This window comes from Cryptomeria japonica, chromosome 1 (genome assembly GCF_030272615.1).
Source record: "Cryptomeria japonica chromosome 1, Sugi_1.0, whole genome shotgun sequence".
NCBI lineage: Eukaryota > Viridiplantae > Streptophyta > Pinopsida > Cupressales > Cupressaceae > Cryptomeria > Cryptomeria japonica.
Genome location: NC_081405.1, coordinates 201,424,069 through 201,496,157, shown reverse-complemented (window position 1 = coordinate 201,496,157; position 72,089 = coordinate 201,424,069).

Genomic DNA, 72,089 nt, shown 5'->3' with positions numbered 1-72,089 from the left:
TGTGCAGGAGATATACGTAAGAGCTCAAGAATGGAGATGAGCGCGGGTGTCTTCCCTAGTTGTTCTACAAGATCGTACTCAGGCTTGGTAGATAAAGGATTGGTATTCTTAGTGGAGGCACCTGACAATGTAATCTTACCTCGACGGGTTGTAACATGACATTCGGAGGTAGCTTCGGATGAAGATCCCACACCCTTTAGGACAATTTTAGGTCGCTGAGGAGGATTCTCAGGATTTTTATTTTTGATAGTAATGGTAGAGATATGATTGTCCATTGAGATGTGATTGATGGTAGAATCATAATTGTAAGGTGCTCTGGTGTAATTGGCTTGATCATCTGTGACTTTGCCTTTTCCTTTGTCATGTTTTGGGAATGATTCCTTAAACACCTCATGCTCTTGGTTATATGAATGTCCCTCAATCTCAATATCTCCTCTGTCAATGAGATCTTGTACAATGTTTTTCAATCGATGGCAATTACCTGTCTTGTGACCCTTGCTCTTATGAAACTCACAAAACTCATCATCATTCCACCAATTCGGTTTTACCTTTGGTTCATATGGAGGAAAATCTGGGACTATGATCACTTTGTTTGCTACAAGCCTTTTGAATATTGATTCAAGTGGTTCTCCCAATGGAGTGTACTTCCTTCATGGTTTTGAAGTTGTTTGATTGTTCACTTGATTGTTGGTAGAATTTGATCCAGAAAAGACGAACTTTGGTCTCACTGTGTTGGCATCAACCACACCATCATTAACTGTGTTCTTATTCTTGTTCCAAAATTTTGGTTTGTCCTTTCCTTTGAAGTCCTCTTTGTTTTCTTTGAATAGCTTGATAACTCCTTGTTCAATTAAGACCTTTTCTGTTGCTAGGCCCTTTTCAATGACATCCTTGAATGTAGACAAACAAGCTTTTCTGAGATCATAGCCAATAGCCTTGTTAACATTTTGTGTGAACATCTCCACCATTTGTTTTTGCGGGATTTCGCAAGAGCATCTACTAGCTAGGTTTCTCCATCTCTGTAAGAATGTTGCGAAAGATTCTCCTTCCTTTTGTTTCGTATTGCACAAGGTAGTAACTGAGACATCTATTTCTATATTGTAAGAGAAATGCTGAATGAATGCCTCTGCTAAGTCGCCCCATGACTTAATACCAGGAGGTAATTGAGAAAACCATTCCATAGCTTGGTCACCTAAGCTCTGTGGGAACAACCTCATCAAGTATGTTTCTTCTGCCGCTACCTCAATGCAAGCTGTGAAGAATTGTCTTATATGTGCCTTGGGGTCTCCTCTCCCTCTATATTTGTCAAATTTTGGTGTTACAAAGTGCGGAGGAAACGGAGGCATTGGAATGCTCTTATCAAAGGGATAAGGGCATATATCTCTCATAGTGTATGTAGGTTTGGATGTACTCATGTCCTCCACTTTCTTTTGTAGATCTCTAATTTGTTGTTCCAAATTATTCTTGGGAGGAGACTGATTTCTTGTAACATACCCCATGTTTGAAACACCCATTTGAGGAGGAGCTTGTTGCATGTATGGATGATACTGATCGTAAACATGTCCATATGGAGGTCTATATTGATGTGGCAAATATGGAGCACTTGGCATAACTTCTTGTTGAGGGAACCCATATCTGTTTTGTGTATATAAACCATATTCAATAGGCCTTTCATTTTCCATTGTGTTGCCCCCAATTTTGACATGAGGTCTCCTTGTGTCAAAATTTTGAGGATGTCCTTGAGTATCCACTTGTCTTGATTGATCCATAACTTGAGCATGTGTTTGAGCATAAGGCCTCCATGATGATCTTTGAATGTAAGTATCATATGTTTGAGCTTGTGTATGTGGGATTGCTGGTTTTTGAAGCAAAACTGATGGTGATTCAGGCATCATATTCGGTCCTCTATTTCCTCCACTATTTGGTCTCCTTTGATCCATGTTGGATTGACTTTGTTGTGAGGGTCGACTTTCCATAAGTTGAGATAAGTCAAAATCATGTGGTATTTTAGCTCCACTTTGTGCCATCATGTTTAAAAAGTATTGACGATCTCTCTTCATTATCTCTTCAACCAATCTATTGAATTGAGGATCCATTATGGATTCTTGTATGTCTGCTGATAGTATTGAAGAGTTGTCAACATTGTCATTGTCTGTAGTATTGTTGTTTATAGCGTTTGCGCTTTCCACATTTGGATTGTTTCTATAAACATTCATGTCTGGTAATGTAGTGTGCTCAGGATTGTAGAATAGATCATTGTCATACTCATAAGAACTCATGTTTGCGAATTCTTGAGCTTCTTTAGCTATTCTCCTAGATTTTTGAAGGCGGGTTTCAACCATGAACTAGGTGTTTGACCAATATGTGAGAGACTAGATGAAAAATGAAAAGAGTATGGAAGACCAAGAGTTGTATGGAGTGTAAATGAATCTTAGGTGTACTTGCAATGTCCAAAGTGTAAGACCAAGTATGTAAGTAGTAGAGTAGGTGTGACTTCCAAAGAGAGGATAGTTTCTCTTGATGAGGTAAGCTGACCTTGACTCTAAGTAAGACCAAATGAGACCCAGAGGTAAGAAACCTTGATGAGGGATCACTTAGCAAAGTGTAGTTGTATGTAGTGTGTTGACAAAGTATGATGAGGACAAGCAAGTGACCTTTTGACTCAAGTTTAGACAAGTATGAATGTAAAATGAGATGTGAAGCAATGATGGACTATGTGAGACCTTAGAACAGGCTGAATGCTAGATGAAATCTGAAGAGACAACCTAGGAAGCTCAAGTATGCCGAAACTGATTTCTTTTGTTTGTTGGACTGTGAAATTTTTCCAATTTGTGAAGTTTTTGGTTGTGACCAAATCTGAATGTTTGACTATTTTTCGTGACAAGAGGACACAATGTTGATGAGGACTCAGTGTTTGCAAGTGTTTAGACTCCAAAATGACTCCAAGAAAAGTGTGTTGTTTGATGTAAAATTGTTTTGCATACACTTGAAGACACAAAAGACACAATGTTTTGCTGTTTGGTCTTGATTGTTTGAATGTTTAACATAAGTCAAGCACAATTCTTATGGCTGGCCAAGACAATAGTTGTTGATCCCACATGGGGTTTTACCCCCGAGGCTACGCTATTCAGAGCGGATACTTAGATGCTTGACCTCACTGGCTCCACCCTCGGCACTCACTTCTCAGGTCAGCCAAGCATCAGTCCCCATGAAAACTCCCCATGGAGAACTTTGTATCTCTACTAAGAACCGTATGTGTGTGGGCCGCTACCAGAGGTCCGACCTCCTGCCTCAACAACTAGAAGGATTTGGGCATCTAAAACAAAGAGGTGCTAGTAAGGGCATCCGCTCGTGTGGCCATACATGTGGCACTTTCAGCTCTGTAAATACAGAAGGCTCCCAGCCGGTAGGGGTTACGCCCTACAAATGATCAAATAAATTTGATCAAACGGGTTTATGGGGAGACATAGTGTCGGTATGAACTAATCAGCACACGTTATTCATAGTTTTCACCATGAATACATTTGATTATAGTGGTTTGGATAAGGTGGGTTTTCCTCGCTACCACTTAGGTCATTCTCTTCTCACTAGTAGTCCTAATGACCACACGGGAAGACAGGCCCTCTAAAGATTAAACAAAAAGAGTCTATTGCTCAAGACACAAAAGACAATGATTCAATTTTAGTGCACCAATTGAAGTGTTTGCTAGTCTATGAAAACAAGGCACACAATAAAAATCCAAAAAACCTTGCCAAGGACCTGCAACAAAGATTTATTAGTAGTTTGGATTGTTTCAAATGATCACCCCTTCCTGCAAGCACACAAGTTAGGTAAATTTTAGATCCAAAAGACTTTGTGAAATAGGGGCCTTCAATAATGCGTTTTGTTGACCAATTCAAAGACCTGATTCATCAAAAATAAAGACCACCTGTAAAATTTCAAGAGATTTCCAGAAATGTAAGAAAATCCAAAAAAAATTATTAATTTGCTCCAAAAATTAATTTTTTATGAAAAATCATAAAAAATTCATATAAAAAGCAAAAATCGATCAAAAAAATCTGAAATTTTTACTGGAGATTTTTTATGGTCTTCCAAACCTGCGCAAAAAATTTCCTGCAACAAATCCAAGCAATTTGTGAGATATGAGTAAAATAATGCAAAACCTTAATTTTCAAAGATCTGATTTTTGAAGAATGATTTTGCATCAAATTTAAAATCACAAACAATAGATCCTATGTATAATTCTGAGAGATTTCCAAAAATGTAAGAAAATCCAAAAAATTCGCTAATTTTCTCTCAAAATTAATTTTTTATGAAAAATCATAAAAAATTTATATAAAATGCAACATCGATCCAAAAAATCTGAAATTTTTATTGAATCTTTGTGATACTTTTCCTGACCTGCAAAAAAAATTTTATGGAAAAATTTGAAGCCGTTTGTGAGATCTGATCAAAATAAATAAAAACCCTATTTTTTAAAGATCTGATTTTTAGGGAAATATTTTGCATCAAAATTAAATTCACAAAGAACAGATCCTATGTATAATTATGAGATATTTCCAAAAATGTAAGAAAATCCGAAAAATTCTCTCATTTGCTCTCAAAATAAATTTTTTATGAAAAATCATAAAAAATTCCTAAAAATTGAAAATTTACTCCAAAAATCCTGAATTTTGGATTGAGAGCTTCTGATACTTTCTTCAACCTACAACAAAAATTTGGTGCAAAATTTTTAAGCCGTTTATGAGATATGATCGAATCTCTCCAAGATCTTGATTTTGTGTCCAAAACCCTAGCTGCACAAGGTTATTCTCCAAATTGTTTTACAAAATAGCAATATAGGGTTAGAAAAATCTGCAAAAAAAACATAGATCTAAGAAAAATCCATGTCCCACCGGGCGTGCCAAAATGTGTATGGTGAAAATGGATAACAATAATAACAATATTGAAAGACTAAATGAATTCAACCACCAAACCCTAGCCTAACAATGAACAAAGATCCACCATAACATATGAAGATAACCTAAGACAATGCAAAATAACTCAAAATCACAAAGATTATACCATCACATGTCCAATAGGGTTTTGATCTCCATTCTTCCTATCTCCATTGATCTTGTTTGATATGCTTGCTCTCAGATTTTTGTATGCACAAGAGCTCAATAAAGAACGGAATGTGGTTGCAAGTGGAATTGTAGTGTAGCCAAGTTGCATGAAAGATCATTAGCATGTGTTATTAGGGTATGTCATTAGGATATGTCATTAGGGTTTGAAAATGAAGAAAGCATCTCCTTAAATAGAAGACACAATAAGAAATGGAGGGTTAAGATTGAGAGGTGTAAAAAGAGAGGTCGGCTAGGATTAGAGGGTAGGTAGAGGAAATAATAAAATAATGAAAGAGGTAGGTAGTGTAGGAATTAAGAGATGAATGACATGTGTCATGTGTGGAAAAGGATAATGAATTAATTAAATAAATAAAGATTTATTTAATTAATAGAAGAAGTAGGACAATTAAATAAATAAAATATTTATTTAATTTAGGAAAGGGATAATTTAAATAAATAAATGTATTTATTTAAATGAGAAATAAGGCTAGAAGAGGATAAATGAATTAATTAAATAAATAAAAATTTATTTAATTAATAGAAGAATTAGGCTTAGATAATTAAATAAATAAAATATTTATTTAATTAAACATGACAATTTTAGGTGTCTACAGGTTGTATAGTGTCATAAGGGGTCATATGGTGTCTTATGACCCCTTAGGACATAATATGGTGTCGTTATGGGTTGTAAGGGGTCATATGGTGTCCTATGACCCCTTAGGACACCATATGACCCCTTACAACCCCATATGGGTCGTATGGACACCTAAGGGGTCATATGGTGTCCTATGACCTCTTATGGGTCGTATGGACATCTAAGGCGTCATATGGTGTCCTGTGTGGCCATAGGACACCATATGACCCCTTAGGTGTCATTATGGGTCGTATGGTGTCATAAGGGGTCATATGGTGTCCTATGACCCCTTAAGACACCATATGACCCCCTAGGACACAATAGGGTGTCGTTATGGGTCGTATGGTGTCATAAGGGGTCATATGGTGTCTTATGACCCCTTAGGACACCATATGACCCCTTAGGACATAATATGGTGTCGTTATGTGTCATATGGACACCTAAGGGGTCATATGGTGTGGGGCCATAGGACACCATATGACCCCTTAGGTGTCATTATGGGTTGTATGGTGTCGTAAGGGGTCATATTGTGTCCTATGACCCCTTAGGACACCATATGACCCCCTAGGACACAATAGGGTGTCGTTATGGGTTGTACGATGTCCTAAGGGGTCATATGGTGTCTTATGATCCCTTAGGACATAATATGGTGTTGTTATGGGTCGTATGGACACCTAAGGGGTCATATGGTGTCCTATGGGGCCATAGGACACCATATGACCCCTTAGGTGTCATTATGGGTCGTATGGTGTCGTAAGGGGTCATATGGTGTCTTATGACCCCTTAGGACACCATATGACCCCCTAGGACACAATAGGGTGTCATTATGGATTGTATGGTGTCCTAAGGGGTCATATGGTGTCTTATGACCACTTAGGACACCATATGACCCCTTAAGACATAATATGGTTTCGTTATGGGTCGTATGGACACCTAAGGGGTCATATGGTGTCCTATGGGGCCATACGACACTATATGACCCCTTAGGTGTCATTATTGGTCATATGGTGTCGTAAGGGGTCATATGGTGTCCTATGACCCCTTAGGACACCATATGACCCGGGTGTCGTTATGGGTCGTATGGTGTCCTATGACCCCTTACGACACCATATGACCCCTTACGACACCATATGACCCCTTACGACACCATATGACCCGTTAGGACATAGTATGGTGTCATTATGGGTCGTGTGAACACCTAAGGGGTCATATAGTGTCCTATGGGGCTATAGGACACCATATGACCCCTTAGGTGTCATTATGGGTCATATGGTGTCCTATGACCCCTTAGGACACCCTATGACCCCCTAAGACACAATAGGGTGTCGTTATGGGTCGTATGGTGTCCTAAGGGGTCATATGGTGTCTTATGACCCCTTAGGACACCATATGACCCCTTAGGACATAATATGGTGTCATTATCGGTCGTATGGACACCTAAGGGGTCATATGGTGTCCTATAGGGCCATAGGACACCATATGACCCCTTAGGTGTCGTTATGGGTCGTATGGTGTCGTAAGGGGTCATATGGTGTCCTATGACCCCTTAGGATACCATATGACCCCCTAGGACACAATAGGGTGTCGTTATGGGTCGTATATTGTGTCTTAGGGGGTTGTATGGTGTCGTAAGGGGTCATATGGTGTCCTATGACCCCTTAGGACACCATATGACCCTCTAGGACACAATAGGGTGTCGTTATGGGTCGTATGGTGTCCTAAGGGGTCATATGGTGTCTTATGACCCCTTAGGACACCATATGACCCCTTAGGACATAATATGGTGTCGTTATGGGTCGTATGGACACCTAAGGGGTCATATGGTGTCCAATGGGGCCATAGGACACCATATGACCCCTTAGGTGTTGTTATGGGTCGTATGGTGTCGTAAGGGGTCATATGGTGTCTTATGACCCCTTAGGACACCATATGACCCCCTAGGACACAATAGGGTGTCGTTATGGGTCGTATGGTATCCTAAGGGGTCATATGGTGTCTTATGACCCCTTAGGACACCATATGACCCCCTAGGACACAAGAGGGTGTCGTTATGGGTCGTATGGTGTCCTAAGGGGTCATATGGTGTCTTATGACCCCTTAGGACACCATATGACCCCTTAGGACATAATATGGTGTCGTTATGGGTCGTATGGACACCTAAGGGGTCAGATTGTGTCCTATGGGGCCATAGGACACCATATGACCCCTTAGGTGTTGTTATAGGTCGTATGGTGTCGTAAGGGGTCATATGGTCTCCTATGACCCCTTAGGACACCATATGTCCCCCTAGGACACAATAGGGTGTCGTTATGGGTTGTATGATTTCCTAAGGGGTCATATGGTGTCTTATGACCCCTTAGGACACCGTATGACCCCTTAGGACACAATACGGTGTCATTATGGGTCGCATGGTGTCCTAAGGGGTCATATGGTGTCCTATGACCCCTTAGGACACCATATGACCCGTTAGGACACAATATGGTGTCGTTATGGGTTGTATGAACACCTAAGGGGTCACATGGTGTCCTATGGGGCCATAGGACACCATATGACCCCTTAAGTGTCATTATGGGTCATATGGTGTCCTATGACCCCTTAGGACACCATATGACCCCCTAGGACACAATAGGGTGTCGTTATGGGCCGTATGGTGTCCTAAGGGGTCATATGGTGTCTTATGACCCCTTAGGACACCATATGACCCCTTAGGACATAATATGGTGTCGTTATGGGTCGTATGGACACCTAAGGGGTCATATGGTGTCCTATGGGGCCATAGGACACCATATGACCCCATAGGTGTCGATATGGATCATATGGTGTCGTAAGGGGTCATGTGGTGTCCTAAGACCCCTTAGGACACCATATGACCCCCATAGGACACCATATGACCCCTTAGGTGTCGTTATGGGTCGTATGGTGTCGTAAGGGGTCATGTGGTGTCCTAAGATCCCTTAGGACACCATATGACCCCCTAGGACACAATAGGGTGTCGTTATGGGTCGTATGGTGTCCTAAGGGGTCATATGGTGTCTTATGACCCCTTAGGACACCATATGACCCCTTAGGACATAATATGGTGTCGTTATGGGTCGTATGGACACCTAAGGGGTCATATGGTGTCCTATGGGGCCATAGGACACCATATGACCCCTTAGCTGTCATTATGGGTCATATGGTGTCATAATGGGTCATCACATTTGGCGTGTGGAATATGGACCATATTTGGCGCGCGCCAAATGGAATATCCATTCATCACATTTGGCACATGCCAAACAGGGTGCTCGCCATATTTGGCAAGCACCGAATTGCCTGCTTTGGGAAACACCAAACCTATGGTTTGGATTTGCCTTGTGCATCCAACCCAAAGGTTTGGATGACCATTTCAAGCTACAAACGTGTTTTTGTCAGAACATTGAAAATTTTGACATATTTTTGGTTGTGCTCTCCATCAGGTTTGCACGCGTTTCAATGAAGTTAAAAAAAAATACCGTGGTAAACTTGAGCTCCCTCTTAGCTATCCAAAAATGTAATTTATTTCAAATTTTGATTTCGTTAAGTCTTTCATTTATAATTTCTTTTGTTAGTGTGTCTGTTTTGTGTCAAAAACCAACATGCACTATTTTGGGTCTATATTTTTACACGTTCATCAGATTTTGAAAAAAATTACATTTTTAGAAACTAAACTCCATTCTACACAATTTTTTTAAAAATAGGTTTTGATTTTTTATTTGTTTTCAATGATTTTAGGGGGGAGCACGCTCAAATTTTTGTTTTTCAGGATGTGTCCACTTCGAAAATTAGTAAAAAATCATATACTCATTAAAAAATTAGCTGAAAATTCTGGCATAAACTACAAGGAGTTAGCTAATTTCTCACCAAAGCGATTTTAAAAATTCAAAAAAAAAGTTAACATTTTAGGGGGGCCACAACAGATGCTATGTTATGTTTTTGGCATAAAAATAGGACCACTTTTTGTGGCCCCCCTTTTTGAAGCCCTTAATCTCCACCATTTTCAAAAAAAATTAGTAGTTTAGAAAGTAGACTCGAAGCACTTTGACTCTTATTCTTGTTGCATTTTCAAATTTGGAGTGTAACTATCTTCAATTTGTCATTGAAGTTTAGACTTTGCTGATTTCAGAAAAAAAAAGTGGCATCTTAAGACCCCCTTTTGGTACCACAACTTGGTGCACATACCCTATGTTGATCATTTTTATATAGGTAGGGCGCCCTAAGGCACATGATATGGACTACCACAACCCGGATAATATCGTTTTCCAAGTGGAGGAACATGGAGGTGTGAATATTGAAGCTGAAGATAATGATCCTATGGAAGAAGATGATCATGTGCCAGAAAACACAATTGAAGATGATGGTACAAATACATTGATCCATGACACATTTAGTACTGGCACAGTTGATCATAATGATCAAGATGACTTTGATGTTTTTCATGATTTACCTATATTTGAGAAGGCATATGAGCCCCTTTACGAACGCTCCCAAACAACTCTTCTCTCTATTGTATTGTTGTTGGTGAACTTGAAGGTTATGAATGGTTTATCCAACATAAGAATCTCATGCATGTTAAGGTATGTCATATGTGTCATCTTTTTTCCATCTATTTTTATTGTTATTTCATCACTAATAAATAAAAGGTGAAATATGTACCATTAATATTCTTTATATTAAAAAATTATTTTTTTCGTTCTAGATTGATAGGTGATTTTTGTTACCACCATCAAATATTCTACCTCGCTCATATCATGAATTATCTACCATTATGAAAGATATTGGAATGGAGTATCAAGAAATAAATGCATGTCCCAATTATCATACTATATGTCATAAACAACATGAATTTACAACAGAATGCACTGAATGTGGGTAAAAGCACCAAACTGTGTAACGTTTTAGACCAACTTATCAGCACAAGTGAATTTAAGTAATTCTAACTAAAAATTAATTTTAGTCAAACACATGGTCTATATAGACTCATTATAGCTAAGTTATATATGAGCCACAACGTTTCCAAGTGGAAGTGTCTACTAAATGTATATTTTGTACCACTTTGGGTCTAATTGCCAAAAAACCAAAAAAAAAAAAATGATTTTTCAACAACTCCTACTCTTATAAATAATATTTTTTTTTAAAAATACCCTTTTATAAATCAATAAGTGAATTTTCTAAAATATATCTTTTAATATTTTAATTAGTGTATATATATATATATATATATATATATATATATATTATTGAAAGTAGGTCATCAACACTAAATTATAAGTATGATTATCTTGTCAAGGAAAAATAATAAAATTTATTTAAAATTTTTGAAAAAAATATGATGTAGTAGATAAAAGAAGATATGTCAAGATGATATAATTATTTTCTAATTTGGAAAAATAATTAAGAAAAAAGGTGGTGTAAATTGGAAAGAGTTATATTTCAGCACATGCAACTTTTCAAATTTATTGAAAATTCGTATATTTATAAAAATAGTAAAAAATATATCCATGCACTAAAATTTAAAATTATCGATATACACAAAAAAATTGAAGGAAAAAATATAAAATTTACTAAATAAAGTGTGGTGACTTGTGTAACTTCAATTTCAACATTTTATTAGCAACTGAATTATAGTGTTTGCTTTATGAAAAACTAAATTCAAATAATTTTTTAAATTTTTGTTAAAATTACAAACTTAAAATAGACAAAAGAATATAAATTTTATTACTTTTCATCATTTCAAAATTTAAAACATATATTTCACTTTCTATTGATTTAATTTAAAAAGTTGAATCAACATTGACCATTTCCTTTATAAAAGTGTGACATGGCTTTGTACTTTAACCCATGTCATATCAATAGATATCAAACAAATCAACTAATAAAAAAGGTGTCTCACAAGGTTCTTCATTATATTCCCATTGTTCCACCTTTGCAATGATTATTTACATGCCAAAGTTTGGCGCAATTTATGGATTATCATGCACGTAATAGAAGTCGAGATGACATTCTTCGAATGCCTGTGGATGGTTCTGCATTTATGGACATAGAGGAAAAATGGCCACACTTTAAAGAAGAACCTCGTAATCTCAGGCTTTCATTGGCAGCACACGGTGTCAATCCATTTGGAGAGATGAGATCTATTTACTCGGGGTGGCCTATTTTTGTTATCAACAATAACATTCTTCCATCGATATCAATGAAGAGGGAGCACATAATGTTGGCAATGATTACCATGCATGCAAAAGAAGCTAAAATGACACCCGGTTATCATCGTATAATCATCAAAGCACATCTGGTAGTTAACCGGTTATATGTAGGATATCAGCTAGATACAATCCAACCGGGACTCTAAGAATCAACCAGATCACAAAATACATATCTCAATCCTCAATCTCAATTCTACATCCTTTCCCCCTACAAATGATTACATAACATCATATTTATACCCACCGAAACATTTTTGGGTCGGCCTCGTAAGATTCCATTTACCAATGTAGAAAAATGAAACATGTAAATAAGTCAACCCTAAGAATTAAAGAAACCTTTCAAAAAAATAACAACCACAAAGTGCGTTTTAGCAGGAAGGTCGGCCACATGCCAAATAGCATCGAACAAGATCCAAGATAGATCCCCACACCAAGAATCACGTCGGTAATGAAGAAAAACCAACCGATAAGGACAAGAACTATTTTGGAACCTAGAAACAGTCAACCAAAAGCGATAACTGACCAGAAAATAACCCAAATGAACTAGGAATCTGAAATTAAGCACACAAACTAGCCTAGAAACTAAAAATAAGATCTGCCACAAAAAGCAAGCAACTACTGGTACCAACCGGTAAGAACACATAAAACTGCATAGAGAACTAGACAAAGATAAAACTGGAAGGAAATATTTATGGTTGATTCAAGATTTCTCATCGACGGAGGATGGTCGTGCATCAGACAACCCAGGTAGAAAAAGATGTTCCATGAGAGGCAACTCATGAGCATCTAAAAGGATTTAGAATAAAGACCCCATGCTCATTTTTTATCCAAACATCTTAGAACTTTATCATCCAACCTCTGCTTTAGCTCCTCCAGTGCCTCAACCGGCTTCTCTAACCTCTGACTCTCTCTATTTCTCCTCCTTAGCTTCAAATCTGCACATTGTCTCTGTTTACTGCTTTGTTTCTTCTGCAACTCTGATTTAATTTTCCCACTAGACTTCATCCGGTTTATCACCATAAGCCCTTTGTCATCCGGTTCTATCTATCCATCAAGCTCAACTATTAGATCCTTTTGCAAGGTCATGTCATCCTTCAGTATAACCTCTGCCACTACTTTCTCAGTAATGCAAGTTTTCTTAGGACTCAAATTATTCACCTCTTTCTCTTTCTCCCTCAAGGAAATCAATGTGAGCTTCTACCCATCCTTCTCAATAGTGACTAGGTTTCTTCTGCAGTCATAATAGATCCTCTATCAAACTACCTAGGTTTTCCCAACAAGACATGACAAGCACTCATAGATACAACATCACACAAAACCTCATCTTTGAAAGGCCCAATATTAAAATTCTCCAAACACTTCTCCTTTATCTCTATCTTTTGATCATCTTGTAACCAAATCAACTCATAAGGACAAGGATGCACAAACCTCTTCAATCCAAGCTTCACAACCATATCCTAAGATACCAAATTGTCAGTACTTCCACTATCTACAATAACCTTGCAACACTTACCATCGGATTTATACACAGTCTAGAAAAGACTCTTCCTCTGAGTAGATCTGGTATCCTTTCTTCTGAACATAAGTGATTCTCCTTGCTCTGGTACACAATCAGATCTGGTACCTTTTCCTTTTGGTTCCTCATTTTCCACACAAATTCTTACCATTCCTTTTTTACATTAATAGAATCCATGTTTGGTTTCTCAACACTCGTAATATTTTCTAGGAAATTCTCTATCGGTACTGCTAATGGCTTTCCTCTGAGATTTATGTTCTAGTTCTTTACTCCACTTAGGTTTTGATTCATCTTCTGCAACCGGTTTCATCATACTATCACTCATCTTCTCCTCAGCCTTTAAAACATACTGGTAAGCTTCTTCAACTGCGGAAACCCTCAACATACTCATCTCATCTTGAATATATAAAGCAAGTCCATTTATATACCTTGCCACCTTTTCTCTATCAATCTCTCTCTGCCCAGATCTAATTACCACCTTATAGAATTTCTCAGTATATTCCTTCACAGTCATGTTTCTTTGTTTCAAGTTCTACAACTTCTTGAACAACTCCAGTTCATAGTCTCTCGATATGAACTTGGCCTTCAATCTTGCAACCATTTGTCTCCACCGAGTGATCTTCAATTCACCATTCTCCACTCTGTCTTTCTGCAGTTCTTTCCACCATAAGGTGACATGCCTTTTCAACTTAGTATGTGCCAATCGAACTCTCTATGGGTCCTTGACATCCTAAAACTTGAAGTAATCCTCCAACTCTTCAACCCAATCGATCAGATCCTTTGGGTTCAATGTTCTAGAAAAGTTGGAAACTTCAATTTTATGAACTTTACTCACTTGCACCACTACTCTTAGGAATCTTTCCTCCCTTTCATATTTTGGTCCTTCAGCTTCCTCAAGCTCTTCATTGGCTTCCTCATACTCATCCTCAAAATCAAGCTTCCTCCGCAAACCAACCAAAGTGTCAGATTTCATTCCTCCCATCATTTTTGAAGTCTTCTATCATCTACTCTACCCTCTGGGGGTTTGTCCTTCTAGGCAACATCTCCTTTTCCACTCTAGTGAACTGCCTCAACTCAGTGATATGACTACTGGTTTCAATTGCCTCCCCTCGATGCTCTATTGAAAACACATGCAGCCTGCCTCCAATTGACGATTTGTCCACCCAAAGGAATGCCTCAATGTTCACAAACAATTCTTTCACCAACTAGTCCATAACCATCTCTGATACCACTTGATGCAACCATAATTGATAAAACCCTCAAAGAGAACTAACTGGCTTATGCAACAAGAGTAACACAACAAAAGAAGCAAGAAAAAATAACAAGTTTACATAAACAAATCATATTATTGCTTCAGAGCCTTCGGCAACCATTCGACTATAATTGTATAATAATCAAAGCACATTCGGTAGTTAACTAGTTACATGCAAGCTATCAGCCAGATACAATCCAATCGAAACTCTAAGAATCAATCGGATCATGAAATGCAAATCTCAATCCTCAATCCTGATTCTACTTCCTCTATCCCTACAAATTATTACATAACATCATATTTATACCCACCCGAACATATCTGGGTCGGCCTCATAAGATTATATTTACCAATGCAAAAAAATAAAATATGTAAATAGGTTAGCCCTAAGAATTAAAGAAATATTTCCGAAAAATAGCAACCATGAAGTGCGGTTCAGCAGGAAGGTTGGCCACACACCAAACAACATCAGACAAGACCCAAGATAGATCCACATGATAAGAATCATTTTGGTAATGAAGGAAAACCAGCTGATAAGCATAAGAACTGTCCCAGAACCCAAAAAGAGTCAACCGAAAGTGATAACAACCAGAAAAAAAACCCAAATGAACTGGGAATCTGAAATTAAGCACATGATCCAACCTGAAAACCGAAAATAAGATCTCCCATGAAAAGAAAGCAAATACCGATACCAACCAATAAGAACACAAAAAACTGCATAGAGAACTAGACAAGAATAAAACTGAAAGGAAATATTTTTGGTTGATGCAATATTTCTCATTGACCGGGGATGCTCTTGCATCAACATTGTAGTAAAATTGTTATAATAATTATGTAATGTTTTTGTTCATTCAACTAGGTAAGTACCAAGTTAAAGATATGAATGTATATATCGAGCCTCTTATCAATGAGTTGTTGGAGTTATGGAATGGTGTCACCATGTATGACATATCTAGACCAATAAAACAAAGACAATTTCAATTCCATGCAATGCTTGTATGGATAATTCATGATGCCCCAGGGCTAACACATTTCTGTGGTATGTTATAATGTTCAACTTGCGCACTTTAATAATGTTTAATTTTTTTAATTATAAAACATTCACATTTTTAAATAATCCATTCAATATATATAATTATAAAAATTAACATATTTAATCCAAATATACATGATCTTGTAGGTCTTCAAACAAAGGGAAAATTTGCATGTCCAGTTTGTTGTCCAAAGATGAAATCTCGTCATTCAACAAGTTTAGGAAAGTGGGTATTTGATGAATATAGACACTTCCTCCACAAAAATCATAAGTATCGAACTACTGAAAAACATCTTTTCAATGGGAAAGAAGAGACTACATCAAAACCACGAAGAATGACACCTCGCCTATGGAAGTTGGAATATAATAGAATTAATAGTCAAGGTAATTTCATTCAATCTAATTGTTTATCTATCATATATGATATGTTTGGAATTTATATTTTTATATTGTGTTTTGTTTACTCATGTTGTAATTGACGATGACTATCATTGTTAACTTTTTAAACATATATGCCTCCTGAAGGTCATCAAGGCATTAATTACCACCTTCCAAAGGGACTAAAAAGTTATCCCAGACAATTTAGTAGGTTTCCCTGCTATGAGCAGCTCCAAATTGTGCATTTGTTTGATACTTTACATATTCGAAAGAATATAACATAGATGTTATGGAAGACATGACAAAGAAAAATTTGTCAAAATTTGTAGTGACATTTGGGAATCCAATCATGCAATGAAAAATGCTATTCAATTAAATAGTGATGGAGACAAAATTAATATAAGTGCCCTTACTTGGTTATTAACAGAGCAGCAAGACAATGCTATAAAAGAGGTCATACGAAAAATTCAATTTTTCACAGGATTTGCTATGAACATAAACAATCTCATAACAAAGAAAAGTGAATTTGGGCCAGGGATGAAAACGCATGATTCGTGTACCTTCATTAAGGTAATTCATGTTCTTGTATATTTTCTATATATTTGTATACTACATGTACTTTTCATTGTATTATGTTTAGTACTAGTTTTGGAAAAACAATGAAAATATCATTTTATAATTGTTCAAGTACGTTCTACCTCTATCTCTCCCAGACCACTTCAACAAAAATGTCAAGAAATTTATATATGATCTTGGAAAATGCATGAGGTAAGTAGTGTTATTTGTAAAATTTATTGTATAGATATTATATTTTTCATTTATTTTACTTGTTATGTAATATATTGTATATTATTTTCTTAATTCTCATTAATATGTTTGCATCTTGAATCACTTGTAGATAATTATCATCTAAATAGATCCATAAAGAAGATATTAAATATTGAAAGAGAAAATTTCCTTGTCTAATGTGTGAAATGCAAAAGTGTCTACCTTCAACATTTTTCAATGCACAAGAACACTACCTCATACACCAAGTTGAGGAGATTGAATTGTGTGGACCTGTACACACAAGGTCAATGTGGATGGTTCCAAGGCACTTGAAATTTTTGAAGTTTTTGGTTCGACAAAGAGCATCCTAAGGGTTCTATGGTAGAGGGATATATGGTATACTAGACTATGGTGTACATTACTGGATATCTTCCTAAGTTTGTGGCAAAGATCCATGTAGATCACATTTGGGATCGTAACTCCATTAACAAATTCAAAGGGGAGTACATGATGGGGAAAGGTAGATTGAGGAAAGTGAGAGATAATTATTAGATGTTCATGGACATTAATTTGAATACATTTTACATTTGGTTTTTATATATATTGTAGTTAATTAATTCTTAATCTTCAATATACATCAGTTGTAAATTTCTAGTTATTTTTTCTATAGTTGCTCGAGAGTGGGATGCATCACATTATTATGTTGCAAACAATCTTGATTGGATGATGGTATGGATTGAACGATGTTAACAATCTAGTCGTGTGCATTAACATGGGAAGGTGTGGCTTCATTGGTTAAAGAATCTCATTGTAATGGAGATTCCAATGTTACACCAAGGGAAATTGATTTGGCATATGGTTTAAGAGATAAGTAGGTACGTATAAATATATTAATCACCCATATTATTCAATTTTTTTCAATTGTATATATATATATATATATATATATATATATATATATATATATATATATATATCTGTGTGTGTGTTAATTTTTGCATACATTCAACCAAGAATAAATATGTTATCAACTCGCGATGCAATAATTTTTACATGTTTGACATATTGTAGGTGAAACACCACAAGGCTATGTGGTGCAATGGTCATAAACTTCGCATCAAAAATTTGGATGACACGAAGAAAACTTTTGATTATGGAATAACTATAGTATTTCAGGTGACGAATGTTTCATCCATAAGTGACATACATCCTCAAGTCTCAGAAAATTGATACTATGGAATTTTGGATGATATACTTGAATGTGACTTTGGGTCCTTCAAATTAGTTATTTTCGTCATCCAATGGTACAAGATACGATTGAATAAAAATGATCCTAACAAAACTATTATTGAACATGATGATGGATTTACAACGGTGAATACAAGGTCCTTTGAGCGAGCTGGAAATGAGCCCTATGTTCTTCCAAGCCAATTTGAGCAGGTATTTTACTCAAAGGTTCCACATAAACCGAGTTGGTCATTTGTTGTTAGACATGATCCTAGAGGAAGGATGGTAAAGTATAATATCATAAAAGAAGAAGATACAAAAGAATTAGAAGATGATGTACATGATGATCAAGATCAACAATTAGTTGATGATGTGCTCGACGAAGATGTCAAAGAAGAGGAACAAGATGATGATGATGATGATGATGATGATGATGATGATGATGATGATGATGATGATGATGATGATGATGATGATGATGATGATGATGATGATGCTGATGTTGATGCTGATGCTGATGTTGATGCTGATGCTGATGCTGATGATGATGATGATGATGATGATGATGATGATGATGATGATGATGATGATGATGATGATGATGATGATGATGATGATGATGACCAATCCTTACAATATCGATTCTGGATCAAAAGATACAGACAAAGAGTTGGATGAAGGAGAAGATCAATGACATGATTTAAATGTATGAGGTATGCGATTAGTATATTATCTATTTAATATTGATTTCTTGATGTTTTTTGGTGAAATGTAAATGTTGTGATTATGTGGGAGGACTTGCACTTTGTGATTATCTTTACATGTATATTTACATGTCAAGTCATTTATACTTTTACATTACAAATATTTGCATCATGTTGTGTTCCCTGCTGAGATATTTATGGAAAATTTAATGGATGAATAATTTTAATGGTTTGTTATGCAATAACACAATGATTCCTATTATGATGTATGATGCACCGGATACAATTGTTTATCTATGCTCTTAATCTAATTCAAGGAGATGATGTTCTCCAATCTTGATATTTTAACAAGTCTATGATATTTGCATGAGCTATTGTAGATAATACCTTAGGGAATGTGTGTTGCATTAAAGTATCATTAATAACTATTTCAGATAATGCCCTTTATTTGTTATATTGATGTAATATATATCTATTATTCTTATCAATTCTCTAAGTATGATGTTTTGTTGTCATAAAATGATACTTGCATGCAGAGTTTGACTCTATTGTCTTAGATAGACACCATTAAGAGGATAGCTTCTTATTCAAAATGTAGATTGTAAAACCCCCAAAAAAGAAAACAAACATTTTACTTTTTGATTTTGTGTTCAAATGTTTTCATGTTCTCAAGGTGTTGAATAAGATAAATATTAAGGATTTAACTAATATTAGGTAGGATCATTTCAATCCTTAGTACAAATGGGGGAACATTATTCTCTAATCAATATCTCAGTATGAAGAGATTTATATTTTAGATATTGAAGTAAGGGATACACCCTACACCTAGCAAATCCTAAAGTGCAAAGGAGAACAAGCCACTGTCTCATTTCCATTGACAACTAATATGAGAGTCTTAATAGTTAAAGATAACTACTTTATAGAGATAATAAAACAATTAGTTGGAAACACCAACACTACCCATGTTTACCCTTTGCACGTGTTTTGTGGCATACACACTAATACACTTTACATACATTTCACCCTCCTATTAAACAGTGAATTTCATAGTTTAGTACATATACTTTCCTAGTTCTTCTACTCCATTAGTGACCCCCAAAAGCACCCAAAGCTCAAAATTTTAATACATATATAGGTTATACTACTTTTGTTTGCCACATATAGTGCCTCAATCACTTTGCTTGATGATGATCAAATAATACATTATTCATTGTTCCTTAGCTCCTTGTTTTTATTTTCTCTATGAACTCTTAAGGTTAAGAGTAAAAATAAAATATTTTACAGCTCGTACTCCCCAATCCCTATTTATGTAAATCTAGCCACAACTCTTCCCCTTGATAATTTTTACCCCCTTCCTCTTTGTCTCATTTGATTCATTTATTTTTCAACCTTTTTTTCCTTTCAAATCTTCTAATTTTTCTCTTATATCCTATTTTATATTCATTTTTTTTTCAAAAGACCACTCATGTTATTTTTTTCTTGAGTACCCTCTAGAGGGGGAATCATCCTCATTTTTCTATCCTACTAGGACATATCACCACCTTTTTGCATTCCAAAAGTATCTAATTGAATGAATCCTAATTGAAGCAGATCCCTAATACATATAATTAACTAAATGTATCTAAAATGAACTCATCTAAGATGAAAGGAAAAATCTAAGATAGAGAGAAAGAGAGGAAGAGAGAGGGAGAGAAGGAGAGAGGGAAGTAGAGAGATACTTGAGATAGAAAGAGAGTAATAGGCAAAGAGAGAGATGTGAGAGAAAAAGAGAAAGGGAGAACATGGAGAGAATAGACAAAATGGGATGGAGACATCTAAGAGAGAGAGAGAGAGAGAGAGAGAGAGAGAGAGAGAGAGAATATTCATAATATCTACAAGTCATCCACGAGTTAGTTTATCAATCACAATGTCTAGTCAACTAGGTCCTAAAACCCACATGTTACTCCAAGAGTGGGGAAATGAACTACATGTCACTCAACCCACACTATACTTGGTCCAATGAACATCAACACACTTTTTATAGCTAGTGCATAGTGCAATACTCTAGTGCATTTATTTGGAACACCTTGGAACAAACTATGAACCAGTCATAGCAAGCATAATGTCAACCTTAACTTTCCTTCTTGATCACCCCCTATAATATTTGAATTGATTTGTCTTTATGTTTAGCCTTACTTATTTTTCAAACTAAAAGCCTTAAAACAACATAGTGGTAGAATGTGGTACAAAATATTGTATCAATATACTAATAGGTTGTGAGCAATATACCTTTGAAAAATATCATATATAATTTTTAATATAGAAATGTTTAATATTCCATAGCTCAATTTTGATTTTTACATATAATTACATATAGAAATGTATAATATCCCATACCTTGGCAATGTTTACTTATAATTTCATATAAAAATGTTTAATATCCCATAGGTCAATTTTGATTTTTACATATAATTGTAATATCCCATATAACATCCCATTTAATATACCATTTAATATCCCATTTAATTATGTAATTGAAATATCATATTTACATATAATTATAATATCCCATAAGTAAATTTCAATTTCAAATTACTCTGCAAAGCAAAAGACTTTAAAAACTTCATTCCTACAAGGCAAAGCAAAACACTTCGAAAATCTTCATTCCTACAAGGCAAAACAGGAGAGGAGATTCATAGACGGTGGTGAATGAAGAGTTCATTCGCGCACAGGAGAGGAGATTCCTAGGAGGAGGAATTAGTTTACAGGTGAGCAATCAATTAGCTTCATCTTATGTGCATTTTAAAACATAATCAGAATTATTTGTTTCCCTTTTCAATGATCTTATAGGGTTTTTTAGGGACTTGTTCTTGGTATTGTAAGGGTTTGTATGCTTTATGAAGGCTTTGAAGGATATTCTTTGAATGTTGGGATTGTGTCAAGTACTTCTTTTGTATATGGATAGTAAATTATACTTTTCCTCTGTTGAAGCTCAGGTTGGTGTTTTTGAAATTATCCATACTTATAGAGAGGGTAACAGAGTGGTAGATCTCCTGGAGAATATGGGAGTTGAAGTGGAGGATCAATTTTGTTTGATCAGGAAAGATGATACTCAACAAGAATTAATGGAAGCCATCAGAAATGACATGCCTTATTGTCCTCGTCAAGGTATGGGTTCAAGGAAGACAATGTATGTGATGTGTGAGGTGACCAACACATCTTGTCATTAGGAACCTTAAGTGTACTGGAAGATCAAAACTTAGACATGTATTGTAGACATGGGATCAAATATTTGATTATTGTCAAATAAAAAAATTAAGCATGACTTTTCAAGTCATGGAAAAAAGGATAAAGGAATTTGGAGATAGAGGTGGCATTCTCCAAAAGGACAAGACAACTCAGAGATGGCAGCAAGTGCGAAATTAGTAGGGATATGAGATCTTAAAAAAGATTTTATCAGTATTTCCTTGACTCGGGATTTGGTATGTTTTGATATTTTGAAGACTGAATTAGTAAGTTCTAGAAGCGATGTAAATCTATATGGGGAGATATGTTAGATATATTTTGATAATTCTAGAAGAAAGAGAGCAGAACCGTTGATATAGAATGGCTCTGTTTGTAGGGATAATGTTTATGAACTGTGAAGAGACTTTGGAGCATCAGTGTATTGTTTTGTTTAATGCAGAGGAGGATATTTACGAGATGATTCTGGAAATGGTTGATATTTCTCTGAATACAGAGAGACATTGGTGCGATGGTTTCATCTACAAAGTAGTGTTAGTGCCGCTAGTAGATGTATTGGAATCGAAGGAGAAATGTGTGGAGATTATGGGGGATTTTGTGTATGAATAATATGAGGATGCGGTGGTAGACACCCTATGCGAACTACAAAATAGTGTCAAAGAGAGTATCCTAAAGGTATATTTTAACCCATTAAACTATTATTCTTTAGATTTAGAAGAGGAGTCTAAAGAGGAAGAGGATCAATCAAAGGCTAAGGAGGATTCCAACATGAAGGATCTAAATGACAGTGATGATGAAAGAGAGGAAAGGGCATGGAAAGATAAGAAGAGGAGAAAGACGAAATTCATCAAGATGGCATGGGTGGTTTTCAGAGACAAGGTATTGAATAGTGGCCTGACTGAATCCAAACAGCTTAAGTGCGCTGAGGATTGGTTGCTATCAAAGGCATCTTCTGATAGTATCTTCAACTTGGGAGAACTGGTTTCTCAACTACTGCATTTCTTGAGGAATGATTAATATGTTGATGTTTTCTTCTGGAGTTGATATGAGACAAATTAATTATGAGTCGGGTCTAGTTAGGAATAAGGTAGATTTTAGAGTCGGGTCTTTGGTTTGATGAGTATTTGTAGTTGGTTTTGTTATTCTGTTATTATTGTAATATGACTGACAAACTATATGTATGTTTTTTGGAGTAAAATAGGGAGCTACTCCCATAGAAGATATAACTTACCATTAAAAAAAAAATGTTATTAGCTTCAAGATACAAAATATATCTAGTTGTATACCTATTACAGGACTTGATGGTAAATAGAATAGATATGAACCAAAGTCAATTTTTTGCTCAAGGTGGAGAAAGTAGATGAAATATCTATCAAGGGTTTAAAATAAGATGCCATAACCCACAATGTTGTAAAATAAGAAGAGTGTTTGAAACTATGTAAAGACAAAATATTAAGAAGTCAAATAAATGAAACACCATACTATTATAAATGCTAACCATAATATGTAGCCATTGTGAAATGTATAATTTTATTTTACTTCCAATGTATTAGATAAAAAAGTGTGCATCAGCTAAATCATTTGTTAAAACCACAAAGTTCTATCTAACCTCACTTGGGATGAATACATATAGGTTCTAACCCCTCTCTCTCTCTCTCTCTCTCTCTCTCTCTCTCTCTCTCTCTCTCTCTCTCTCTCTCTCTCTCTCTCTCTCTCTCTCTCTCTCTCTCTCTCTCTCTCTCTCTCTCTCTCTCTCTCTCTCTCTCTCTCTCTCTCTCTCTCTCTCTCAACACACACACACATGTATGAATATATATGTGTATGTATGTATATACATACATACACAAAAATATGTATACAAATATGCATACATACACACACATATACAAACATACACACACATATGTATACATATATACATACATACACACATATATTGTATGTGTATATATACATATGTGTGTGTGTACATATACATACATAGGAAAGGCTTGAAGTCGTTGGAGTGTTGTGATGAGCCGCCTTAGGATCAATCACTTATCTAATCAGTTTACAAGTGAGAAATAACTTAGCTTCATCTTATGTGCATTTCAAACATAATCAGATTTATTTGTTTCCCTTTTGTTAAAACATTATTATAGACCTATATCAAGTCCATTATTATAGACCTATATCAAGTCCATGAATTCTTCTCATATACCCAAAAATGAACCAGGGATAGAATAGTTGTATAGTTAGATGAATTTCAGCAATATTTGTCATCTTCTTTTATTAATGTTTTCAATCAATGAAAGTCTTGGATTAAACAGAAATCCAACTATTGTTAGGAATTTACTAAAAGTGGAAGTCATTTTGAAGTGATCCTTGACTTTCATTGTGATAGAGTCAAGGAGTTTAACCCATGAATTGTTGGAAATAGATTTTTGTTGTTTATATTCATTTTTCTACATAGGAAAATATTCAATTAAATTTTTAAAAGGGTAGTCACCAAATACACCAAATAGTTGTCTAACTTGATGAACTTACAAGGCACTGAGAGGGGGGGGGGGTTGGATTAGTGCAAGTAAAAACAATACAAATTTGATTATCAATTTCACCAACTTAAAACTCAATAGTCATATAAGAAATAACACCAAGTATGCAATCACCACATAAAGCATAAACTACATGACACAAGAGTTTATACATGGAAAACCCAAATGGGAAAAACCATGGTGGGAGTTAGTACCCACAAGATCCACTATCTGCAGTATAGAGATCTAACCAATTAAGGTCTACAACACCTGATTAGGGGCATGCCCTATTAGGAGTGTCTAAGTCCGGTTAAGAGCTATACAAAAAGGCCTATGAGGACCAACCCTGTTTGGAGCTACCCAAGTTACTAGGATTTGCAGACACAAGTTAATGTGTCACCTGGTTAGAGGATTTTAATGATCAAACCTGTTAGGATCCAACTACACCCTGTTAGGAGTGACCTTGTGAGAGGATTTTCTTGTTGCAACTATTAGGGAGACAACAAGTACAAATGATCTTAGTATAATACCTTTAGTGTCTGATAAGATCCGCTTCAGAACATTACACCATCACATATACTTCATCTCAAAACTCCTTTGATCACTGCACAATCAGAAATATAAAATTCCCTAATGATTTATCACACTATCAAGCTCATACCCATATATCCTTTCATACCTCATCACACATTTAAAATCATCATAAGGTTGGCTACAACCTCGTTACAATTCCCTAGGTTCAATGCATCTAGATAATCTTGGATTGTACGCTTTATTTATGTTGGCCACTGACATAACAAATCCAATTATGTGTCATTTTACTGATCTGAGTGATTTTCATCACTACCGGTTAAGTTTTCATTAACTAATCTATTCAGTCAAAAAAATCTCATTCATATGATTGAATCTGTACTTGTGGTCACAAACATATCTTCATCTGATAATCTTCAATGCTGCTGCAAAATTGCATCATCTCATTCTTCTTGATTTTCACGTACCGATTGACGGAATGTAACATTGTCAGTCTTTCACTAGTTGAAGTCCTAATTACCAATTCTGATAAAAATTGTCTCTGCTAACCGGTTAAGCCTTGCCTGTTGAACTATAGGACTTAGATGACTTAAAGAAACATAGTTGCCATCAATGACAATATACAAAATAGTCATCATACATGTGTAAGAGAAAAACTGAAACTAAGCAAGCATGCCCTAATCTCACTTTCAATCACACACTTGTGGAATACGAAAGAGCCTAGAGGTATCACACAATTGCCTACTTCTTTTTGTGGAAGAGAGAGCCATGGGCAACCTATTAGGATTTCTATTCCTTTGTTGCAAATGATAGATAGAATGATGCAAGTTCAATCCCTAACCCTAAAGTGCAAGTATGAACTAATAACAAGATTTGCAGAATTGAGGTTAAACAATGGAAAGCTGTAAACATAAGGACAAGGCAAGAATGCAAATGCGTACCTAGTGTTAAAATCTGAGAGAAACTGTTCGGGACGGGGGCGTGGGCGCTACTGTCCTGATTCTGCCCCTGAAACTGCTCCAGAAACTGCTGTTTTGCAACCTAAAAAGCTGTCGGAAAGTGTTGAAAACTTGCTATCTGACAGAGGGACTAGGGCACCCAGCGCCCCTGTCCTGGCAGGACCAGGGTGCCCCACGCCCCTATCCTGGTCTTTTGAACTGAAACTTGGTGTGGAGTGCTGTCTCGGCCTGCTTTTCCCAGATCTCCAACTTGCGGTGTCATCTGAATCCCGAAACCTGCACTTATATCTGAAAAGGGTATGGTGGGCAGCTATATAGGGTTTTGCCTTAGTCAAACCCCCGCTTCGGTGATTTCCACCTCCACGAATAGCCAAGTTTTATTGTAAAAGTAATGTGTGTGCAGACCTTGTGTGTGTGCAAGATCCTAAAATGCAAGTAAGCAAACTAGAGCAACCTAGAAAGTAAACCCTAATTGCTTGTAAATGATGATGTAAATGCTCTAAATCAAGATGCAAAGTGATCTAAATCATGAATAAATGATATATTGAAGTTTATGCAAAGACATGAAAACAACATGAAATCATACCCAACCCCAAGGGAGGGGTACAAGCCAACCTTCAGTCGGTAATCTCCTATTGCTCTTCAATGTCTTCCAAGCCCTAAATGGATGAATGAAATTGATAAATGCTTGATAGAGGGATGTTGAATGTTGTTGAAGTCCTTAAAGATCTTCTCTTTCACTGCATATGAGGTTCCTGAAAACAAAATTCGGATCCTTTCAAATGAAGAAAGAGAGCTCTTATGTATGAAACCCTAGGTCATAATTTCGTCTTTTGGCCAACCTAGAGATTGAATCTCCCACCAATTTCTTGGGGTTAAGCTTTATTTTATGATTGGATTGTGCTCCTAAAATTTTGGGAAAAATGTCTGGGACCATGTGCACTCCGGGCGCCATGGTCCTCTCCAGGCGCCATGGTCTCGACAACTTTTCACCAAATTTTTAGGGTCGTCGGATATGATGATTTTAGAGAGAATCCCAAAGTTACAGGTGATTTCAAGATGTTTTGACCCTCGAAATCAAGCCCCCAAGTTCAAAATAGGACCTAATTAGGGTTTTTGATTAAATGATGTATTGGAGGAATAAAATGAAAAGGGCACACTTTAATGAAAGGGCCCAACTTTATGATGTGGAATATGATGAAATAGAACCTTAGACCTAATTAATTTGATTAATTAAGTGCTAAAGGGGAAATGCAATGCAAAATACAAAATGCGCCAAGGCGGGTGCTAAACTAGGTGTGAAATTGTACCACCATGGCAAGTGCGTACAATTTACGACGCTACATTTAGCCCCCACTTTAGCGGTCATATGAACACTACGTGCATATGAAAGCTAAAGTACAGAAAAGTAAACATTATTTGAAAAAGGATATATCCATAAGTCTGTTGAACGAAGCCCCCAACGGTATCTGCAGTACACAGTTAGGAACCGCACCCTACAAAACACACGTTAGATCACAAAATCACCTAATGCTTACTAAGGAAGGTGATGAAAATTTGAGGGTAGCTATATGCGCCCCCCTGTTTCGGCTTGCTAATTTTAGTGAGTTGAAACAGGGTATCATGTTTACCGCTTCGAATTGTTAAAGAATATTGATGATAGATGTTCACAAGAAGATTTGATATGAGATCAAAAACTAATGGAGAATCATTTGGTAAGAAAGAGGGCTAAATCTCAATTCCAACACAACAAAGAGTGTGAGGATTTGAGAGTTCTCTAACACAAGATGAAGGATGTAAATGGAAACAAAATGCAAAGAGAAGAAAAAAAAGGAAAAAAGCATGAATACACACATTGGTGATCCATGAGAAGAATAGTGAGAGAGAAAACATGGACTTCTCGCCCCTAGATCTTGTCTAGGTGATCCATGGGAAAAAGGACGTGGAAAACTAGCCCCTAGAGTCTATCTAGGTGATCCATGTAAGGGAGGAGAGTGAGAAAGTCTAGCCTTATGCCGCTAGTTCCACTCAACCTCGTACATGTGTGTGTAAGTGAGGTTAGAAGCACCTCATAGGAGTCTATGCCCGAGTATGCTACAACCTGTATATGTATAGTACAAAAATGTGACATCTCGCTCTAAGAGTCCGTGCTCTGGTTCCGAGAATAATCACCTTGCATAAAAGTAAAATGGAGACATCTCGCTCTAAGAGTCTGTGCTCTAGTTTCGAGAATGACCCATTGTTCAAAAAGTGTAATGTTTATGTCATAAGCAAAGTAGAAAAAGGATACCTACCTTCATCACAAAAGAAGATACCCCAAAAATGCAACAATGTCATAGATCCAAGCAAGAGAGTTTTGCATTCTTTAAGAAAGGATAAGATAGTTGAAAAGGGATAGCTTATAGTATGTGTAAAGGAGATCCTTAGAGGAGAAGTGATCTTTGTACAAAAGACACCTATCCCCGAGAGGAATTGTCTTTGACAAATATAACATCTTCTAGAATAAGACAAAGAAGAGAATAAGATTGCAATACTTCCTTCTTTTGCGAGGTGAAAGTGATTCTTAATGAAGGATGACGCTCTTTTTAACCCAATTGGGAGAGTGAATTCATTATGGATGCATTTTACCAAGTGCAAAAGAGGTTGTAGTCAAGGACTTACACCTCTTGTAAGAGAGAATCCTTGAACAAACAACAACAAATGCATACAAGGAATAACATCAAGTAATAAAGTTCACACCATCCACGAAATAGGAAAAGTGGATCCTTAGATAAAAATAAGGAAAGATCATTGCCTCCCAAGGATAAGGACAATGAGAAGGACTTACACAATCTTCTAGGGAGAGATTTAGACATAAGCAAAATGTACTACATACTCACATGAGTTCATGCAAGCAAGACATTAGTGTATGTAAAATGCTCCTCACAAGAAGTGGGTAGGATAAGAAAGAGAATACACATCTTCTCCCATATCTAGGAAAAGAAGATTCTAAAGAAAAGATGATCAATATTTCCACACTATTACCCCAAAGGGAAATTTTGACCATAAAAAGAAGAGATGTATGAAATCACTCTTGTCCCCATAGGAACAAGAGATAACATAGAAAATTAGGCTATTATGTTGCTTCAAAAATATGATTGCACTTGAAATTGTACCATCATGAATGACAATGAGCCCCCAGTAAATGAGCTACCAATGTCACATAATGATGAGCAACATAATAGCCATTAATCTTATTTAAAGACATGACAGATTGAATGTTGTATTTGAATATGACATGCTAAATGCTCAACTATAAGTGAGATAAAAAACATGTATAAAACGATAAAAATTGAAGAAGAAAAGTCACAAGATATCTTAGAAGAGGGATGAGTGTAATTTATTAGAGCCTTATCCCTAGAGGAAAGGACTTTATGATGAATAGGAGATAAAGATTCATAAGTAGATTTAGAAATTTGAGGGGATTCATAAAGAGATTTGTTCATCGCCAAGTTTTCCTTATGAGGGGAATGAGAGTTAATAGAAGTAGAAGATGATTTAGTTGAAGTGAGATCATCATCACTACTAAATATAGCATTCACATTGAGAGATGGTCTTTTAGATGCTTTGGTGGGCTTAGAAAGATTATATCCAAGTCCAAATGAATATTCATGCATGTTATGTTCTAAAGGAACTTTAATTCCTTGTTCATTTGTGCCACAACCATTTCCACTATAGCCACTCTTAGCCAATATGTGAAAACCACGACCATAAAGGGATGCTAAATTAGAGAGAGATGGTGATGCCCCATAGGTCTCAGTGCTATTTGTATTAGAGGAAGATGTTGAAGAGTTTGTTGAATCGGAGTTAGCCACAAAGTTGTTACTGAATTGCTTAGACAAAGTGGGCTTCTCTTTAGTTTCTTCCTTAGATTTTCCCTTCTCAATCTTAGGCACTCTATATTCTCCTACAAAAGTAGGGTTAAAGTCTAAAGATCCCCAATCATCTTCTGCAAGAATCTTCTCAGGATCAAAAGCCTTTTCATGTGTAGATTCAAGTTGAGAAGAATCTTCTTCAAGAACTTCATATTCATCCAAAGAATTTTGATTATCAAAGGGTGATGATTCATCCATAGGTATCTTGTTTAAAGAGTCATCACTAGAAGAGGAAGGTTTAGAAGAACTCCCTTTGGAAGTAGATGTTTGCAAACAAGCTTGAAAATTAGTATCACCTATCAAGGTATATGTCTTATTGTTATAAATAAATTTAACTTGTCTATGCAATGTAGAGGGGACAGCTTGCATACTGTGAATCCAAGGTCTCCCTAATAACAAGTTGTATGTTAGATTTCCCGATATAACATGGATAGGAGTAAGCAAAGTAACAGGTCCCACAGTGATGGGTAAGGTGATAATACCTAATGAAGACTTAGCCACATTATCAAAGCCTCGAATGGGATGAGAGTCGGGCTCAATAAGGGATGTATCCACATTCATCTTATGCAATAGATTAATGCTACACACATTAAGGCCAAAGCCATTATCTACCAGTGTTTGTCTTATAGCAGTGTCATTTATGATAACCACAATCATCAAGGGATCATATTGATGTTGAATTTCACTAGTAGGCAATTCATCTTAAGTAAACACAATTTGAGCTTTAGGATTCATCACAGAGTTAACCAAAGATACTATATTACTAGATGTATTAGGTGGAGGAACATTCAAATCTTTCAAGGCATCTTGTAACATTCCATGATGAGCGGAAGAAGTTTGGATCAAATCCCAAAGGGATATCTTAGTAGGGGTAGCTTTAAGCTGTTCTATGAGATCATATTCCTTAACAATAACTTGTGAAATACGTGGAGCTTGCGAAAGAATAGGTTGGGAAGGAGGAAATGAAGTTGGGATAACTGGAGGAGGATTAGGTTGCCTATTGTTTCTTGTGTTATAGGTATGAGCAACCGCATTATAACTCTCTCTATTCAGTTGCTTAGCATACTCATAAGGGCTCTTAGTAGGATAACCTCCTTGCACAGTAATAATAGGTTTCTTAGGAGTGCAAAAAGAATCATTAGCATAACCACCTTGAACCACTAAGATAGGCTTGTTTAAAGGTTGAGAATTTTGAGAAGGACAAGCACCTTGGACAGTGAAGAGAGGTTTGTTAGGTGTTTCATTCACATGTATCAAATTGATTGAGGATGGTTTAGAGGAAAGAACAAAAGTGTTGGAATAATTATTGATAGTCTTCTCTTGCACTAAAATCTTATCATGGATCAAATCAATTTTAGGAGAGAGACAAGGGATAGGCATTGATGTTATAGTAGAAAGAGTAATACTAGGAAAGGTCATATCATCCTCTATCATCAAAGGATCTACACAGGGAATAAACTCTCTAGGAGAAAAATCAACATTACTCTCTAAAGTCTCACTTTTGAGAGGGAGATCTTTGAAAGAAATGTTAACCATCTTGCTTTGAACTAGGGTTTCCTTATGAGTAGAACCAAGTTGAGGAGAGGGAGATGCTTTATTTTTAGAGGGAGAATAATTGAGATTCAAGGAAGGTGAGAAATTATCAAGGGAGAGAGAATAATCTACACCTTCTTCTAATGGTTCATCCCAAATAGTGAAGTGGTTGAAAGGAATGTTTGAAGTATTGTTAATTTCGGGAGAGGAGATAACATTGTTTATTAACTCCTCATCCTTAGGAGGGAGAGCATCAATAGATGTGTTAAACTCATCCTCTTTCCTCAAAATATGTTCAATATTATCTTTAGGGGAGAGAGAATTAAGGAAATTGCTTATTATTTCATCTTCTTTCTCTAAGGGATGCTTATGGGTAAGACAAACTTTAGGAGAAGGGTAAGCATTTATCATTAATTCATCATCTCTAGTGGGAATTTTGTTGGAAAAGGAAATGCCATCACTAGGAAATGTAGGGATAATGTCATCTTCTTGCACAAAAGGATCCTCATGAAGGGAGTGTTTTTTAGGAGGAACATGAACATATTTCTCCAAAGATTCATGCTTAGGAAGGAGATCTTTGAAAGAAGTGTTCATAACCTCTTGTTGCACTAACATGCCCCCATTGGAAGGACCAACTTTAGGAGAAAATAAGTCAATGTCCATCAATACCTTTTCACTTAGAGAGGCATCATGTAGGGAATGTGAAATAACATTAAGAAAGGTGTTTATGATATCATTCTCTTCCTCTAGGATGGCTAAATAGGAAGGGCACATTTTAGGAGAGTTGTCAAGATCACTCTTAAAGTCTTCATCCTTAGAGCATGGGAGAGTCTCAAAGGGATTGGTAGCAACTCTTTTAGGCACTAAAATGTTGTTATAGATGGGGGGAGGTTCTTTAGGAGGAGGAAAAAAAACAAGGGAAGCTAACCCACTATCACATTTATGAAATGAATGCATCATGACAACAATTTTCCTCTTTCAAATGATAACACATGCAAAATAGAAGGAAATGTTTAATCTTAAGCACTTAGAATGTAGATTTAGAGAATGAAATTTATGATTCAAATGAGTTCCTAAATCAGATTTGAAATTATTGATCCCAATTAAGCTATCCACAAGTTCAACTTTGAATTGAAAATTTAGGGTTTTAGCAAAAATTTACTCTAAATTTTTTTTGAATCTTGCAAGAAATTAAAACTTGTAAATACAAATTTGAATTTGAAATAGCATAAACACTCAAATTTGAAAACATAAATCAGAATTAGAGAAGATTGGAATTCACGTCGAGTTCACCAAAAATGTGTAGGAGAAAAAGTGAAACTAAGCAAACATGCCCTAATCTCACTTTCAACCACACACTTGTGGAATACGAAAGAGCCTAGAGGTATCACACAATTGGCTACTTATTTTTGTGAAAGAGAGATCCATGGGCTACCTATTAGGATTTCTATTCCTTTGTTGTAATAGAAAGATGAAATGATGAAAGTTCAATCCCTAACCCTAAAGTGCAAGTATGAACTAATAACAAGATTTGCATAATTGAGATTAAACAATGGAAAGTTGTAAACATAAGGACAAGGCAAGAATGAAAATGCATACCTAGTGTTAAAATCTGAGTGAGACTGTTCGGGACGGGGGCGCGGGCGCCACTGTCCTGATTCTGCCCCTGAAACTGCTCCGGAAACTACTGTTTTGCAACCTAAAAAGCTGTCGGAAAGTGCTGAAAACTTGCTGTCTGACTGAGGGACTAGGGCACCCAGCGCCCCTTTCCTGGCAGGACCAGGGCGCCCCACACCCCTGTCCTAGTCTTTTGCTCTGAAACTTGGTGTGGAGTGTTGTCTCGGCCTGCTTTTCCCAGATCTGCAACTTGCGGCGTCGTCCGAATCCCGAAACCTGCACTTATATCTGAAAAGGGTATGGTGGGTGGCTATATAGGGTTTTGCCTTAGTCAAACCCCCACTTCGATGATTTCCACCTCCACGAATAGCCAAGTTGTATTGTAAAAGTAATGTGTGTGCAGACCTTGTGTGTGTGCAAGATCCTAAAATGCAAGTAAGCAAACTAGAGCAACCTAGAAAGTAAACCCTAATTGCTTGTAAATGATGATGTAAATGCTCTAAATCAAGATGCAAAGTGATCTAAAGCATGAATAAATGATATATTGAAGTTTATGCAAAGACATGAAAACAACATGAAATCATACCCAACCCCAAGGGAGGGGTACAAGCCAATCTTCAGTCAGTAATCTCCTATTGCTCTTCAATGTCTTCCAAGCCCTAAATGGATGAATGAAATTGATAAATGCTTGATAGAGGGATGTTGAATGTTGTTGAAGTCCTTAAAGATCTGCTCTTTTGCTGCATATGAGGTTCCTGAAAACAAAATTCGGATCCTATCAAATGAAGAAAGAGAGCTCTTATGTATGAAACCCTAGGTCGTAATTTCATCTTTTGGCCGACCTAGAGATTGAATCTCCCACCAATTTCTTGGGGTTAAGCTTTATTTTATGATTGGATTGTGCTCCTAAAATTTTGGGAAAAATGTCTGGGACCATGTGCACTCCGGGCGCCATGGTCCTCTCCGGGCGCCATGGTCCCGACGACTTTTCACCAAATTTTTAGGGTCGTCGGATATGATGATTTTAGAGAGAATCCCAAAGTTACAGGTGATTTCAAGATGTTTTGACCCTCGAAATCAAGCTCCCAAGTTCAAAATAGGACCTAATTAGGGTTTTTGATTAAATGATGTATTGGAGGAATAAAATGAAAAGGGCACACTTTAATGAAAGGGCCCAACTTTATGATGTGGAATATGATGAAATAGAACCTTAGACCTAATTAATTTGATTAATTAAGTGCTAAAGGGGAAATGCAATGCAAAATACAAAATGCGCCAAGGCGGGTGCTAAACTAGGTGTGAAATTGTACCACCGTGGCAAGTGCATACAATTTACGACGCTACAATACATAAATCTAATCTCTATAATCAATCGATATATACCAATTGCATCAAGAAAACACACATTACTAGTTTAATTAAAATGATCAAATTCTAATATAACTCCAAGATCAAAGATTAGATGACATCAAAATTTATCATAATGAGATCCATTCATTGTTAGGAACATATGGAAATGTATAATATCCCATAGGTCAATTTCAATTTTAGAGTAAAATACCTCAAATTACTATGCAAAGAAAAAGGCTTCAAAATTGATGCAGAGAATCCACACATAAACTCACCAATTAGGGACAACTTATCCCAACTCGCCTATCTATTAGGTGTGTTCCATCAACTAGGTGCTCTCACTCTCCTAATTCATCAACACCTTTCCTTAATAAGATTCACAAACTCACACATCTGCAACCACCCCAAGGCTTTATAAACACCATGTACCTCACTTCCATGACTGAACACAAGACCCAATACCTTCACACACCCCTCAAGTTCTCAAAACACCCGATTTCCAAACCACATTCCATTGGCTCAACACACATCCACATTTAGGACAATCTTTATGAAACTCAATACTCTTGCTTGGAAACACATATGGGGATGAAAAAAAGACCCTCATACACTCTCTTGACAATCAATGTTTCCCAATCCTTGAACACTTAAGATGGTTTGTGGTAAAAGTAAAGGAGTCCTAGAAGTTGTATCACTTCAAAATGGCATCACTTCAATCAAAATGAAATTCTTGCATCACTTTGAAATGGTTTTCACTTTACCATTTGTCTATTAACTCTTGATCTCGGTTACTTAAAAACACAAAAATTTATTTAAGGGGTTCATAATTTGGAAATGAGAAGTGCACATCTGATTTAAATAAGAAGTGCAGAGCTAATTATGAAATTTTATGTCCCTTTCAAAGGGCAGAAATAATGAATAGTTGCACTCTTTCAAAAGGGTGATATTTATATTAAGAAGTATTATATGGGATATTATAATTATATGTAAAAATTGAAATTGAAATATCCCATTTACTTATAATTACTATACAATGGAAAAGATCTTCTTGTGTTATGAAATATCCCATTTACAAATATTTATAATATCTCATTTACTTATAATTATAATATCCCATTTACGTATAATTATAATATCCCATTTACATATGTCTATGAAATTGAAATATCCTATTTAATATCCCATATAAATTATAAAATGCACATAAGATGAAGCTAAGTGATTGCTCACCTGTAAACGGATTTCCTCCTCCTGCGCGCGCGAGTGAAGTCTTCATTCACCACCGTCTCTAACCCTGAGAATCTCCTCTCCTACGTCCGCCAATAGTCTTCTACTTTGCCTTGCGAGAATGAAGTTTTTTGAAGCCTTTTGCTTTGCAGAGTAATTCTAAATTGACATTGACCTATGGGATATTATAATTGTATATGTAAATGGGATATTTTAATTACATAATTAAATGGGATATTAAATGTGATATTATATGGGTAATTATAATTATATGGGATATTATAATTATATGTAAAAATTAGAATTGACCTATGGGATATTTAACATTTTTATATGAAATTATAAGTAAACATTGCCAAGGTATGGGATATTATTCATTTCTATATGTAATTATATGTAAAAATAAAAATTGACCTATGGGATATTAAACATTTCTATATGTAATTATAGAATTTGTGATCCGAATGAACATTTCCAAGCTATGTTGAATATATGTTTTGCACTATTTTACCAATATAAGCAATGTATGAAAAATTTGGTAACATATACAAGGCAGTAAATTGTCAAAAAAAATGCCTTAAAGAAATGTGGTCTCATGGTGATGGAATGCAATGATGGTGATGGAATTCCATGACAGTCAAATTACTATGGCTTGTCATGGTATTCCATCACCATGAGAACACATTTCTTTGAGGCATTTCTTCAAAGAGTTTGTTGCCTTGTCTATGCAAGGTAGTGAACCATTTGATAAAATGCTTTGGACAAACATGTATTTTTTAGTATGTACCTGATCCTAAACAATAAATAAGTTACTTTTACCTACCCCTAATTGTGTATTATGTAGTGTGATGAAATGATTGATTTTTTACAATCCTAAAGAATACTCTTTACCATTCATTCCAGTATTTGTATAAACTATGATGACTACATATTGTAACAAGAAATAAATCTATTCGCGGTGACTATGTAATTTTTAGCATACGTATCATGTGACATGTAAATCTGATTATGATTGACCTTCATATAAAATGTAAGCTAACATAAGATAAATGAATTACATATGCAGGAACCTGAACCCCTTTGACGAGGATCCTACACAGTCTACATAAAGGAAAGGCAACAATTCTTCTCATGGATCGGCAAGTATAAGTCAATACACCCTACATAAACCATTCATTATTTGCTTTCTTTCTCTTTACACCCATCTTGGAGTGGTTTAATAATAAGCCAGGTTTTAGCAACTATATTTTATCAAAACTTTGATTATTGTTTTCACCTAAACCACCTTGACATCCACATGGTAGAGCTCATTCCACTTTTTTGACCCTCATATATGCTTTAATAGATAAGGAAGACTATTTTTCTGAGTTTTTGAAACTCCAAAATTACTAGGAAAACAAACTTTCTTAGTTTTTTAAACCTCCACATTAGCAAAAACTCTAATACAATTATCAGCACTTGAGGCCCCAATTGACCTTATTCAAATTTAAATCTCAACATCAACTTTAGGGTCAACTTCTTCATCAACATTACCCTCAATGATGAATTTGGGGAAAAAGCAAGATCCATTCTTGCTAATGGACCTTTGACAACTTGCCCTCAAATCCATTTGCAGCATTTGTAAAAAATCAACAAGATATGATGAACCATCTATTACAACTTCTTGTCGTCTCTCTCCATGGAATCCTAAAATTTAGTTATTCTCACAATAATCGACCCTCTCCCAACTATATCTCTCATTTGATGGAGTGCAAGTACCACCAAATAGGTATTTGTCATATGTGTCTTCCTCGAGCGAGGGAAGAGGAGAGGAAAGTGATACATGTAGTAGGTATAAAAGAGGGAGATAAACTAGAGGTCAAAATATTAGAAGAAATTTTCATAAACCCATGGAATTTTTTCTTGTTCAAGGGGGGGTCTTGTTCTTATGATGATACAAGATAATGTTACTAATATTATTGTCACAGATGAATGTTCTTGGAAAGGCACCTTTAGTAGCTAAGAACATCGATACAGAGGTGGACTCACTATTATGCTATGAGGACATTGCATATTCCACAAACCCTTCTGAAATGATAAGAAAGATGCAAAAAAAAATTAATAAAGAAATTCTTAAATTGTTATTCATAGTCCCTCAAACTATTGGTATAAAAGAGAGGGTGAAACAATTGATAGACAGAGCACAAAACTTGAAGTAAGTAGTCATGAAATCTTTAATTATAACATAAGTTCATTCATGGTTTATATTTTATACTCTTTTATGTCATGAACTAAAATATGTATGTGTTGTTTTTACAATAATTTTTGCATCCTCATGAATTCGGTGGTCATGATCAGGGTACTCTAGGTAGTTCAGGTGATGACCATGTTTTGTGCATAAACCAACTCATACTTTTACATGTTCATGTCCTTCCATTAATGTGTTATTTCTCATATATTTAATGTATTATTTTTTAGGTGTTCTCCATGTTCATGTGCATATACCACCTCATCCGACCCCATCATTCACACCTATATTGTTAACTACAATGTCCGCAACACGGATCATGCAGGCATCAAGTACTGCACCAACCTGTGCAACAAGACATGTACCTAGGGATGCAGAGGCCACTAGTGGTGATATTTTAGCAGTATTTACTGGATCTTCTCATATTACTAGTACAGGAACATTGTCGATCATATTTGTGGTGACCGATGATCTTGTTCTTATAAAGATGGAGAAGTTTCCAAGTACTTTAAAATTATTATTATATATAGTACAATTGTAATTACTTATTGATCACTCATTTTGGACTAATGATCCCATGATTTTTTTGTAGGCAATGATGTTTTTAATAAACATCTAAATGATATTACATTAGAGATCTTCGGGCCCACCATACGTACAAGGTGGAATGCCCAAAACCAACAATTAAAATATGAACTCATAAAGCCTTTGGGTGTGTTGTTCAGAAATGACACATTCAACAAAACCAAGGTCCTTCAGAAAGATGGCACATATCTAAAGTATGTGAGGGATTAATATAGGGCACATTTAGAGAATAAAAAAAAGTACGAGCGTCCCCCCATGATTCCAGAGAGGGAGTGGAAGGATCTAGTTTCAGATGGAAAGGAGAAAGCAGAAAAGAGAAAAGGACATACAAAACCGAGTGAAGGAAGGTATGGGATACTATTAACAATGTAATTATGTACTAATTACTCTTTATATTTACATAATCTGATGTATATTTCAAACTTTTCATAGGTTGTCTGACACATCGAAGGCAACTAAGGCAAGACTAGAAAAGCACAGGCAACACAATCTTGGCTCTAGTGGTTATATGAAAGTTGTCACATGAATTGTAAGTATCAATAAATGAAATATCGCATAAAAAATAAATTGCAAACATTTTTTTTAATCAAACAATAGAAGCAAAATTCATGATATTAAGAAAAAATGCAAAGCTCGAAATTCAATAGAGCGCCCACAGAAGATGACATGAAAACTGCCTTCTAGCAAGGCTATGGATCTGTGGCTAAACATCTAAGAGAATTGAGTGGGAAAACACTAGACTCTGGTGCATCTATCACACGGGTAAATAAGCTAAATGAAAATTATTTAAAATTGAATACTTGAGCAATAATCTATTTGACGTTAATTTCCAACATAAAGTGACTATATTTGTTTTAAATAAGAAAGCAATGATAACAATGCACATGACATTTGAATACAGCCTGGTAAGGGTGGAACACAACCTGCACATGATGAAGGTCATGGTGTGCATCCCAGTACTGGAGGTATTCATGTGCTATACAATTTTTTTTATGTAATTAATGAAATTAAACATCTTTAATTGAGATTGGTGTAGTAATTAATGCAACCTTTTGTGTTTTTATTTTAGTGCATGTAGAGTGTGGTGAACAGCTAGAGCATGATCAGGGTAGACAACATTAGGAATGTGATAGCCCCCCATCAGGTAAAGAGTACCATTTTTATTCCTTTAAACAAATTTAATTGCAATTGGTGTATTGATTAATGTAACCTTTTGTGTTTCAACTCCATAGGATTTAGAGGGTGTTCAGCATGTTGAGGATGAGGCTAGACAAAATGATCAGGAAGATGATGTGGCCCCATCAAGTAGAGAGCACCTCTACAATTTTCTTTTAATTAATGAAATACTTGTAACAATAATAAAAAAATCTTATGAATTTAACCCATTTCTTTGTTATTCCAGCAGAACCCCCTGTACCTAGGCATCCTTGTCGTGAGTACAAGACTAGGCATACATTAAGATCACGAGCAGAAGGCACAACAACTAAAGAGGGAAAAAATGATGAAGAAAATGATGCTCCACTTAGTCTTTATTAAGCTTCAATAAAAATAAAAAAATAAAAATGATTGTAACCATATTATTTGTTAATGAATTAATTTTATGTGTTAATGAGTGTATTTATATCTTAATGAATGTTAATAAATGATATTTGTTAAAGAATGTTGATGAATGTTACATGTTAATGAATTTTAATGAATTTTATGTGTTAATGAATGTTATGTGATAATGAATGAATGTTATATTTTACTAATGGATGAAAGAATGAATGAATGTTATATGTTAACGGGGAATTTAGAGCGATGTTATGGGGGAGGGGCCAAATGAGCTTCCACCTTCATGTGGTTGGCCTTGTTAAGTAGAGAATATTAAACAATTCTTAGAGAGAAGCTCAATAAGGTAACACACTTTTCAATATTTCATTATGATCCACTGTTAATCTTATTGAATAATATGTATTGAAACTTAATTGTAGGGCCCAACAAAGCCAACATGAACAACAACACAAGAAAGTACTTAGTGGAGACCATCATAAGTAAGGTCCTTGATTAAAATTTTGTTTTTTATATTCATATTACTAATTACAAAAAATAGATTTTCTTGTTTATATTCATATTGTTGATTACATAAGCAAATATTCATTTAACTTTTTAAAAGGGTAGTCACCAAATACACCAAATAGTTGTCTAAGTATGAGATCAAAGATTAGCTAAGTCTATTAAGTAGCTAAGATCAATATTTATTAGTCTAAGATCCAACTATTGTGAAAAATTTAGTAAAAGTGGAAGCCATTTTGAAGCGATCCATGAATTTTATTGTGATATAGGCAAGGAGTTTTGATGCAGAGTCACAGGGAAACTTGGTAGAATACCCAAATCCCAACACACATACACACTCTCCAAGGAACTTACTCACTCACTTTACCCTTCTCAAATGACTCAAAAATTCATTGGTTGACAACACGTGCTTTCAATGTGACCTTCCTTCCTATAGCCCTAATTCCCAATACGCTATACATACCCTTACAAAGGCAATATACCAACAATATGGGATAGACCCAAAGAACCCATACGCAATGCCTTCTTACATCCTATGAGACATGATTTAAGAATTGGAAGTGATTCTTAAAATTCATAATATCCTTGTTCTTCACAAATGCTTCATAGTCCTACTAGACCTAGGTTTTCATTTTTTGGAAATACCTCACAATTCTCCCAAAACACCAAGAAAACAAATGATACTCAGATGGAGAGTTGTGTGTCTTCAAGTAAGCATACCTAGGGCATACTCATGGAGTGTGGGCATTATCATGTTTTGATTGTTTAGATGGGGACATCACAGTGAGTGTTTGGGAGTATGTGTGGGGATAGTGCAGACCAAAGAGAAGTCATTATGGCCCTTGGATGGCCAAGAAAGTTATCATTCTATGACTATCCTAAAGTGGGGATGTGGTTGGCCGAGAGAGTTGTTTGACTAAGATTTTGTGAGTATGATGTATTGAATGAGCTTGATGATTGGTTTATGATTGGGAAAGTTGTGTGTATGTTTTGAGAAGCATTTGAAGGTGTCTAGAGACCTTAGAATGAGGAAATGGCTCAATTCCTTATGACTATCATAAATGTGTATGACTTTAATAGAAAGGCAAAATTGCAGCAGTAGGTCTTCTTGAGACTTTTGGGTGGAAGGGAGGGTAAAGAATGGTATTTTGTCAATATAGAGGAGTCTCCTTTATGTTGTTATGAAGACCCTTGGGTTGGTGTATGCCTACTTGGCATTGGAAGTTATGTCTATAAGCAATTAGGAGTCCTTTGAGGTATCCTTATGTGAGTAGGATTTCGGGGTTTGGTGTGAATTAGCAAGTGGAGAGCCTCAAGTTGGCCTTGGGAAAGTTGAGTAAGCCTAAAATAATGTGTATTAATGGTTATATGAGGGTTAGGAAGCATGAGTGTATTGTTGGGATGTGTAAACCTTGTGAGTACCTCATGGCCTTGTGAGGTCTCTTGAAGTTTGAGAAGGGTAATCACCTTGTTTGAATAGGTGAGTTGGGAGAAAGATCTCCCTAATTTGTTGATTTTGTTTGGGAGAAAGATCAAACACACTCACACATCCTTCCACACATATCTAACCTTCTTGAACCCACAATCTTGTTCCACAACTCACAAATACCGTCAAACTTCACATTGTTACCCAACTAGGACTGCCCCTTAAATAAGACTCCTTCTCTTCATCAAATATTAACTCACAATTTGTATTCTCTCATGTTTTTTTGCTCAGATCTCTCTTATACTCTTGAGGCTGTTTCTTGAATCTTTTGTTCATGGATACCTTAACTTTGATGATGAAAACTATTAGAGGAAGAATACATGAGGAGCAAAGGCTCCTTTTAGGTCAACATGGAATAGATCAAAAAGCATATATGCTTTGTATCATAACCAAAAGATAACATAAAATCACATATACAATACAACATGTATAAAACATATATAAGAATAAAGATACAAATATGAGAATGCCACAAAATGATTACTCTCTTTGTATCCTTGTGTCAATGGAGAATTAAGGGTCATCAAAAGAGAATCTAAAAAACAAAAGGCACATCAAGAAACACATCATGAGGAGTCACATTAAATAAAAGAAAACATACAAAAACATAGGGATACTGCACCAACAAGCTAGTCTAACAAATTGTCTACCTCCCAATATTTCTCATCATTATAAAGAGATGGAAAGAAAGATGCTAAAGAACCTACAACTAATACAATACAGGGAGGTATGTCTAGTTCCAAAAAAAGACCATTCCCTAAGGGAGGGTCATTATGTGTCACTAGTAGATAAAGTTAACACTTTAGAAAACATCAAGGATAACTCATTATCATTTTCAACAATTTCAACTATGTTACTCAAATAATCATCAAAATTTATTATTATAAGTGGTTTAATAGGAGGAGGATAAGAATCTTAAAACAGTGTTGTAGCTCTTAAAACTATAATGTCTTCAATTTGTAAACATGCTTAACAAATTTTCTGCAGTAGAATTAGGGTCCATGTTTGCTTATCAAATCATATTCCATATTTGCAATGCTTTATATTCCGTGATGGCAATTGTTTTTCTTATTTAAATATACCTTGTTCGTTGGAATTCTGATGGGCATGCCTAGTGTAGGCTCCGACAAGAGTGTTGTACCTATAACACAACACTCTCATCAGAGCTTCCAAGTGTTTGTCATCGAAATTCTGACAAAAAGGAGCACTATGCTCCGATGAGAATGTTGTACCTACAACAAAAAAATTTATCGCAGGTGCAACATTCCTGTCAGAGCATAGTGCACTTTTTCATTGGAATGTTGACAAAAAACCCAATGTATGGTTCGTTGGAGATTTGGCGACTTCATCAAAAGTCAGACAAATTAGACCGCCCCATTAGGTATCGAATTCCAATAAAGCAGAAGTCAAATTCTAATGAAAATTTGTCCACCGAATAACCCAACAAGAATTGAGCGATGAAAATATTGTCTCCATTTCGTCAGTTCTACGACATTAAAATGGTGGAATTATGATGATAGTTCATCGGAAAATGACCCCAAATGTGTTAGTGGCTAGATTCCTCACCTTAGGAGGTGGAAGTCCATGCGGATAAAAAGTAATATTTGGTGAATCTACATGAATATGATCCATCAACGCATTCACGTCATCCAGTCTCGCAGAGGAAGGTACCAAGATCTTCTACAAAGCTTCCTGCAACATACTTTGGTATACCGAGGTGATTTGAAGCAAATACAACAATGAGATCTTAGTTGGAGTAACCTTAAGTTGCTTTGTAAGATCGTAATCACTCAGACACTTGTCCTCCCATACAGGTGCCTTAGGAAGAGTCAGTTGAGAATGTGGTAAGGAATTTTTTTGTTGTCGTCTAGGAACAAGTGTTATACATGTGTGCAATGGTGTTATAAGACTGTTGTCTAGATTGCATAAATCTAGCATATAGATTAGAAGTTTCTCCTTTGAAATGCTTTCCATTAATGGACTTAACCTTCTTGGAGGAAGGACTAGTCATTGTCACATAAATGAAAGGTCTCTTAGACCTTTCTGAAGCTACAGAGATGACAATACCATTCATAGATGCTTTTCCTTCACATGAGGATTTCGAGGAAGGTGACTCATCCTTTTCACTCCTTTTTGGGGGAGGTGCATTAAGGAAATCATCTAAGACTTCATCCAACATATCAAAATCATCTTTCAAAAATGCCTTATCAAAGGCATTAAACTCTAAGAGGAAAAGATCCAACATCTAGATCTTTCACGTCGAGTTCACCAAAATGTAATGGATGGAATTTTCCACCTTGGGAAAGACAAATCCCCAAGGACAAATTATCCATCTTATTACCTCTTCGAATAGGTGCAATGTTGAGCCAAGAGCAAAAGAAATGCTCTGGACTTGTCAGAGAACTAAGACAAACATCTAGCAAACTCTATAAGGTTTTATAAATTCAAGACAATATCGCGGTGCACTAGTGTCTTAGGTGGATAGAACACAGAGCTAAACAAAGGTGCCTATTTCTTATAGACAGAACACATAACAACAATAGAATTAACTAAACTACTAACTATCTAATAAGCTAACCAACAACGAATGAATTAATATAAAATGTAATGAATACAAGTGAAATAAATCTGCTTAAACAAAAATGTGAAGTAGAAAAGATAGGGTGAATGCGGAACCTGGGAGCCTCTTGGGTTCAGGATGCCAGCGTAGTGTGCAGATGTCAGCATGCTGCGTTGTTGTCCGTACATCGAGAAAGCAATAATTCTCAAGGATGTAGTGTTGGATCAAACCTACACCTAGACACATCGAAAATGAGGAAAATCTTGGGATTGTATAGGGGCCTGCCTCAGTCAGACCCTCGCTTAGGTGTTTCCACCACCATAGATAGTTAGATTGGTATAAATTGGAAAAATAGATAACTTGGAATAAATTGGTAAATTGGTAGATAGATGCAAAAACAAATCTAATTCCTATTGCATCCAAATAAATATTGGAATATTGGTAAATACACTTATTAATGCAAAGGATTCATTGCATGAAAGTGAAATAGAGAGAGTAAGTTTGGAAATCAAACCCTCCTTGATATTTGGCACTTTGAGCATGATGAAGCCCACTTGGTAGATGAATTGGTAACAAGCCATCATGAGGTCGGGAAGCTTGATGTTGGTATTGATAGCTTGCTTTTGATGTTGATCTTGTATTATCTAAGAGATTACCAAAGAGAGTTTTTGAGAGAGATTGAGAGCTTGAGAGAGTGCAAAGATCAAGAGCCAAGAACCCAAAGTGGGAACCCCTGCAAATGAGTTGGAAAGGGTTTTTAATTTTAAACAAGTACAAAGATTCATTACGGAATGATGTAGGCAAAAGGACACACGTTGGCATGCATTTGAGTCACTGACACTTTTTCAAATTTGATTTTTTCACCTGACGTTACAACGATGCATGAATGTCCTTGCATCACGTTGTTGTCTATCGGGGATAGGTACCAAAGGGCTAATAAGGCTAAACAAATATCCTTGGAATGAAGGCCTATGATGACAAAATATTGCAATTTTGATCATAGGGTTGTCATAAGTGCCTTAGGCATCATGCATAAGTGTCATAAATGCATCATGCATAAGTGTCATAAATGCATCATGTACAATTTAGGACACTACAAGATCTTCCCAGTTCTAATAACTAGTTACTACAAGCTAAATTACATTGATTTATATGATCTAGAGGGATCTACATCAGCAAAGAAGAATCAAACAATGATGAACATGATGAAACATGTAAAGCCACCACGTTGGCCCCTGCCAATGAGACTCCTCCAAAAAATCCATAACATGAGGTGCAAACCAAGAGGAGGCTTGACCACATACCAAGGAATGTTGCAACAACACGCTGACGCTCTGCAATCAATGGAAAGGATCCACAAGGTTCGCCAATAGCAGGATAGGTCCAAGCGGTTATGGAGTTCCAAACCAAAAAAATTGTCTCCCAATCTAGTATTGATAGCTTATCAGAAAAAGATTCAAACATTTCATGGATCAGGAATAAGGTAGATGATTATGTCCTTTATCAAAATCTAGCTTTGCAAGATCCGGTGAGAAAATGCAAAAAGAAATGTTGAAATTGCAAAACAAGAAACAAATTAAAAAGAACTGTTTTTGGTTTATGCAAGATTGCCAAGAACTAGGAATGCTCGTACATCAAACATCTAAGGTTGATAAAAAAAAGTGAGTCCCTCACTTTGGTAGGCTCAGAGAAAACCAAGGTGGACTACCTTTGCCTGAGAAATCCAAGATGAATTTTCCACCAGGGTCTGTTCTTCCACATCACAAGAAACTCTTTGTATTGGTTGCTCCAGGTGTTATGCCCAATCCTATTGTCCAAAATGTCATCAATCTAATCTGGTTCCCTCCATGCTATTTAATTCTCCAAGTTTGCAATATTGGCTTCACTAAATTCTGATTCATGACACTGATGTAGATCTGCAATGTTGAATATAGGTAACAAACACAAACTATCTGGAGTCACTCCTTTTCATATGAATTTCCGAAACTGAATTTCCTCAAGATCTTGCAAGGTCCTAACTTTCTCATGTATCAATTAGACCATCACTTCATCACCAACTTCAAATTACTTATGTCTTCTCTTCTCATCTGCATTCTCCTTATACTTGTTGTTCATATCCTCCAATTGTTGTTTAACCTAAACATGTAAGGCCTTCAAGTGATCTACAAATTCTTCTTCTTTTGCACTCCACTTGTCTTCATTACTCATATCCCTCAATTTCGTTATACCTCTAGGGTGCACTTTGGTAACAATCTCAAAAGCTATTCTTTGAGCACTCATGTTTATTGAATTATTATAGGCAAACTTGACTTGTCCAAGAATCAAATCCCAACTTCCGATCTTCTCTCCAACTAAACATCTTAACAAATTCCCAAATCTTTGGTTTACTACTTTTGTTTGACCATCGGTCTTAGGATGAAAAGTAGAACTGAATTTCAAATCTGTCTTCTTCTTCTTCCAAAGTGCCCTCCAAAAAATAACCAACAAACTTGATGTCTCTAACTTAAACTATGCTCTTAGGTAATCCATGCAATCTCACTACCTCCTTGAAAAATAAGTTAGTTACATGCATTGCATCTCATGTCTTCTTTCACAGTCTGAAATGAGACACCTTTGAGAATCTATCTACCACCACAAATATAGAATCATTCCCTCTTTGTGTCTTAAGTAGTCTAAGTATGAAATCCATGCTTATGTCCTCCCAAGGTCTCTCTAGAACTTTCAAAGGCTTATACAATCCCACATTCTGACTACTACCTTTTGCAACCTGACAAACTCTACAACTCTGCACAAATCTAAGACCAAAAGTAATTTTCACTCACTAATGGCACTGTTTTGTCAATACCAAAGTGTCCGACCAATCCTCCACTATGCTTCTTCTTTATAAAATTCTCCCTCATAGAACTCCTAGATATACACATCTGAATTCATTTGAACAACATCTCATCCTGAATGAAATAATCAAACCACTTACTCCTATCTGCCATAATCAGTTCTCTACATGCTTTTTGTCGGCATTTTGATGATGTTGTGATTGTCATTGATGGAAACACACTTGTTTTGTGATCACTTTCTTTATGTATGAGTTATGCTCAACCGGTAATTATTCCAACCGGTTTTATGTATTATAATCTTTAGACTATTTGTTTTGCATAAGATGTTTACTGGTCGTAAACTGACTGAAGACCCAAAGTGGTATGAAGACCTTAAGCGGTTCGAGGATCTCAAGTGGTACGAAGGAACAAAGTGGTAGTTAACATTTTTCCAGTCTTCATTTTTGACAATCGGTAATCAGTAAAATGAACCGATATTACTCTGTGATGAGTTACCAACTGGTATTTTTGTGATGAGTTATCTTCCACCGACACTTTGGTGGTGATTTTGTGTCATGTTACCAAATGTGTCTAGATGCACTGAACCTAGGAACTTGTAATGTAATCCTATTGGACAAACATGAAATCAGACTCCTTTATAGGAACATCATGGTTTTAGTAGTTGATGAGGGTTTTGTATGTGCGATCATAGAAGAGAAGATTAAGTCTGTGTGAAGAAAAAGAGTGTGGAGATATTGAAGACTAAAGTAATGCAAAATGTCCATTAACAATGAGCTATCAAGGATCTAACCAAGCATACTATGCTAGTATCTAGATCACTTACTTGTTGATTACTCATATCTTTGACAAGTCTGTAACCCTTAACTGGGTAGGCCTAGCAAAGCCTTTGTAAGTCCTCTAACAAGGTGGTTCACAAATGCGAATCTGAAATACTCTCACAAGGTAGTCTTTAATAGGACTGATCTCCTAACAGAGATCTAGATTCCTAATAGGATCTGTTCTGGTGAAGAACATTGTATGACCTTAACCGATCTGGTTTCTATTCTACAGATAGTTACTTGTGAGTTTCTGCTCACCGTGGTTTTTCCCATTTGGGTTTCCACATCAAAACATCTTGTGTTATGGTGATTGTGCTCTTGTGAGTGAATTCTTTATTTTCTATTTGGTTTGCATTTATCTTAACTAGTTATCTGTTAAACTGTTTAAGAGTTTGTATTCAGCATTTTTTGGTATACTAATTCACCCCCCCCCCTCTTAGTATTCATCAATTGGTATCAGAGCCAACCTTTATATAAGTCTAACCAGTTGGAAGGAGATATGGGGGAATACATTGTGAGGGAACTTACTCATCATCTCACTTAGACTGAGAAAGCCTATGATGAACTCAAAGTCAAGTATAAAGCCTCTCTGGAAAAAAGAAGAGAGCATGCTGAGAAACTGATGGAGCTTACTGAAAATAGTTCTTCTGATGAAGTAGACATGGATGCCCTAGTTGAAGAAGTTGAAAAATTGAATGAATCCAATGCCAACCTAGGAAGGGAACTGGAAGGACTGACTATCAGAATGTGTCAAGAGCTTGAGAACCAAAGGAAAGTTGAAGATCTGGTAAAAGACAAAGATCATGAGATCTCCAAGCTGAAGCAAGAAATCAGTGCCCTTACCACGCATCTCCAAGAGAGTAAAGTGGAAAAAGAAGAAATGCAAGGTGAACTAAACATGGCTATTTCTGAGAATGCAACCTTAAAGGAATCCAATGTTGCTATTTCCAAGGAACTCACTGAGTCAAAGGAAGTACTTGCCAAATTCAATTAGAGTACTGTTAAGCTAGAGCAAAAGCTTGAATCAACAAAATCGGTAAAGAATACCACTGGAATAAAAGATGTAGCATCAAAGAAGCAACCAACATCAAAGGATAAAGGTAAGAAAAACTGTGCAACTTAGGGGAATGAAGACTCAAGTCAATAATGCAAGATGGGTCCCGGCTACTAGGTCATGATAGGTACCCATGTACAATATGCAAATGCAAGAAAAAACTATGCAAAGTAATCTCTCACAAATAGAGAAAGGGAGAAAACCCAGTGGGAAAAAACTCCCCACCAAAAGAGAGATGAATGTACAAAAGACTATCAAAGAAGATGGACAAAACCTCAAAAAGGAAAAATTCCCCCCCATAAGAGAGGAAGGAGAAGTCAGCTGACCCCCCCTAATGACACATCCTGCACCCCCAAGAGAGCTCGCAACTACTAGAACTTACTCTCAGTGAAAGGTTTGGTGAATATGTTAGCAACCTGCTCCATTGTAGGACAATACTGCAAATCAATGACCTACTCCTAAATGAGCTCTTTGATATAGTGCATATGAATCTTGATGTGTTTGGTCCGTTGGTGCTCAACTGAGTTCTTCAAGATTGCAATAGCACTCTAATTGTCGCAATGTAGAGTTGTCGGTCGTGGTGTGGTGAACCCAAACTCTATGAGAATCTACTGGAGCCAAATGGTCTCAATCATTGCGTTAACAGTGCCTCGATACTTAGCCTCGGTCGAAGAGAGAGTAATAGCATTTTGCTTCTTTCTCTACCAACAAATGGGGCCTAAACCAAGGTGAAAACTATAACTGGAAGTAGACTTACGATCATCAAGATTGCCAACGCAATCGGAGTCTGTGTAACCAACCAAGTGAAGTCCTGTGCCTGCTGCATGGTGAATCCCATAGTGATGTGTACCCTGGATGTAATAAAGGATGTGTTTGGTGGCTTTCCAATGAAGCTCATGTGGTTCCTACATGAAGTGGGAAACCATGCCAACTGCAAATGAAATATCAGGGTGTGTATGGTTCAAGTAGATGAGACTACCCACAAGCTGATGATAAAAAGTGGCATCAACTAGTGGAGAAGAACAATGAGCCTCAAGGTTGACTCCTGAAAGAAAGGGAGTCGATGCAGACTTACAATCAGCCATATGAAGGTATGCAAGTATATCAAGAGAAAACTTGGGCTATGATAGTGTAATCCTGGAAGGTGATTGTGAAATCTCTATCCCAAGAAAGTAGTGCAAAAGACCCAAGTCAGTCATAGAAAATCTGTCATGCAAAGCAGATTTGACCCTGCTAATGATGGATGCAGTACTCCTTGTAATGATCAAGTCATCAACATAGAGAACAAGTATTAAGTGAGAGTCATCTTGTTGCAAAATGTAGACATTCGGATCGGAATGACACCTGGTGAACCCTGCGAAGAGAAGAAAGGAATCCATATTGGCATACCAAGCCCTGGAGGCCTGCTTAAGGCCATAGAGAGATTTCCTTAGTCTGCAAACCAAGGAAGTATCTTGGATGAAACCCTATGGCTGCTCCATATAAATCTCCTCATCAAGATCACCATGAAGAAAAGCACTCTTCACATCCATCTGTTGTACAGCAATAGCAAGTGTCAAGCAAATGGAGTTCATCTTGGCTACAAGTGCAAAGGTCTCAATATAGTCAACACTTGCAACTAGAGAGAAACCTTTTGCAACAAGTCGAGCCTTATACTTATCCACACTACCATCTGCAGCATACTTGGTCCAATAGATCCACTTACATCGAACCATCTTTCTCCCCTTAGGGAGATGGACTAAATCCCATGTGTTGTTCCTCATCAAGGAACTATACTCTTCCTCCATAGCTTGGTCCCACTCAGGAACCCCTAATGCTTCCTGAAATGTCTGTGGATCGGAAGTAGTAGCAATGGATGTATGTGGAAGATACTGATGTTGTGATCGAGTTCACCGTGTATCTGAAGGATCCCCAACAAGAGAACCCACAGAATCAAGTGTCTGTCGAGCCCAACGAGGTGGAGGTGGAGGTGGAGAATGAGGCTCCTCAATTGCAAGTGGACCCTGCAGAGGTGTAACCCTGTGAGTCAGAGTTGAAGGAGTTTCATCATCTGAATCACTAACATCACTATCCACAATGGAGTAAGATGGAGGAGGTAGAGAGGCTAAGCTAGGAGAGCTTTCCTCAAAGTGAACACTCCTCTCAATGAACACCTCATGTGTCTCAGGATCCATCAATATATATGCCTTAACACCCTCAAGATATCCAACAAATATGCAAGGTTGACTCTGTGGTTCCAATGCCTTGCATTTTTGCGGAGGTATTCGAGCCCATGCTGGACACCCAAAGAATCTGAAAAGTCTCACAATCAGTTTCCTATGATCCCAAGCCTCAAAAGGAGTAATACCTTGCAAAGCTTTGTGAGGAACCTGATTCTGGATGTGTGTGGCACAATTGATAGCCTCTGCCCAAAAAGCGGGATCAAGAGAACGTGCATGTATCATACAGCTAACCATTTCTTTGAGAGTTCTATTCTTGCGTTCTACAACTCTATTCTGTTGTCGAGTGTATGCAACAGAATGTTGAAGATTGGTTCCTTCAAGTGTACAAAAATCCTCAAGCCTCTTATTCACATATTCCCTTCCATTATCTGTACGAAGAATCTTGACCACTTTCCTGGATTGCTTCTCCACACAAGTCTTGAAGTCCTAAAATCTATCAAATACTTCACTCTTATGAATGAGAAAGTAGACCCAAGTGAAGCGATAGTAGTCATCAATGAAGGTGAGGACATAGTGGGCCTTGCTAAATGAAAGTGTTGGAAATGGACCTGCTACATCGCTGTGAACAAGTTGAAGAACTTCCAAAGCTCTCCAAGCTTTCCCCTTATCAAACTTCTCCTCGGGATGCTTGCCCATGGAACACCCTGAACATACACCCTCTTAAAAACTAATTCGAGGTACACCTATGACCATGTCTTTAGTGTTGAGCTGCTAAAGATAGCGGTAGTTGAGGTGACCAAACCGCTCATGCCATAGCTTACTTGCAGATTTTGAATGAGTAAGCAAGGCCCTAGAAGGTGAACTTGGCACAAAGTGGGAGAATGAATAAAGCCTTGAGTTGTCATTGACTTGTCCCACTGCTACCAAGGAATCATCATCAAGTTCCTTTACCACAACTGAATCTGGTGTAAACTCAACCTTTTTCCCATTCCCATAGTGAGTGATTTGGTAGATAGAGAGAAGGTTGGCAGACAAGTTAGGAATATAGAGAACATTCTCAAATGTTCCATCATCCATATCAACTGAAAAAATGGTAATTGTACTATGTGAAGGAAAATAGAGTAAGTAGCTATTTGTTAGAGTGAATCAATAAATATTGGTTATGGCACAAGAGGTTGGAACATGTCAACTTTGACAACATGGTGAAGATCAATTCAACTCATGCTTGAGAGGTTTACTAAAAAAATTCAGATGTGCTAATATAGTGTGCAAGGGATGTCATATTAAAAAGCAATCAAAGAACAAATTCAACAACAAGGAATATTCTACCTCAAGTCTTTTGGATTTGATTCATACAGATCTATGTGGACCTAAAAGGATAAGAGGAATCAATGGTGAAAGTTATTTTATGTTCCTTATTGATGATTATTCTAGAATGACATCATTTACATTCTTAAGTGAGAAGTCTGAAGCATTTGATAAATTTAAGATATTCAAATCTATGGTTAAGAATCAAATATATGCTAAAATTAAGTGTTTGAGGTTTGATAGAGGGGAATAATTTATATAAAATGAATTTGTTAGATTTTATGAGGAACGTGGTATTACAAGGCAATTATCTACACTTAGGACTCCTTAGTAGAATGGAGTTGTTGAGAGGAAGAACTGGACCATTATTGAGATGTCTAGAAATATGTTGAAAGATGCTAACCTTCCTAATGTGTATTGGAAATAATTTGTGTATATTGTTGTGTATATTTTTAATAGGATGCAACTAAGAGTGAATCAAACAAAGACACCTTATGAGCAATGTCATGAAAGAGAACCTAATATCAAGTTTTCAAAATACTTGGAAGTGTTACTTAAGAGAAGATGAAGACTTTGGAAAGTTTGATGCAAGATAAAATGAAGGACTATTTTTGGGATACTCTACAAAGAGAAAGACACTGAACTTACAATAAGAGGCTGAAGAATATTATTGAAAGTATGAATGTCAAAGTGAGTAAAGAATGGAATCATGTTGCATTTGAACCTAAGTTTGATATAGAAGATACTCTTGTTGCTATGGAAGCGAAGGAAGTTCTCAAAGACAAAGAAGAGAAAAATGCAGAAGAAAAGGAACCTAAATAAGAACATAGAACACTTGCAAAGTATGTGTGGAGGAACCATTAAGAAGATAAAATTATTGGAGACAAAGATAAAGGAGTTCAAACGAGTAGAAGACTTGTTGAGATTACTAAACAAGAAAATTTCTATTTTCTATCTTAGGTGGAACCAAAAACTTTTGCAGAAGCTAGCAAGGATGAAATTTGGATGAAAGCTATGGAAAAGAGGCTAAATTAGATTGAAAAGAAATAGTCATGGGAACTAGTACTTACAATAGTGGACAAGAACAAAGTGGGTATTCCAAAATAAGCAGAATGTAGATGGAAAAGTCACAAGGAATAAAGGAAGATTGGATTATAAAGTTTATTCACAAGTTGAAGGTATATTTTAGGATAATTTTTCTCTACTATCTAGGATGGAAGCTATAAGGGTGTTTCTTGCATTTTCTACATATAAGAAATTCAAGGTATATTAGATGGATATTAAGTAAACATTCTTGAATGGAAAACTTGAAGAAGAGGTATTTATTGAACAACCATATGGGTTTAAGTTGTGAGAAGATTTATATATGGTCTAAAGACTCAAGAATGAACTCTATAGACTCAAGAGAGTTCCTAGAGATTGGTATGCAAGGTTGGATAGATACATGTTCCAACAAAATTTCAAGAAAGGAATAGTAGATGGTAATCTTTATTTCAAAGTTAAAGGTGATAAACTATTTGTTGGTGTAAATTATGTCTCATAATTATAATTTACTTAATTTGACTTAGGATAATGCATTTCATTATAGTTTTCATATGAGACACTCAGGGAAGTGTGCATCTATGGAAGATGGTTGTAGGATAAATTCCATCTTTTGTGGTGGTATCTTGTTGTTAAATTTCACCTTCAATGGGTGATCCAACTTTTGTGGAAATTATATTATTTCTCCTACCTACCCCTACCTACCCTTTTATCTCATTGGGAAACATGTCATGATTGTGTGCTCTCATTTCCCTGTGGCCTTGTCTTTTTAAGTAGGTTCATCTCCATTGTATGATTTATTCAATTGATCAATTTTTGCATCTTGATGAGAATACGGTATGTTCTTGTCTATATTTGTTCTCTTGTGTCATGTTATTCATTGAGCTCTAGATCTTGGTTACTATTGGAAAATTCTCACATGGTATCAAAGCCATTGGGTTGCCATTGGGTAGTCATTTTGGAGAGATCTTGGCGCATTTGAGATTCAGATCTAAGGAGAAGTGTCAATTGGGAGCATCCTACATCAAATCTGATTTCGACATTGAGCCAAGACGTCATTTCCATAAATTTTGACTATAAATTTATCTATATTAGGAAAAATTTGTTTCCACGACATCTACAAGAATAATTGCCTTCTAGGCAATACGGTATGAATTATTCAAAAAATAAATAAAAAAAAATTTGCAAATTTTTTTTAAAAATCATTTAATATTTTCATAGTTTTTTATTTTCTTTGGAAAAGTTTTTTTATTATCCTGTGTGTAGAGTTCATCTAACCACTCCCCAATACTATTCTGTATCCTGTGTGTAGAGCTTGTACCATTGCTACTAATGCACCGCTTATACTCCTCTTGGCCATCGTGGTCTGATCACTGCCCACAAGTAGTTCTCCTATTGACCCCCAAGCATGTTGCCTCTGCCATGCCACCTACCAACTGCTTCTTCCACTAGTAGTCACTCACCATCTCGGTCACCTCAACTCCATGCATAGTCACCTTCTGGACACCTCTTATGTCAAGATTTATTGCTCCACTTCACTACCACTCAAAGCTCTACCCACTATCAGATCATGTTGGGAACATCAACCATGTGGCACTATGAAATTCAATTACCCCTGTGACACATGGTGTCCCCTCATTCGCCCACATAGGTAGTTTTCTACACAAACAATGCCTCTAATTGCCAATTTGAACACCACATTTGTGCCACCTGGCATGTTCTAACTCATTCTACTGCACTCAGTCAATGTTACATTAGTGTGCCTTTTTTTCCACATTAGTAGCATGTATTGCCATGCTATATGCTAAATTAGTGCCACGTCAATAGTACAACTTACACATCATCACTATGTCAACACCATGTTAGTTGTAATGATTTCCACGTCATCCACTAAGTTGTCTTGCCATGTCAAATTTTGTATGGCCTTTTAAGAAAATCTATACAATACCACATCAACATCTATATGGTCCAATTAGTGCTCAATCAACAACCCAGCTAACGAATTATATATAGCCACATCAACAATTCATACAATGAGGACTGCCACGTAGGTAATGAGGATTTTCTACAATGTTAGTATGGCTTTCAAATTTAATGCTTTAAATTCTAGCATCGACACTGCGTCAGCATACTTTTTGAAAAAAAAATGAGCCCTTTGTTGAGCTTTTTTATTTTGTAGTCTGACTTTGAAGGCTCATAACTTGGTCATTTTGATCTAATCGTTCATGCTCTCCACAATGGAATGGTAATTTCCTTATTATGGAGGAAAGAGTTTTAGAATTTTTAGTTTTTCACAACTGTACTTGTCCAATCATCGCTTCTGCAACTTCTCAAGCTTCGTTCAAGCTCATATGACCTCCTTTTTAGGTGCCTTTTTTTAAAGTGCATAATTTTCCATCTACTTTAACATTGTGCTATTAGTTTTTCAACATTTTGAGTAGAAATTTCACTTTTAGAATTTGGTCTTTTTTGGCCTATTTGGTACTTGTAATTTTCTTAGATCTCAGCTTAGATCTTGTGAATTCTTCATTTGAGTTCCTATAGCCTATTTCAGGCAATTTTAAACTTGAAATCGAAAGCCCACTTGTAAAGACGTAAATCATCCTAACTTCAATAATAAAATGAAATACTCTTTATTCTTAAATAAACTCATAATTCCTTAATAAGTCTATTTCATTCCACTTTTCCTTTCATAGCTTCATTTGATCATTCCATTTATATCATAAATAAAAATAAAATTTCTATAAAACATAAATATTCTTCATTCAATAAATTGATATAAGTAGTATCTCAATCATACAATACTTAGGCTTTTCAAAATGCCTTAAGTTCAATAACAAAAGAATACAAAGTAAAGGATGAGTTGCGTCCTTTCATCTAAAATCCAAGCTATCTTCAATGCAATCTTTAGAATGAGGATGAGAACAAGATTCAGGTGCTTTTTCCACCCAACCTTGAAGTTTATACTTCCTTGGAATTCTTGGTCAATCAATAATACCTGACCCTGCACAAATTGCTTAGCAAAAAGAATTCGATAGACAAGATGGAATCTACTACGTGCCTAGAATAATACATGCATTTTCTATTTTCTAGTTCCATTAAGAAACAAGCAAGATTAATCGAGGATGTGGTAGAGTGGATAAATAAATAAATCCATCTATTTCAATGGTTCTTTGATTACTCGACCGAGTATAATGTCATGCATAGCAGTAAAATTTAGTTTGGAAAAAGAAAACTCTCTCTCTATAACCCACATTTGGCACCTATCCTAGAAGGTAACTTTCCACAAACACAAGCCTATCTATCTTTGTTCATAGGAATCTAGAATAAATATATACAGAAGACAATCTTTCATTTTTCAATTCTAGCTTCCTATTTCTCACATGATAAAAATACAATGTTAAAGAAGACAATCTTTCATTGAATAAAAATAGAAAGAACCAATCTTTAGTTACAACCAATCCTATCTAACAGGAAGCAATCTTTCATGGATAAACAAATGTATATCTGAAAAGAAAACAATCTTTCGCTTCTATCTTTCAAGTAAATCAAAGACAAGAATTAAATATAAGAAGGTGAAACACATGTATGTATCTTTACATAAAAAATTGAATAAAAAATGAGTACACATTCTTTCATTCAATTATCAAAACATTTAAATAGTAAAATCATTAACTTGCATTCTATTTCTTATGATTTCGAGTTTCCACATTTATATAGCCTAAGTTCTCTATCTTTCCATGTGTTTTGGTTTGTCTACCTATTTTCTCGAATAACATATTTAGTTTGATACTAATATGTGGTTTTTCATGATTTATGAATTCAACTAACTAATTTTACTAATTTTCCATAACAGCATCTAACATGATGAAAATTCATAATGTGCATATCTATATGGATTTTCAAATGAGATACCCAATAATCATCTTAATTTTTAATGTAAGGACCAAATTTGGGAGTGTAACTCTTTTCTTCACAAAATCAAAATAAGCTCCAATATCTAATAATTCATTATCCTAATATTTCATCTTCTTTGTGGTTCAAATTCAAAGTTTATAAAGCACAAACTCTCTCTATTCCCTTGCTCTATTTCTAGACGATTTTGTGATCTAATTTCTATGAGTTACACTATGTTTATCAACAAACCTTCAAAAAATATTTCATTATTTCATCTTTATTTACAAGAACATATTTTAAAGAAATTTAAAATGGTTTCATATCAGGAAATCGAATATCATGATTCTGATTCCTGAACAAAATAGAACATTCTTTATCTTTTAGATCTCTACAACAAAACATGCTAGAATAGAGCCTACCTCTAGAACACAATCCAAGTCTTATATGATCACTAATAACTTCTCCCAAAATTGTCTGCAATACATCCAAATTCCTACACTTTCTCCCTCTATGCTATCCTATCTCATGAGCTCTCTCTTCTCTACTTACTACTCTATATTTCCATTCTCTATTCTTTAGTTCTTATCTTTTCTATATTCTCTGAAATTCGATGCTAAATCTAAGATGACCATCACCAATATTTTATGAATGGTCATAATAATTCTAAATCTCCAATACTTTTCTCTTCTAAATTCCATTCTCTAATCCTTTTTTGTATGTCTCCTTCTCTTCTAATTCGATGGTCTATATATAGTGTTTTCATCTACCTTCTTTCCTATATTTGGGCCCATCTCTCCTAGTGGTGGATTGATTCTAAATGACACCACACATGGTTTAACTACAACATCATTGTCCTAGATGGCTTCAAATAATTATGTGTTCTCCATGAAATGATATTCATTATCCCTGTTGTTGACACCAAACTGCCCAAGTCGTTTAAGTTCTTTATTACTGGTGTTATTATGTGGACTAATTACCACATTACTATTAAATCATGCCACATTAAATGGCAATCGCAACGCATGCAAAGGTGGATATTTGGATGGGTAGTTGGTAGTAACACCGACTCCCTCCCTTCCACACATGGAATAGTTCTCATGGCACCTTGAGTTTTAAATATGCCACGCACTGCATATATATCTAATAGTATTGTTTGAGTTTATCTCAAACACAATGTGTTTTGTTTAGTTGCATAGTCGCTATTGTTCTTTTACTCTGCTATGCGGTAAGCTTAGCTCTTAATGACTTGTTATAAAATGCTACGCGGAATAGTCAACATTGAATCCCACTTTGAATTCCTTATTCAGTGTAATATATAATTTGCAAGTCGACTTTCAATACAAACACTTAAATGCTTGTTTTGTGGCATGGTCAACATATAACCATTTTTCTTGCAAATAGTTTTCTAAGTTTCTAGTTATGCCAAATCGAATAGTATCGATTACCACCTAGTATGCAAATTTTATTAAATTAACTTCTTACTGCACATTTCGTTCAAAGATACTAATATCAATGGGTTTATGTGGGCTAGTAACCCACGACTTTCACTAGGTACTACATTGTCCAGGCTTGGTCGGCGTGGCTGCAACATGATCGGTAAGGAAAATTAAAAAAAAGAGGAGTGGTCAATGGTAATACCGACCCTTCCCTATAAACATGGGGAGTGGTCGATATTACTGTAGACACCTAAAAATGTCTCATTGATCATGTACTAATTATTCGTCTAATTGATTAATTAATTATTTAATTATTTAATTAAGTTAATTAATCTTATTCTTCTAATTTCATATTTCTTGATCATCTTACTAATTATTCTATTCTTTAATTCTTTCATAATTTAATCATTTTAACATTTTCTACATTAAATATTTATTATTTAACTAATTCTGATTAATTCCCCAGTTTAAATAATCTTTATTATTTAAATAAATTAATTTTCAATTTCTATCTCTCTAATCATCTAATCATTCAACTCTTTTCTAAATGTTAATTAAATATTTATTATTTAACTAATTATGATTTTAATCCTTTAATTCAAATAATCTTTATTATTTAATTAAATTCAATTTCTAAATAATTAAATATTTTCTTTAAAATATTGAATTAACTAATTAATTCTTCTAATTCCATTTCCAAATCCCCAAATTATAATTTCATTTAATTTCATCAATTTTAAAAATTCTTCTAATTCTAATTCTTTTAATTTCTTCTAGTTTCAAACACATGCATGATTTCAAAAATCAAATTGAAAATCAAAGTCAAGTTCTAAATATATTCAAATACTAGATTGAATTGAATAAATTCAATTATTTGAATTAAAATCTCATGCAAAGATTAAATTGAAAATCTAAGTTAAATTGGAAGCACATGCTAAATTAATTAATTCAATTATATCTCCAATCTTTATTTCCATCTTTTAGTTAGCTCTTTCTAAATAAAGCTTTCTTTGTCATCAATTAATTTTCCTCCAATCACCCTTTTTCTTCCCTCGGTTAGCTTTTTCTCAATCACTTAACTCAATTAATATATTCAATCAATTCTATTTTCATCTCTAAATCAGCAATTCAACTATCAATCAGCATGTGAGCTCACCCAAGTTCCACCTCTTGATCAATATGTTCCACCTTTCAATCAATCCTCTCCAAAAATCTATAAATTGAGCATTCAATCTCCATTTTCAATCCTCATCAATCTTGGACAATTACTCTGAATCACGAACTTTGAATCTTTGTGTCAATTGCATGTTACCAACGCAATATCTGAGAGCCTTCATACCACAAAGAAGAGAAGAGCAATGGAAGTTATACGCAGTCATGGAATAGGGAATTTGAATTGATTTATTTTGTATTCCTATTTCTTGCTTCTATGTTATTTCATTGTCTGTTTGTTTGAATTCTAATTAGGATAGGGATTCATTATTTTCTCTTTCATTCCTAGTTTTCTTTACAATTAGATGAATTTTACATGTGGCAATTACTATCGACCTCCCTCATTAATCATTTACTTTGCATTAAAATAAACCGCCATTGTAACATAATACTTATAATCCGCCACCATTCAGTTAATATGCCATTAAATAAATCTTTTATTATTATTTTATATATTTATATATATACATACATATAATATATTATATATGTATATAATCAAATGAATTTTCACAAAGCAAAAATAATCAAATTTCATAAATAATCAAATATGTTTTTATATATCATACTTACATACATATATATGTATATGTATATGATCGAATCATTATTCAAACTCATATACGTATAATTAATAAATATATATATACTAGTAAACTAATTAATATATTGTTTCACCCATTCACACATATCTCCATAAAAAGAATATATAAACATAGGGTCAATATTCGTTTTTAAATCATTAACAATTTACATCTCTTTTAACAATAAAGCATAATATTTCACAATCACTAATGTAATTCAAGTCTAATTCTATCATAAACTCCAATTATCTATCAAATGCACGCATAAGTATTCTAAAGTGGTGTGTGAGATTCCATTTATTCTAGTGAAGTCCATGAGCTAAGACAACTCTACCTGAACCATGTTCTCGCCTTCATCTGCGTTCACCTGTGCATACATTCACTTGCACTCAATTGCTCATTAGCAATGAAAATCCCTAATAATAGAAATAATATTGATCATTCAATTGCACTTACAGAAAATAATATAAAACATTTCTTTGCATTTGAATTCTTTCACATTATCATTTAATTCCTCTAAAAATTTTCCATTTCCATTTCAATTTCATTTCATTTGCAAAAGTAAACATTATTTTCTTATTTAAATAATTGTGGATAGATAGGGTTTGTGACACCACTTTGCCCTTGTTTACAAGTGGCCCATTGTACACGCACTAAGTAAAAAGTGCCAAATCATTATTTTTTTTGTTGTGGCGGGGGGGGGGGGGTGGAGGGAGGTTTCTTTGATTGAGTGAATTTAGAGGGGTGTATTGTGTGATTGGGCCTCTCTCTATCTTGTGCTCTTTCATTTTTTTGCTATGGTTTCTCCTAAATTTCCACTTCTAACTCCACATAATTATGCATCATGGAAAATTAAAGCATGGAATAAGTTAATGAAAATATTACTCATTCATTACATAAATGGAACATTAATAGAGCCAACAAATCCTAAAGCTAATCCAAATTCTCAATTAGAAAGGATCACTAAAAATTCTATGGCTCTTGGAACTTTAAGAAAGTATATATTAGATGACTTCATTTTTCACATTGAGAAATGTACTATAGTTAAAGAGGTTTGGGATATATATGGAAAATTTTATGGTCAATTTGATGACATTGGGGGCTACAAGCTTGACAATGAAATATTCATTGGCGATGATACACAAGTGGGAGTGGAAGGGAAGGGTTTAGTTGTCATGGATGATGAAACTTTTGAGAATGTTCTTGTTGGATATTGCTAAGAAGTTTGCTGGAACGTTGTTTTGTCATTAATGTCAACATATTCCTCTATGTGTTTCAGTGTTCCAGTCAGATTAAGTAAGTTTGTTCGGTCAATGTGTTTCAGTTGAATTGTTGTGGATTAAAGGGTTTTGATATAAGTATCTCTAGTTGCTTCAGCAAAAATTTTAGTGGTTCACATGATGATTTCATCAAGCTATATGGTCTGGTATATGGATTGGTTTTTCAGTTGTTCATGTTTTTTGGTATTCTAGATTTCGCTTCGCATTGCTTCAGGATTGCAATATATTTGATTATGGATTTGGCAAAGTGTTTTGGACATTTTTGTGTCCTCGATTCAGATGATTCATGATTTGGATGTTCGCAAGTGTATCTTTCAATTTGACAGTTAGTTGAGTTAGTGTTCTTGAGGTTCCGTATATTGATGATGAAGATTCTAGTAAGTGGTGATGTTGTGGTAATTCATGATGCTTGTGGATGTTTTTAGATCTTGTTCTATTTGTGTTGGTGGTCTACATTGATTGTTGTGCATGTTGATGATCTTTTCCTAGGTCTGATGGTCTTCTTCGTGTTATGCGACATTCATGTTGACTATGGCATGTTGCGGACGTTCAAAGCGTAATTCTTGGAGGTGTTTCATGTTTGTCATGGTGATTTGGGTCCATACTATGTCTTATACAACATTGTTTTAGTCCACATGTTTCATTGTAGCATGTGTGGTCATATTTAGCAATTTGTATTGTGGGTTGTGCTGACCTTGAAATATAGGTTGATGATTTATACAAAATGATGTAATTATGTGTTGCGAATGTATCTGTGGAATCTACGAGTTTGTGAAAAGTGAAAATAAAGCTTTGATATTTTGGTATCAAAAGAGAAGTGGGAAATAAGTATTTAGAGAAGTATATGAGCTTAATCAAAACTATAACCAGGCATTAGGAGATCCTATTCTATTAATCCATGCTATTCTAGATATAATCTGAATCTTTTTGTAAGCCAGTGAGTCTTCCCTAGGGTTGTAGCCCTTGCTATTATTGTGTTTTGAGAAGTGAGATCTAGGCAGTGTGCCTGAATGCATATACATTCCCCATTGTAATATTTCATATACTTCTAGCAGGGTATCATCTTATTGTGGGTAGGTTCCCACCGTTTCTTTTCCCTTGATATGATTTTCCATGTAAAAAAAATTTGTGTTATATGTGTTATTGATGTGGTGTCGATTTTTTCTCTAACTGTCAATTATCATATGTAAATTTAAGTTTAAGTTGTATAAAAAAAATTTGCAAACTAATTCACCCCCCTCTCAGTTTGTTGCACTATTGCCAACAATTGGTACTAGGGATAGATCCTTCAAAAGAAGCTTGACTGCTTGAGGTGATCCGGGATAGAAATCTACAATTACAAAAAGGATAGTCCGAGATTTGATGGAACAAACTACTCTTTGTGGATGAACCAGATGGAGTGTCACTTAAGATGCATCGATGAAGACTATTGGAAGATTAAAAGAATGTGTATAATGTTTGTCGCAATGGTCCTTCATCTCTAGATAATATTAAAGAAGTTGAATTCAATATTAGGGTGAAGGAAGCTTTGCTGAGTGCCTTGACTGACTATGAGATGACTAATGTGATGGATTTGCAGATAGCTCATGAGATTTGGAAGAAGCTAGAGACTTTGTATGAAGGTGACAGTCATGTGAAAGTTTTTAAGTTGTAGAGCCTTAAGGGAAAGTATGAGATTTTGAAGATGAGTGAAGATGAGAACATTACATCCTTTATGCAAAAAGTGAATGATCTTGTCTTGAATATTGGATGTGTCAGTGGAGTGTTATATGAATCTACGATTGTAGCTAAGGTGTTGCTATAGAGGAGATCTAAACGATGACTGATGTGACTAGAGATATGCTTATTGGTAAGTTTGTTGCCTTTGAGTTGAGAGAATTTGGTGAATCCCTTCGTAAGTCTAAATATGCATTCAAAGATACTATTTTCGAGAAGTAGAGACATGATTTGGGAGAAAGTTCTACGAAAGTGTCCAGATATAAAAAGTAAATGAGATAACTTGAAGAAGAAGAAAAAGAACTTGTGGAGCTTGAAGTGCTTATTACCAGAAGATTGTCTAAAGGTTCCCATAAGTATGAAGGTAAGTTTCCTCTTAAATTATTTTCATGTAACAATATAGGACATTTTGCCTCAAGGTGTCCAGAAAGAGTATCTAAGAAGCCATTTAAACCATATAAGCCTAAATAATAGAAGAAGTGTTATTATGCTACTAATGAAGGTGTGACAGATGATAAGGGGAATTCAGGAGATGAATGGTTGTTCATTTCTATCAAGGAAGATGATCCAATTTCTACAAATTCTACTAGCTACATTAATAAGGAGAAATCTTTGGCTGCTAAAATTGAAGAGTGAGATAGATGGGCTATTGATAGTGGTTGCTCTCATCATATGACAGGTGATGAGTAACTTTATGAGTACGGAAAAGTATGATGGTGGTGTAGTAAGATTTGGTGATGACAAAGCTAGTATAATATGTGGTAGAGGTTCTATTACTCTCAATGGTAATCATAATACTGGTGATTTCTTATATGTTGAAGGTATAAAGCATAATATTTTGAGTGTTGGATAGATGGTTGACAAGGGATATGGTTTGCAATTCAAGAATGGAAAGTGTAAAATCCTAAGTCTATTCAATCTGATAGTATCATGCAATCGTATATTCAGGGTCACATAATCGCGCAAGTATCATCACACATTTGTTTCAAATAATTTTGAGTTCTTTGTTTTCTGTTGGTTTGATTATACTACTAATCATATGTTTGCAGCCTGTGGTGAATTTATAGAAAGGATCAGATTAATATTAGATCAATTGCACTCATGATCTCACACTTCATCTTTTGGTGCTTAAAATTAGCATTGGTTAAAATGGACTTGCATGCATAACACTTCAGTTTGGGCTTAAAATTAACATTGGTTAAAATTGACATGCATGTATAACACTTTAGTTTGGGCTTAAAATCAACAATGGTTAAAATTGACATGCATGCCTTCACATTTCAGTTTGGTGTTTAAAATTGACATGCACGTGCATATTCAACACCTTAATTTGGGCTTTAAAACCAATGTGAATCAGGTTGTATATAGATTAAATCACATTTGATTTTCTTAAGGGAAATAACTTTTATCGCGTTTGGGGTGGACCTATTGTTGCATTAATAAATTTCCACCTGCCTTCAGGGTCTTGAGAGAAAGGAAGGAGGTGACAATGACACCTAATTTTATTTTATTTCACGTAGTGAGGGGTATCTTTGACTAGGGATTTCATCACCCCATAGAGGTACTTCAAATTGGGATATGTTAGGGATATCATCTCTCCTAGCATACTCTTGAGCAGTTTTTTCAAGCCCCTATATAAATATACTGGTCAGGCGTCTAGAGTGTTGAGTGAATTCAATGTATGTGGGGGCCTTCCCTGCACCGATAAGCTCAACTAAAGTCTTAAGTGGCTTCCTCTGAGAATCCATCGTTGGATCGACACCCCTCAAAATTCTATAATAAGAACCAACTTAGTAGCCCAAAATCCTACATTCAGTGATTCTGGAAGTGCGGATCATACCCCATAGATACCCTTCATGTACCTTGCATTATGAAACAAAAATCTCTTAGTTATAAGATCTTCATATCTTCGGGGTAAGAAAGACTGGCATGCCAAAGAAGTGTGTGTTGTGGAGTGGAGCCAGTGCTACCAAACTCTATATCTGTTTGTTTTGTTTCAGTATTTCGTAAGGGCTTCATTCAATGGTTTCTAATTTCCATCCTAAGCTTGTGTTTTGTGTCTTTATATGTATCATTGTATCAGACTAGTATTGAGTCAGTCATTTGGGATATTTCAGGCCCTATCCCACAACACGCTACAAGCATCTGGTCAGCCAAAAACATGAAGAACACTAACACACTGGATAAAATCATTAATTACAAGCTCAACGATCAATGTGGACCACCAGCACAAAAGGCACATCATCCAGAAACATCCACAAGCATCATGAATTACTACCAAAACATCTGCACCAACACAAATTACTAGAATCACATCATCATTATACCAAACCTCAAGAAAACTAACTGGAACAATTGTCAACCTTGAAAAATAACTTCCAGACCTCCAAACCATGAACCATTTGAATTGAGGATACACATCAACATACCAAACATATCTCCAAATCCACTGATCAAGATATTGCAATGCGAAGCAATGAAGATCAAAATACTGGAACTTTGTCACCATTGAACAACTGAAAAAACCATCCACAACACAGATGCCCATAACTTACTCAAATCTTCATGTGAACCTCTTAAAATTGCACTGAATCAACTATAGTGAATCCTTTACAAACCCTTTAATCTGCAAACTCTAATCATCAACATGTTGAACAAATTAACTCACTAAACTTCATTGCATCACTATCATAGACAAATAACTATGTTGACATCATTGACAACACATCTCTCAGATATCTCTTAAGTACATATTTGTAGCATATTTCCAACAATATCCAACAAGGTCTACCTCAAATAAGCTTTTTTAGATGGTGTATGTTTAGGGTGCTCCATGGGCAAGTATCCCAAAGAGAATTTTAACAAGGGGAAATCTTGGAGACCTTTGTAAGTTCTTCAATTGGTTCATAGCAATGTAGCAGGCCCATTCCCAACACCTTCATTTAGCAAGGCTCGTTATATATTTAAATTCATTGTTGACTACTCTCGCTTCACTTGGGTCTACTTTCTTGTTCACAAGAGTGAAGTTTTTGATAGATTTCTAGTCTTCAAGGCTCATGTTGAGAAGCAATCAGGGAAGATAGTCAAGATCAAAGTCACATAGACAATGGAAGGGAATATGTGAACAATAGACTTGAAGAATTTTGCACTCTTGATGAGATTGATCTTTAGTACTCAGTTTCCTACACTCAATAGCAGAATGGGGCTGCTAAAAGGAAGAGTAGAACCCTTAAGAAGATGGCTAGATGCATGATTCATTCTCGTTCTCTTGGTCCAACTTTTTGGGTAGAAGCTATTAGTTGTATCACATACATCCAAAATAAAGTTCCCCACAAGGCCTTGAAGGGTATCACTCTTTTTGAGGCTTGGTGTGGTATAAAATTGATTATGAGATATTTCAAGCTCTTTCCAAGTGTCCAAAATGAGCTCACATTCCTCCATAGAAACATAAGGCATTGGGACCTCAAAGTATAGGCCTTGCATCTTTATTGGATATTCCAAGGGTGTTAAGGCATATTGAATTATGGATCTAAAGACACATGAGGTATTCATTAAGAGGAGTGTTCACTTTGAGGAAATATCTCCTAGCTTAGCCTTGCATCCTCCTCCTCCTTCCTCCATTGTGGATAGTGATGATAATGACTCGGGTGAGGATTCTCCCTCAACTCCAACTCATAGGCTCCCACATCCGTAGGGTCCACTTTCATTTAAGATAGCTCATCCTTCATCTCCTCCAAGACCTTTTTGGGATAGATAGACTCTTGAATCAATGGGTTCTCTTATTGGGAATCCTGTAGAGCTTCCACATGTTTACATTTACATCGCTTCCAATTCATTGACCTTTTAGCAAGAAGTCAGAGTTCCCAAGTGGGACTTAATGTGGAGGAATAATATAGTTCCTCAATGAGGAAGAACACTTGGAATTAGTCCCTCTCACTAAGGAGAGAAAGGTGGTTTGATGTAAGTAGATCTATCAGACCAATTTTGCAGTGGATGGTAGTATGGATAAGTACAAGGTATGGCTTATTGTGAAAGGTTTCTCACAAGTTCTTAGTGTTGATTATACTAAGACCTTTGCACTCATAGCTAAGATAAACTCCATTTTGTTGACACTTGCTATTGTCGTAGCTCATGGTTGGGTTTTACATCAGATGGATGTGAAGAGTTCCTTTCTTAAAGGGGATCTCAAAGAGGAGATTTACATAGAGCAGCTGGAGGGATTCATTCAGGATTATTCTTTGGTTAGAATATTGAGGAAGCCTATGTATGGCCTCAAATAGGCCCCTAGGGGTTGTGGTAGAATATTTAATCTTTACTTGGCTTAGGTTTATTTATATTTAGTTTAGGATATTCCTTTGGAATTCCTACATGTAATTTGTCCTCTAGTACATGTATGAGGACAAGTCATTTCTTTTATTTTCATTTATTAAGGAATATTAGATTTCCTCTATAAGAGGATGTGGACACATGGCACACACATTTTATGAACGGTGGCATTCATAGATTTGGGAGTTACTTTGTAACTCCTCTCCTCATCTCTATTTAAGAGATGTCTCCTCTCTCATTTCTTCTTAATTCATTGTAAAGAGCTTCTCTCTCTCTCTCTCTCTCTCTCTCTCTCTCTCTCTCTCTCTCTCTCACTCTCTCATTTTAGGCATTGCCTCATTCATAATATCACAAGGGGTTTTTCTTTGTTTTTCCCCTTTCAAAAGTTCTTGTGCCTCCTTCACATTTGGGTGATTGCTCCAAGGTTTTTTGCATTTCTCTTGGTAACATTTACTTTATCAATAAACTTTCTTGGATTTTATTTTTCTTTCCTTGCTCTTGTATTTCCTTTCATGGTATCAGAGCAAGTTTCTAATCCTTGTTTTAAGTTGACATTGATGAAGGTTACCATTCTGTGGAGTTCACCTTCTTGGAGGCATTCTTGAGAGGAGAAGAAGTTCTTTCTCTAATATTTTCTACTGTGCATGTTTCTTATTTCAGATTTTTTTTTTAAAATTCAAATTTGTTAACCAGTTTACCTGCAGGTTTAATCTTCTATTCTAGTTTTTTTTTATTAAAAAAGAAAAGCTTTGGAAGGCTTGCCGCCAAAGTTTCTTCTTTCTGGTTTTTTTTAATTGTGACTAGTTTGCAAGGTTTACCGCCAAACTTAGCCTTCTTAATCTCTTTGGTCGGCTTGCCGCCAAAACGGTTTTATTATTGAGTTGCATCTCTAATTTGTTTGCAGGTTTTAACATTTATTGTGTCTACAGGATTTTGTTAAAAATAAAAAATAATAAAATTCATATTGATCTCTGTATAATAACTATCTTTGTTTTTCATATTATTTTCTCCAGTTTTGTGTATTGTCATTTTTTATTCTAGTCTTTTGTATTGCAAATTATTGTTACCAGATCTTTATATTAATCTATATTACTTTCAAATTGATATCAGCCTACATTTCTTCCTCTTCGCTCTTGTGCATTCCTTTATTTGTTTAAGTGTTCATTCAATTTTATTTTTTTTCTATTGTTGCATGCTTGTTCTTCTCGCGTGGTAGAGTTACTATTTTCTTATCTCTAAATATTCCTTTTAATGTTGCGGTTGGGAGGAGCTTTATCGTAATAATTTATTATTTGGTTTCATCTGCAATTTTTCTGCAACTCCATTCATTAGTATCTTGCTTTGCTAAAATATTCATTGTATGCTTTGTCTTTATGCACCAAATTGTCTCTGTCCAACATAATTATCATACATTTAATTTGCAGTTGTTGTTACATGTCTATTGCATTTCATAATACGTTTCTACACCTTACTGTTACATACGTTTATTATACCTTTTAAATATTTCAAATTTCTTCAATCATTATTATTACCGTATCAATAATTCATCATCTCCTGTTTATGCTGACTATATCGTCTCTGTCTGCTTCTAATTTTAACGTATATGCCTATGCACCTATTTGCCCCCTACAAGTTCCAAAAAAAAGTTTAAATCTTTCACGTATAAAACAAACTTCTAATAAACTTAAGTTTATAAAAAGTTTCAATTGCTTTTCTTATATGCTTTTCATTTCTTACAAAGTTTAAAGGAAAGTTTATAAAGATTTTAATATATAAAAAGAGTTTAAAAAGCCTGTATTAAAGTTTTAAAAACTTTAAAGTATATAAAAAGTTCAAAAATTTAAAAAGTTTTAAAAAAAGTTTACGATTTTTTTTATATAAAGTTTTAATATAATTATTTTTTATTAATAAAAGATTTAAAGTTGTTTTTTGGTAAAAACAAAATTGTTTAATTAAAATTTGAGTTTTTTAAATTTAAATTTGTTATTTTTAAAATAATATTTTTTAATAAATATTTTTGTAAATAAATTATTATTATTGATTCAATTTTATTCAAAGGAGGTTAATTTTTCTTTTTAATTAAAGGGGATATTTTTTTTACTAATTGTAGACGTAGAAAAATGACCATATTCCTAAATGAATATTTTATGTTCATTTCTCTATTTAATTAAATCCAATTTAATTAAATTATCCACATTCCTCTATTTTATTAAGTAAATTACTCAATTTATTTAAATAAAATTCACTATACCCATTTAATGAATAAATCATTTTATTCAATTAAATCCCCCCAATCCACTTTTAATTAAATTCAAATTTAATTAAATAGTTACCCTAAATTGAATAAATCTAATTTATTTAATTTCCCCAAATTGCAACCAAATTGAATTAAATTACTTTATTTCAATTAAATCCTATTATCCCTCCATCCACTTGCAAAATCCTACATCTCCCACTTGCCTTCCTAAACCCCTTTCTAATCCCTTCTAGAATCTTCTAATCACTTCTAATTAGCCTAACCCATAATTCTAAACTTTGTCACATCCCTAAACAAAGGGAAGTCACTTCTCAAACCCTTAAAGTCTTTGATAACCATTAAAGGCTTCAAATCTTCAACCACTTAATATCCCCAAAGTCTCCCAAACCATTAATGGTTAATTCAACCCTCTTACATGGTTAGAGACTTTTTGCCTAACTTAACCTTCATCCAATCCAAGGGTCTCATCAAGCCTTTAATGCTTTGACCATGATTATCTCTTAATCATTTGCACAAAGGTTTATCCTTGGATTAACTCTTAATCCATTGGGTAAGCCTAACTTAAGCTTAACCCTTATCTCTAGATAACCATAAGGTCTTCTCAGGAATTTAATGCCTCCAACCCCTTCTCTCAACCCAACCCTATGTTGACACTTGTCACCATTTCATTGGTGACAATTGCAAACATGGATCCCCAACTTTCAAACTCAACCCTTGATTAAACCATTCAATCCTGACCATCCATTGCCCTATTTTTGCTATAAATAGAGCTCTCAATCTTCCATTTTGATCATCCTCCAAATTTGTAGTATCACACTTATGCTCAAATACATTCAAGCTCTCATATATCATTTTTATGCTCATCATTTAGCCTCTCTTTAGAATAGAAATTAGTCTAAATATGCATGTTTAGAATATTTTCTTTATCATTTAGCTCAATCATAGATTAAATATATCATGTTAGGATAGTATTCATACTAACCTTGTCATCTTATCATCTAGTTTATTGCATTTCTAAAATCATACATAGCTTAGGATACATTTCATTCTAGAATTTATCAAAACATCCCTCGTTCTTGCATTTTCCATCCCTAAACCATTTGCTCAGTGATCTGAGAGCAAAAACATTGGTTTGAGGGACATTGTGAGATAGAGAACCATGGGACCCACCTTGGGAAGCTGAGTAATACTTCGTTACTCCATAGCTTGCACCAAAATGTCCTGTGTGTGTGTGGACAAGTCTTTGACAATATTTTCACATATTGAGATTTATCAACCCGCTTTTCCCGCATACATTTCTAGCGCCCATCGTGGGGCCCGACGCCATATATCAAATCGATTTTTGAAACTAACTACTTTTGCAGGTATGCGGGAAAAATGAATTAGCGCATTCAGTTCACTGTTTAGCGCATCCAGTAAACAGCATAGCGCATCCAGTCTACTGTTCAGTGCATGGAGTCCATCATCTAGCGCATGCAATTCATATATTAGCGCATCAAATCACTAATTTTCCTGTAGGTCTTAGCGCGGGTGAAAAACAGAGCAGCGCT